General features: G+C 41.6%; 2 long non-coding RNA genes across 3 annotated transcripts; one reads left to right on the top strand and one right to left on the bottom strand.

Moving 5' to 3' along the window:
- Positions 1–19653: 19653 nt before the first annotated feature.
- LOC113948010 lies at positions 19654–33648 on the bottom strand. The gene is made up of 4 exons (XR_003527951.1): positions 33638–33648; positions 32487–32490; positions 24708–24714; positions 19654–19748 (listed from the first exon to the last, which is right to left on the bottom strand). It is a non-coding gene; the product is annotated as an uncharacterized LOC113948010 (long non-coding RNA).
- Positions 33649–41076: 7428 nt separating this feature from the next.
- On the top strand, positions 41077–46068 carry LOC113948141. 2 transcript variants are annotated; one of them, XR_003528011.1, is made up of 3 exons: positions 41077–41172; positions 44166–44247; positions 45873–46068. It is a non-coding gene; the product is annotated as an uncharacterized LOC113948141 (long non-coding RNA). The 2 variants fall into 2 exon arrangements; XR_003528010.1 differs by having other exon boundaries at positions 41083–41346.
- Positions 46069–72089: the final 26021 nt, after the last annotated feature.

The following is a 72089-nucleotide window of genomic DNA, read 5'->3' as shown; positions in this document are numbered from 1 at the left end:
TCAAATTATCTTTTTTTTTTTTCCCCTCTTTCCTGGTACTGGATATTAACAGGGCAAATAAAAGGGAAAATAGTGCAGTCCCTTGTAATAAAGAAAACAGCAGCAAACTATTAATGCTCTTTGAAAAGAGTAGTTTTAACAAAGTAAGCAAAAATCATTTTCTTTGGTTGAGTGTTGATTCCCCAGTGTGCTCTCAGTAAGTAATTAGAATGGCCCAGTGAATGTCAGCATCAGCTTGTTTATTCTCATTATTTTATCATTTTAAAAACCCTCTAGGTGATGAGACATGCAGTATAGAACATAATTACCATTATTAGCATACTAATTGGACACAAAAATAGGCCAACTACAAGGTAGCCAACTGAATAATTTCACATTAATCAAACACCATAGTGAATAAGCCCATTGTTAAATTGACAGCTACAATAATTGGCAATATTTCGCTGTGCAATATAAGAAATTCCTTGTAATGTCTCTGCCACGTTATATAATTTAGTAATTTCCCATATTTCCAGCCTTAACTTTGTACACCTAGTTCAAGTTCAAGAAAACATCATGATAAGATTATTAGTCTATTATCAAGTGGACAAAGTATATAAAGACCTGCTTGTCAGCATTCAGGAGTAGATTTGCTCGATAAGGAAACAAAAAGGCTCCCAATTTAGTTACTTGTTGCTTCAGCACTGAATATGTATAAAGGTTCTTGATAAGATTTTTTTAACTGCATATTGAAGTCCAACCTGCCTCTTCAAGAAGCAGAGAAAATGGTAAAGAAATTAAAAAAGGCAAGTGCTAAAATAAAATAAAATAAAATAGAACCCAGTGGGAACTGTGGCTTTGATCCTCCGGGATAATTTTCTGGTTGGGAATTTTCTGGTGCCGTCCCCGTCTTGTTGAAGGGCGAGCTGGGAAGTTGCAAAAGCCACCACCAGAAGTGAGGATTCCTGAAATGCTCAATTAAGGAGCAGGCAGGAAGGGAAAGCTGGCCCTGGCTGTGCTTCCCTTTGAAAACCTTGGGGGAAATAAGACAGGAAAGGCGAGGAGAAACAGAGATGGGGAAGGTGCGAGAGGGGGAAAATGAGGGTTGTGTCCGAGGGAAGGAGAGCGATAAGGAGAACAGAACCAGATGGTGAAACAGGAGCAGCAGAGCTCGGAGAAGACGAGGGGAAAGAAAAACAGTGAGGAAGAAAGAAAATAGTCATCAAGAAGAGGGAGGAAGAGAAGGTAAGGTGAGAGTCGGGGAAGGGAGAGCAGAGTTGGAAGACTATGAAACAATATTCTTCTTTTAAGAATTCAAAGGCGCGAGGGGGGAACAGGCATCGCGCTGAAAGAAACGTTTCCTTCCCACTCCCCAGGCTTCGGGAGCTGTGGAGGCTGGGAAGGAAGGCAGAAAAGAGGCACTGAAGTTTCTGTTTATTTCAATAAGGAAAATATTTCGGAAAAAGCTCTCACAGAAATGGTATTTCTCAGCCGCTCCCGCGGGCGTCGGGCGGCCGTCAAAGATGGGGCACGCGGTGATGGGGCAGCTTTGGAACCCCCAAATCCCCCCGGTGGATTCCTGGTTACAAGTGCCTTGATGAAAGTCAAAACCAAGTGGTTAAGCTCGATGGCATGTAATTTTAAAGGAATTAATAGGAGGGTCAGAAAAAGCAATAAAATATTGGCATGGTTGGTACAAAGCGCCAGTTCTCACAGACCCGAGTCTGGACACTCTGGCAGCACTTGGAGAAGGGAGATTGCATTGAGCATGGGCCAGCAACTGCCTGAAATATTGTTATTTCAATGAAATAATTGAATTATTTTAATTTCAGTTGCCAAAGAGGCAACTTTTGTCAATGACTGGATCTGGTAGGGGTGGCTCTTGAGAATCTGCTGATTTAATTAAAGGCAGAAGAAGCTTTCTGGAAGAAGTGACCTCTAAGTTTGTGTTGAAATTTGGCTGCTTATTTTGAATTGAGCTGTAAGGGGAAAAAAGCACTGCTTTACAAGCAACAACAACGTATTTTTTCCAGCTGGTCTTTGCTTATTAATCTGATAATGGGTAATTCTCTGCTAATGGTTGGGGATGCCTGTTAATATATCACAATCTCAGCGTATTGATTATCTGTTTTATTCCCCTTTGTACGGCCAGTCTCTTGAGTGGCAAAGTCATGGTAAAAGAGAATAGGTAAGACTGTGCTTCAAATGTCTTCTGGTACAGAAAGGAGCCACCATGGGACATATCAGGGGGTAGTAAAATCAGCTAAAATAGGCAGTATGGGCTCAGACTTTTCTTTAAGCACAAGCTACAACTTTGATTTACTCACTGAACTCCAGAAATACATCTCTGGGCACTCATTGCTGGGAAGTCTCTCCTTTACCTATAAATGACCATAACACCTGAGTCAGGGGGTCCTGAAAGTTCTCTCCAATATAAGTGATATAATCCACCTTTTAGAGAAGAAAACTTGGAGCAGGAAGAGGGAAGTGTCCTGTGCCAGGTTTACAGCAGAGTTAAGGATAACAGCCAAGGCCATATTTTTTGCTAATACATTAGGATGGCTCCGAAATGTGCCAACTCCGGGGCTTGGGATAAAGAAAACGACAAAACTGAAAATATCCTTGACAAGATGTCTCTCTTAACACATTAGGAGGCTGTCCAAACTGCGAAAAAAATCCGCAGCAGTTCCTCTCCTTCTGTCACAGAGTCTGTGCCTTGGTGGTGGTGGAAGTTGCAGGGCTCCACTGGGATGCTGCACGGCAGGTGATCCAGGAGGAACAGCTCAGGGGCAGCTCTTTGAACGTGCAGTGTCTCACCTGCTCCTTGAGATGCCAGACACAGGGCACTGCAAATTCCCCAAAACACCCCCAACACCCCAGTAAGGTCTGGGCAGGGGGGTTGCATTGGGCACTCACATCCACTGTACTTCAGAACTGTGCCTATGATCAAGACACCACAACTCTGCTGTTTTCTTACCCCTTAAATACACCTGGGTGATTAATGAAAACAACCCCCCACTTCCTACCCCCTAAAACTCCCAGACCCAACCCCAGAGCTGAAAGCAAAAGGAAAGAAGGGCATTAAGCACATTCAGGCACAATAAACACGGCAGAAAAACACTGCAAAGAATAGTTGTTGAATACATTTGAATAACAAATACATTTGAGGAAATCCCAGTCTGCTTGGGGACAGAGGAAAGGAAAATAAATTCATCACATTACTCATTGGAAATTATTTGTTCAGCTCTGCTCCTTAAAGTGTCAGCTAAAGATGATTTCTACGAGCGAAGATTTTCTTTTCTTGCTTCAAATGACTCCAAAAGAAATGAATATTCCAGCCACCAAGTGAGGTTAATATATGAGTTTCAGAGCCATTTACTCACCACTGCTGTTCCCTGCAGAGTAATGGCACTGAGGTGCATTCTGGGACTGCCAGGGGTGAAACCACAGTAGCTGCTCCTGAATAATTTAGAGATGTATGAAAGCTTATTTCATCATCATCAACACAGTAATACCTTGCACCAATGGAGTGCTTTCCATCTCTGGGCTCCAAAGCTGTGCAAGTAGTCACATTCCCATTTTTCAGTTGGGGAAACTTGGGATTAGAAAGAAAAGAAATCATTTTCCAAAGGGAGTAAAGGCTGGGATAAAGATTCAGGTCTCTGCAAAGAAGTACCTGTAGTGTCTGAGATGTGTGGGTGAAGATGCTGTAGCTGAGACCTGTTTATGCTTAGTGAATGATCTAAAGAAAAATATTTTTCTCTTTTCCTTTTGTGCTAAAATAAGAATTAAATGAAGCATTAAATTTCCAGGATCAATGAAATCTAAATATATTGTTATTTTCTGTGCCCTGCTTACTCTAAAGTGGCAGAGCAGGTTCACATGCAATTCTTGGGATGGCAGAGCAGGTTCACATGCAATTTTTGGAATGGCAGGAGGCTCCACTCCCATCACACAGTGATTATTTCCATTAGTCTGAAGGGGCAGAGAGACCCTTGTCCTCTCTTTGGGCTATTTACACATGTGTGTAGCTGGGAACTTTTTTTGTGTTTAAAGAGTCTAACAGCTCATCAATCTTATTCTTCCCTGAATGTAGATTGGTCTTTAATGAGATCAATGAATAGTGCTGGTACTTTGCTGGCCAAAATTGTAAATGTGCTGTTCCATTTCCTATTTCCCCTGTAGCACAGGGATCTCGGCGTGTTACTGCTAATGTGCTTTGCATTCTATTGCTCTCCTACAAAATTTATGGCCAGAGAGAGACTGCAAGAACAGTGTGGGCAGCCAGTTGTATTCTCTGTACTGCACTCAGATTTTTTAAAAATATAGGGGTTGGGAACAGTTGAAGGGCAAGGAAATACAGAGCAAAGAGGCAACTGGGGAAGGATGTCAGATTAGTTGCATTAAAACAAAGCTTTGGGGTTTGAGATGTGTCAGAGACAGAAAAAAAGTGGCTTACAAGAGCTTTAATAAAGTGATTTTAACAGTGGGATGCAATGGAAGTGCCTTTGGTCAGCCTGGAAAAAGGTGGGAGGAGAGAGGAGGGTGTTGAGCAGGGCTGTGAGCAGTGGGACAGTGCACAGTGTTAATTAGAGCTCTGGAGTGCTCTTAGTGCCCTTCCAACCCAGTCCCTTCTCCTCACTGTCCTTGTTAGCACCATGTTGGGTCCTGTTCCAGCTGGGCATTAACCTCCATAACCACCACCCCAAATACTGCAGGTCTTGTTTCTCTGAGGTGGCTCCTACAGCGAGAGCTGCACAAACAGCCCAGAGGTCTGACCCGGGGAGTTCTCTCTTTGTGCAGAGGGGGCAGGTTGGTGCTGAAGAACATGTGGATCTGATTCTGTGACTGTAAAGTGGTGATTCTTGTGGTTTATTTTCTGTTTTGGAGCTTTTACCCATGACCTCTCATCCACCAGCAGCTCCCAAGGAAGTTGTGTCCCACAGGGATACACCTAGGAAGTCTCACTGAGCCAGGGAAAGGACTTACTGGGCAGCCTTTATATATTGATCTTTTTTTTGGTGCATGGTAGTCCAAAGCCAGATAAAAGCTGTAGTTCAAGGCTCTGACTTGAGTCTGTGTTATATGAAAGTGCAGAGAGCTGAGGCAAGCTTTGACAGGCTTTTCTTGGTGCATTTGGGACAAGTTGTGTGCTGAAGGACACCTCCCACTGACCAACAGCTTCATCCCTGTTTCTGTGCAGGAGTGATAATCAGAGGAGAAAACATAAAGGATTGAATTCAAGCAGATGAGTTGGACTCTTTAGAGGGAATCTAAATGGTGTGCAACCTAAAGTGAGTTGTGGGTAAGATCCCAAAACCCCGAAGGAAACAGATCTGTGGTAAAATCTTAGAAAGGAGAGAGATGTGCAACAAATGAGGACTTGAATGTGTCAAAGACTAGTTGGAGACCCTGCTTGCACCCTGTTGTTTCTGCCACCATGGCATGTTCTCCTGAGCTTGCCCTTGGGGTGAGCAGTTCATTCCCCTGGATCTTTGGTATTTTCCAGCTCTTTGCCATTTCTAAACATCATTCCCCTCCCTATTATTGTACCATTCTCAGTGATATTGCCTGTGAATTAGTATCCAAGAGGTGGTGGCAAGGCTGGAAAGGCTGGTTGATTAACTCAGGGAAATGATTTCTGGAGCTCCTGCCTCCCAGCTGAAATGCAGTGTGGCCCTTCAGGGACTCGGCAAATACACAGGTAGCAAACGTGGTATTGCTCTCCCACGGCATATTGTGCATATTAAAGCTGAAAGATGGGGAGAAGCCTCTCTTTGGAAGGCAGGGAAATGCTCAGCCACATAAAAAATGGTGTGGGAAACTTGAGAGAACGTTCTTGTGCGTGGTATCTGTCAGAAAAAGTGATATTGCTCTGAAAAGGGCAAAACTGCCAAGGAGAAATGACTTTGCACATCCCAGAACCTGGGTTGGTTACAGACAAAAGCAGCCCCAAAAACGAAGAGCCTCTTAAAATCCTTCCATGGGGCTTGAAGGTGCCAAGCCTCTGTAAAGCCAGCAGAGGTGATTTTCTGAGCTATCCCTCAGAAGCAAAGAGCAACCTGGTATTCTCTTGGCTTTTCCAAGGGTGGGTGGCTTGGATGTAAAGGATAAAGCACAAAGCTGGGGCATAAAAGGAGGTTCTGCATCTTCCTGCTGACTGGAAGGGGTTCAGTGGCAAGAAGAGGTTCCTCCATTTATGAGAACTTCAACACCTTCCCTGATACTGGGGTTAAACTGTGGCCTGAGCTCAGGATTTCCTTTCCCAAGCCAGCAAAGTTGGGCTCCAGACCATGTCATTTCAGGAGGAGAGTGGAACAATGTGGGTGGTGACAGCAGAGAGAAGAAAGATAAAAATATAAATAGATTTTTGGGGAGGTGGCCCAAATTCTGCTCCTTTTTACTGTGACATAAATAGAGAATAACTCCATTTGGATCAAAGGTTTCCTCAGATTTTATATTAATCTTAACTGATTCTAGTATTTAACCTTTATGCTCTGGACAATATGGTTTTCCACACACTTCTTCCATGTTAGACATCTGTTGTATCTTCTGCTCTTACCCAGATTTCCTCTGCAAAGAACAATTTTTCTCTCTGCTGCTTTATGCAGGATTTAAGTGCCCATCCTCCTTTAATTCTGCACACTTCTTTTTTTAAGTCTGTCTTTCCATCCTTAAGTACCAGTGAGTTGCCAGATAACACAGTTATTGTTCATATTACTAGGAGATTGTAATGGATTTATATAAAACTCAGACAGTGCCATTGTTCTTGAAGTCCATTTTATTGTAATGAAGTTTCACTCTTAATATTCCATGATCTTCAATGTCCTTTACAAGTAACTTTTTATAAATTAATCTATAATAATCTAATTCAAGTCAGTTAAAGTGGATAACTATACTCCAATTATGATATTGGGAAGAGTTTTTACATAATGAGGGCTTTTATATAGATGGTTAACGCTAATACTGTAGTTTACAACATACTGTATGAATCACTAATTAAATGCCTAAGTAGCAATAATGGAAGTGGAACTATCAATACAGAGACGATATCAATGATGTAAGGCATTAATAAAACTTTATGGTCCCATTTAATCTTTTTTTATAGGTACTCCATTATGTCAGGGAAAAGAAAAGGCAGAAAAACAAGAAAGTGAGAAAGTGGAACTTAAAGGGACCAGGAAATGGAAACTGGAATTTCCTTTCTCTTGAATCTTGCCCAGATATGGGCTGGATTGAAGGGTGAGGAGCAAACTGCCCAGTAGAAATAAATTTATCACGTTTCTGTAAAAATATGGCTGTTCACTGCAGTGGGGTGGTTTAAATGTTACTGAAATAACCCCTATTCTATGACTTAAATGAAGGGCAGCTTAAATAATGTCTTCAAAGAGGGACACGAGTTTAGCAGAGCGCTGGCCCAAAAGGAACAGCTCAAACCTTGTGCTCCTGCTATTGGCCAGCAGAGATGACTAGAAGGGTAAATACACAAACATTTATATTGGAAGGAGAAACTATTAACAAAGGTATTTTATTTTTAAGCCAAAGCCCAGGCCTGGCTCTCGGGGCTGCCCAAGGAGCGTTCCCTGCTCTCCTGACAGGACATCTCCTCTGTGTTCCTTGGCCCTCAGCCAGTGTCCCCTGCAGGAAAGCAAGCTGCCCATTTGCATATCAAAGCAGAGGAATAAGCCAACCCCAGTAGACCTCGAAAGGGAAGTGAGAGTATATGGGAATTTTTAGTTTTAACAACTCTCAATAAGAAGAAGAAGAAGAAAAAAAAAAAAAGGACCACCTCCATTCCTTTCAGCAGCCCCTTCAAATGCCTTTGCAACACATTTGAGTAGAAATAACTGTTTAACCCCTCAAATCCCCTTATGGGTTGTTTCAGTCCTGGTTGGGTTTTAGCAGAGAAAGGGAAGATATTTTTTTTTTCCTGAATATCAGCCCCTGGAAAATCGTTGCACTGAGACCTCCTACACACCTTGACATGTATTAGAAGCATGCAGTGGTCAGGCTGGTGTCTCATGCTTGCTGCTGTTGGGATCACGGGTTTATTTAGCACAAGATTTCCAGGCCGGTGCCTTTTTGTGCCTCACAGGAGGTACTTGGCAGCACCTGCTTGAGGTATCACTGCTGAGGCTCAGCTCTGAACTCCACCTTTCCTGGATGTCCATCGCTGGGCAAACCGGAGCTGTCAACCTGCCTGCTCCCAGCTTCTCCTAAAAATAAATCTTCCTGCATTATTTTAAGACCAGGACTTCAGCTGAGTAGATGAAGAGGCTGTGAAAATTCCTTGCCAATATCAGTGAAGATTAGATCCGAGAAATAACGTCTCTGTGTGATAAGAAATTCATTACTCCCCTTGCCCATCAAATGCAGCTGTTGGCAACTCTCTGCCTCAAGTACAGGGAGTGAGGACATCAATAATCCTGCAAATTTGCAAGTGAGACCAAACCTTTGTGCAGCCCCCCCTTCCTCCTGTGTGTTGCTCCATTTCACAGCCACTGCTCTCTTCAAAGACTTCTGAAGAACTGCCCGAGTTTAACTTGACTATTACATTTCTGGTGTTTTCAGATAGCCCTACTGCCACTGAATGGGGATGGATGTGTTTTGTTGAATTCAAATTTAGCTGAAATGCAGGAGAAAATACACCTCTGATTCTTTGTATAGCCTACCAAATCCTAGGCTTATTAGTAATACAATCAAACCTAAACTGTAATTAAAAAGTACCTAAAACAGGATGTGGGGCTTTGTGGAAGTACAACCTTGCCCTGTATTGTGGTGATTAAATGAGCAGAACTCTTCCCTGGTCACTGGCTTTTCTTCGTGGGGTGGTTTGGGTTGGAAGGGACCTTAAAAATCATCTAGTTCTGGTTTATCAGCAGTTACTTTAGAGCAGTCATTCTCTACTGGCAGCCACTAACAATCAACCATGGAATAAATTCCTCATTGGAGAAAAAACCACCATTCAGATGCTTTGGAGTTGACCACACCTTTTCCTAGACTTACACAGGAGGCTGTGATTGTCCTTCTTGGTTTGGAGTTCAATGAAAGAACTTCTGCCATGAAGCTTCAAGTCCTTCAACGTTTTTTAGTCTCTTGATAGCTCTTATTTTTTTTTCCAGAGAACTCTTCGTAGATCATAACAAAAATAAGATAAAAAGATCAGTGGAGCTTTCCTCAGTTTAATGATTTTAGCCGTGCAGTGCTCTCCCTTTCCCTGCTCCTGTCCCTCGGGACAGCTGAGCTCTGGAAGGTGCCATAAACCTGGGACCTCTCGTGGCTTCTGTCAGAAATCTAGAAATGGCACTAATGGGCTATAAAAAATAATCAATGAGAGGCATCAGATCTCAGCTGTGTCAGCAGGAAGGGCTGGAGACCCTGAGCTGAGCAGAGGGAGCACGGCAGGACCCAACCCCACGTCCCTCTCCAGGAATTGGTGTAAATAAAACCAGGGTGTGCAGCCATACCAGGGACAACAGGCTGATACCTGAGCAAACTGAGGCTGGGACCTCACTTTTACCTACAATTCTCACATTAACTTATTTTTTTGGTGTTTTTTGGGGACTATCATGCTTCTTTCTGCATGGGAAGATCTGCAGGCTCCACACAGGGTGAAAAGTTACTGCAGGAAGTGGGTTCAGCGGCGTCAGAAACTTTTGTGCTTTCTTTAAAGGGTGTTTGGAGATATATTGAGACTTTAATGCTGCTTGTTCTGCTGCATCCCTGCTCCCTTTGAACACACCTACACATTCAGTGTCACCTCCAGCTGGTTTATCATGCAATAAGATGTCATGTTTAATTTTATTTATGGGCTTAATATTCAAGTTTTTCACAAGTTATTTTTCCCATATGGGCCTTTAGAAATATGTTAGAAAAACCATCATGTACTGCTGTTAGGAGCAATGCATTAATAAGTAGATGAGCCTCCTGCTGATGGGTAAAAATCTGCTCTTAGCATCACGTGAAGGCACTTGGTCCAAAATGAGCCATGAACCAAAGAGTTTAGGGGTTATGGATGACTGGAGCATTGTAATAGTTTGTGCACTAGCAAGTGCAGAGCTCCCTCCTGTTTTAAAATAAAAATATCCTCTTAATGTGCACTGTTGAGTCTCCCTGTCTCTGCTAATGGGTGTCTCAACCTGATTTCTCCCTCTGGAGTGATCCTGTGCTCTTTGGGAGCCCCGTTTGGCTTGGGCAGTGTCAGGGAGGTGCCTCTGTGGTCAAAGGACTCATTGAGTTCAGCCTGTGGGTCGAAGCAGGAGCCTTCTGGGCTCTGAGCATTTGTGCAAGAATGAATGAATGAAATTTGCCTGATACTGTATTTTTTTTTTTTTATATATATAATTCATCAAGAAGCCAATCTGGCACAAGCACCTGAAGTGATAACACAGATCAATGCCCTGTTCTGGTCCCTTCCCTGGCAGGCTGTGATATCTCTGCTGGAGCTGGTTGTGTCCCTGAAGGGTGGCTCTTCAGCTTCTCACCTCGTGGTTGCACGTGCAGAAAACACCACTTTTGGGGCACTTTTGGCCTTTCCTAAATGAAACCTGTTGCGAGTTTGAGCCTGGGATTGACAGGGGAAGGGGAACAGCTGTGATGTTCCTCTAGAGCTAAATGTTGCCGCTTTTGCATAATCTGCAAAAATATGTTGTCAGGAGGAGCGATCCAGCTGGCTCCCTGCCACCTTCCCTCTGCAGCACGAGCGGGTGGAGCAGCTGGAGAGTGGAAGGTTTATCCCTGACACCGAGATGTCAACCTAATATAGTAAAAAAAAAAAAGAGAGAGAGAGAGAGAGATATAGATGTATATTTTAGGAACTCCCATTTCTTTTTGTTGCTTGGTATGGCTGCTAAAATGGAATCAGAGATGCAGTTCCCAGCTCTGGAGGGTTGGATGGAGATGGGATGGGAGTGGGGGGCTGCCTGCTCATTGTGTGCCACTGGGTTGGCATATGCACACCACGGCATCCCTAATACCCATGGTAAATCCTGCTGTCTGCTACAAGCTCTGTTTGGAACACTGGGCTTGTTTGCTGTTTGTTTTTTAAGCTCATAAACACTTCGGGGCTGAAATTCCCCCAGAAGGTAACAAGAGCTACATTAACCCTCTGCAATGAGCTGTTTAAAGGAGATTATCTGGGACAAGTGGGGCAAAAGGATGGAGAGAGCAGGCTGGTGGCCGAGGAAAGGGTCAGATTTGGGACTGTGGTTACTCCAGATTCACGTTTCCAGCACAGCTGCACTGGACTCACTGGGGATTTATGGAAAACACACGAGTAAAAGCTGACAACAATTTTGAGTGATTGAGAGATTGATGCTGCTCATCTGCTTAGACCCAAAGGTCAAGAACTGCTGTTTAAACCTGAGTTCTTATTTTAAGCATCTTGCTGCTACTGCTCGTGGGGGCTGACAGGGGGTTTCAGTGAGTTTTCCAGGGTTTGGGGATGTTATAAAACATTCCTGTGCAAAGTTCTGATGGAGATGGCAACCAAGTAGATGATTTGGTGTTCTTTAGTCCTGGCTCCCTGCACCAGAAATCTTCTGGCTTTGATGGAATCAGTAAGGAATCAAGAAACCCCACTTTGAAGCTTTGCCACAGTTTTTGAAGTCTATGTGAAGGCAGCATTGGTTATTTTTTAAATTAGCATAAAAAGACAGATATTCACATTTAATTTACATCTTAGACCAAAATACTCTTGGCTTCAAAAGATGGTAAACTTGGATAAAAGCTGAGAAAAGGATGAGAGAGCAGTTGAGCTGATCCAGGCAGGGCGTGAAGGAGGCAGGTCTGGCTTTTGTGGTGAGAATCATGGAGAATAACGAGTGTAAGTCCTATAGGAAGGACTCAGAAGGGGTTAAGATCAATAAAGGATTGGTCTAGAATTTGCTTTACTGCTGCTAGTCTCTCTTAATAAAATTCCTGAGATTGGGTAAGTTTGGGTGGGGGGTAGAAGCTGTGGTTTTCTGGTTTTCTCCTTGATATGTGTGTGTGTGTGTGTGTGTATGTGTGCAAACACAGGCTTGAAAAAGAGGATGAGTGGAGGTAACAGGCTGTTTCCTGACTTTTCGTCAGAAAATCCCTTTCCCTGGTCTATGGGACCCCCAAGTGAGGTGTTCCCAGCTTTTGTCTTCCCAATCCACCCCCTTGGATACATCCCTGGGCTTCACATCCCTGCACACCTGCAAGAGCAGCAGTGCTGAGAAAAGTTGTTGAGTGATAAAATTCTATGAGACAATATAAACACCAAAGGTGGGCTCTGCTTTATCTCATCTGAAATAACAGCAAACCCCTTCTTTTCTTTTATTTATAGCCCTTTATACATAAAATCTGCACATATATATCCTGATGTCTAGTGAGGAGGCTGCTGAGATGCTGCTTTTCCTGTGTTGTGAGCAGACTAATAGACAAATCTCCCCCAAATTTGTGCATTTGTCTTCTGGCAATTCTTGCAATCTGTTATATTTGTTACCAAAATACATCCTTAGTCTGATGGAAACCTGCATGGCCTTTTTTTTTTTTCATCTGACTGATTTCCCTCCTTTGGGTTGTTTATCCTTCAAATGTGTGTTAAAGGGATGAGGAAAATATTTACTGAGCTCTTAAAGAATGGGCCATAATCAGGAAAAAGTAAATTCCCCATCCTCCCTTGGCAAGTACATTTCAGTAGATCTTTTAATAAATCACCTCTATGAATTGAAGGTGTGAATAACACCTGCTTCTCTACTACAGGATGATAAAAAGTAATGCTGCCAGAAGTGGGAATTTTGGGATAACTGGGCTTTTAGCTGTGCAGAGAGGGTTTGCAGTGTGATGCTTTGACAAGGTTTTTTCAGTGTAGGCATTTTTGTTTGGAATTATTGTATTATTACACGGGTATATAATCTTAATATATTTTTATCATTATATAGTATTATTATAGCATTGTTATAATGCTATAACACTGTTATAATTATCTTGTAATAATTATATCATTACACCCAACAATGCACCAATGCTTGATTTAGAGATTTCTTTTAAACCCAAGTGCAAATGAATCTACCTGAGTTAGAGAGGGAAGAAGGTGCCTGAGTTGTGTTGGAGGGCAGCCACCACCTCATGGAAGAGAAAAAAATAAGGTTCAGTTTGGACATCAGGAAGAGTTTCTTCCTGGAAAGAGTGATCAGGGACTGGAAGGAGCTGCCCAGGGAGGTGGTGGATTCCCCATCCCTGGAGGTGTCCAAGGAAGGAATGGATGTGGCACTCAGTGCTCCGGGCTGGGGGACAAGGTGGGGATTGGGCACAGATTGCACTCGATGATCTTGGGGGGCTTTTCCACCCTCAGTGATTCCATAATTCAGAACCACTGCAACTCAGGATCCACACTAAAAAATCAGACCTGACTGTATGTAGATTTTGGCCAAAATTTTAAGCTCAGCTATCTTATGTTTCAGATAGTTTTTGGTGTTTTTCTTTTTATTTTCAGCAAGAAATTTAATTGCATACCTATGCTGGGCAATTCCTGTTCAGATTGGCAATTTCTGCTCTGCCTGCTCTACAGTCTCTGGAAGATGATTCTCATTTGCAAATGATTCCAGCATTTCTTCCTCTCTGTGAGGCTGCAAAGGGTGGATCAAAACAAAATGTGCTTTCAAACAGATGTGTCTGAAACAATCGGCTCGTAAACAAAATGACTCAGAAAATGGTGCTTTAAAAAACTCTTGTTATTGGTACTCCTTGCTAAATGTTTATTAGAATCTGATAAGGTAACATCTTAAATGTGAAATCCAGCAGAATCTCAGAACACTTGTGGGATACCCCCCAGTGCTTTAGTATGATCTGAAACAAAAGCTTTTGAAAACATCCTGTGTCATGTCTCAGCAAAATGGTACTTTTTCATTTAGTTTTTTACCTTTTGTTGCCTAAGAACTGCATTGCCCACAAAGTTGCTATTAAATTAAATAATAAGGGATTGAAATGTTAGAGGAAGAAAAGGCTACAGCCACTATTGCTCCTTCCAGTGTTCTGAGCTTAAGTAACTTCAGCTTTCCTATTTCTTTAATATATCTCAGATTGGCATCTGCTTAAGTCAGAGCAGCTTCCCCCTGCCACCAGGAAAAGGCAGGAATGCTCCATATAGCCTTAATTTTTTCTGGAATCCCATCTTTTGTCCCTGGGAACCTGCACTCTCAGCAGGGTGAGCCCATAAATGGGTTGGTACCGTGCTGTGGGTCCCACAGTGCCCATTCCTGTCCTCCCTCCGATACCCCCCCAAAATGGGGCAAGAAAGGGTTAAACCAGCCTTTAGGTCCCACATCATTATTCCTGCCAGACTGTCTCCAACTGGAAACTCCCAATTTGTTCCCACTTAGTTGGTTTTGGTGAATGAAGAGGATTCATTGCTTTTTGCCGCCGTTCGGATCTTTTGTTCCCAGTTTGGAGAAAATTGCAATCTTTTCTTGCTACTGTTCCAGCTTTAGCCATGCTTGGTTAAGCCAATGCTCAGGTTTCTCTGGATTCATTCACATCCACTAATCTGGGAGCATGCAGGGTTGGTTTTTTTTTTTCCTTTTACTGCTTTTCCTGGAGTATTTTGTTTCCAAACTGACACCAGCAGAACATTTATTTTTACAATCTTAATATTGTTATGGTGAGTCCACTTTCTAAAATTTCCTTCTCTATGGGGTGGACATTTATCTGAATCATATGTTAATGTTTTCTGAGCTTCATGAGAGACTAGATAAATAAAAAAGGAACCACTGGTACAGACAGAAGTAATAAAAATGATGTAGCAACATTATATAAACCATCATCCTTGTGCTTGTTCATAGGTGAGGTAACTTCTGTGAGTGCTGTCAGGAGCTCCCACGGGATAAGCATGACTTGCATCTTCATGGAAAAGATCCCAGAAAGTTTAGGAACTGAGGGGTTATTTTTTAATAACGAGTGAAGGAGGTGTAGCACACGGATCCTGATTAACCAACTGTGACAGATGGTAATTCTTCCCTTTAAACGTGGCTTAGAGAAATTAAATTCAAGGTGATTTAAGAACTCTTTAAGAACTGCTGAACCCAACTTAAAGAAAAAACCAAAAAGTAGAGCAGAACACCTTGAGATTTGCTTTGTTTGCTCTTGTATAGGTGTCTCCCATGATGTGGAGGTAGTGTCATTCCCAGGGAATCACAGGGACCTTTCCACTCCAGTGTAGTTTCCAGGGTCTGTGGTCTTGGCCCAGGAAACATGCCCAGTCTTGCAACCCTCTTTCAACCTAAAGAATAGCAATTTATCATTATCTCAGGAAATCCTGCTACTCAAGATAAATGTTTTGAGGTCAGAAGAGTGAATAATTATACATTTTCTAGGAGGTTGTTTAGCTGAGTTCTGCAAAACTTGTGCCATATGTCTTTTGAAGGATACTTGTGGGGCTTGGATCGATGGAGGAGGGCTGAGACCTCCCCACTGTATTCTCAAAGCATTGATTGGTACTGAGATTTCAAGGGATCTCAATTTTCCAAGGCCAAACTTGTTGTATTAATGTGGTTTCATACCAAGAGTCCATGAACAGAAATAGATTCTCCTTCATTGAATTGCATCATCATAAAGTGCAAATACAGTCTCTCAGACTGGACTGTTTCACCTTAAAGAGTTGGAATGTGACTGTACAGCCTGATCAGGTGGCTCAAAGCAGGGTAGGAAACCCCAGACTGAGCAAAGCTTGCAGTTCTTTTTCTGCCTGCAAGATTTGCACACAGAATCAAATCACAAACCCTCAGGGCATTTTTGCTAATCATGTTTCTAGAAACAGCACACAAAGACAAATAACAGGCCTCATAACTCCCATTTTTAAAATCGTGAGAAAGCAACTTGTAAGAGGTGTGGGAGTTCTCTGGGGGTAGCTGGGGGACAGCATTCCCCTGGCTGTTCCTAAGAGATCAAACATGGGATTATACCTGGGCCAGGGACAAGACTAAGCCTTGATATCAAGTCTTGTACGAGGGGATGCATCCAGTGGGAGCAGAGCAACACATCCCTGTGCTGGATTAGAGTCTGAATTCCTGCCTGTCCTCCTGTCCCAGTGCTTTAGTTGATATGCATGTGAAGAAGAAAGTGAACCAGCTGCAAGTGTGATGTTCAAATCCTTAAGGGTTTCCCAGCTTTTCAGGATGGCTCCCTTCAGCTCTTACTCCTTATGTAGCTGAGTTATTGTAGTGCAAACATAAATCTCTTTATTTACAAAACACGGCGTTTCAGCTATTTTGTGTTATCTTGGTGTCAGTGGTTTCAATGTGATCTCTTGAAATTGCTCCTGTCAGCTGTGGAGTAACTGTGAGTCTGAACTATATTTATGTGTATACCTTTTTATTTCGTTCTACACATGTGTATGTGCACATCTCCATATCAGATACTATTTTCAATTAAGTTATAGTTAAAATCTTGCACTGATTTTATTAATTAATTCAAAATTATGCAGTCTTATTCATGGCACAGTTTTTAAGGAGGATTTTTGACCTCAGTGTGAGCTATGGAGTTTGAAATGCAGGTTGCTTTACTTGGACACAAATGATATATTCATTTTTACTTTTCTGGTTGGATGAGTTCAGCCCTCTGGAGGACTTTCTAAGGTGCATGTTCAAGAGGAATTAGTTGAAAATATTAATTTCTGTAGGTATTCCCTACTATGAACATACACTGCTGGTTGTCCAGCTCATCTCTAGAAGTGTCCAAGACCAGGTTGGACAGGGCTTGGACCAATCTGATCTAGTGGAAGGTGTCCCTGCCCATGGAGGGGGGTGGAACTGGATGATTTTTAAGGTCCCTTCCAACCCTAACAATTCCATGATTGTTTAAATAATCCTGTCATTAAGGCAGAGCCTTATGGGAAAAGAAGGAATTCTCTTTGTTTTCTGATAGTTGTTTTATTTCCTGTAACACTCATGTCAGTGCAGTCTCAGACTAACCCCAAACTGCCTTTTTTTGGATATACTCATCTATGATACTTCACTTGAGAGATGTGACCCCTCTGATTCTGCATAAATAAAACAGATTTAAAGTCTGAACAACTGAAGCAATGCCATTAAAAATGTAAAGAAGCATTCCCAGGTTGTTGGCAGGTGTTATTTAATGCTGCTGCCTGTTAGCTCTGCTTTGTGTTTTGGGTTGTACCTCATGCCCAGGAATGGAATCCCTGGCAGGTATTGATTCAACCTCATTGTTTCTCGGGGTAAATGGTGAAAATTATCACCCAAAGAAGAGTGTTACAACTGTTATCAGGTGGATCAAACTTAAAGTAGAACAGCACAAAGGAATGGTTGGATTAATGGCAAGTGATGGCATTTGTAGTCTGAGATTTAAATACGTGGAGACTTCCATGAAATCATCGTGTTCTGCATCTTGAGGGTTTTAGGAAGAAATGACAGACTGCAATTAACGCTTGGGCATTATTCTTCTATCATGTGCTCTCATTGCTTCCTGAGGATTAGTGAGCTGGTGATCACACATCTATATTTCTGGGTGTCAAGACATCATCATCAGTATTTACTCTGGTTCCCCTGGTGGAGAAAATACTTCATATCATCACAAAATGATCTTAAGTGGGAAGATTTTGCAACAAAGCCCAGTAGTGCCAATCTGATGAGATGTTGTGAAGTGTTCATATGTTAAGTAATCAATATTTAATAAGAATTATGGAAATAGCTCTTCCTCATGAAGGGTATTTAGTGATTGTATTTGATTTTGATGATTGTTTGTGAAGCGTGGCGGGTTATTTGTTTTCTTTTCTGCCCTGAGTTCAGTTTCCAGGGGAAAACCTCAAATCTTGATGAGTAATCCTACAAATGAAAATTAACAGCTTTCATTCTGCGCTAGGACAGCTCTGATAGGCTTCTACACTTCAAAAACATTTTTTATTATTGTACTTTTCCCAGTTTTTAATTTGCTGCAGAGAAAAGATGTTTGAAGTTCATGTTTCCCCCCTTATGAGTGGCACTCATTGGTGGTGAGAGACTGAAGGAGGTGGCTGCATAACAAAGTTCAGCTTTATTTGTCTTCTACCTGCAAAGCAAGTGAGAAGTGCTACCGAAAGACAGAAAAGTTCATTTTCTCTAGCAAGGTTACTCTTCTTGATGAGCATTAAAAGATAGCTTTGAGCCATTCACAATTATGACCTTGACTAGGAAAATGTAAGTTAATAAGGCTTCAACAAATTATGGTCTTTTTGGTCGATTTGCCTAGTGAACTGTTAATTGTAAAACTGAAAGACATTATGTTCAGCTTTCTCTCTCACATCTTTTGTGTTTTAACAGTGACACTTCATTGAGTGCAATTAACAAAGCCTAGGAGATTTATTAACACACTTCTTCATGGCCAATGATCCATTCCACTTAAGACATAACACTGTAAAATGCACATTATCTCCTTTTGGCACTTACAATAATGCTTCATGAACTAGGAAGGCATATGTTAAAGCAGATAAAATAGCATTATTAGCTGACAAATCTTACAATTTATTAGACAGTTAATTTATCAGCTTAAAAGACACTTAAAACAGCTGTGCATTTAATGTCTTTTTAATGTATCCAGTAAAACTTGCATAATTGCCTGTAGTGCAATTTATTTTTAGCTATGTTGCAAAATGTCTGCATTTACTGTTTACATCTTCTTTAATTTTTCCTGCAAGGCTCATCACATCTCTCGGCACAAGCTCTAAGGATGAGGGCAGATAATCAGATAAAAGGGCTTTCTTGTCCAAATGGCTGCCCGTGAATGAACCATTCAGAAGACCATGCTGAGCTGGACCAAAGAGTTCTTGCATTTTGTCTCCACCCCAAGGGCAGGAGGGAGGAGAGAGGAGCCGGGGAGGGTCACGGGCTGCCGAGCGCGGCACCTCCGAGCCCTCGGAGCCTTCGTGGAATTAGCATTTGGAGCCACATGGCTGGGGTGGAAACTACCGAGGCTCCAGGACTGCATTAGCAGAGGTGTTTCATTTTATAATTAAGGTAACTGCTCCCTGCAGATCAATCCCACCAGCCCTAAGTACTGTCTGTGAGGGAAGTGTTGGAGAGGATACACGTTTAATGACTCCGCTGCATAAATTGGCTGTGTTTGTTTATTGCTCTCTAATTTAATGGAACCTTTTGTTAAATCTTTCTGCCTTTTTATTTTATTTTCTTTTTAACATCCTGCTAGTAATGATTTCTGTGGGAACAAAGGGTGTTGCTTATTAAAATAAAAAGTCAAACATCGCCGTTTCCATTAATTAAATGTCAGATTAGCTTAATCTTTTTATAAATATTGGATATCATCTATTTACAGAGCAAAATCAGATCTGCAGATGCTGGCGTGGGGAGTAGGAGAGTGGAGGTGGAATTCTGCTTGTTTGGCAGGAATCAGGTGGGAGCTGGAGTGGGTCAGACCTGCGTCTGCAGCTGGGCTCCCAAAACAAGGCAGGTGGGAGACTTACAGAACACAAGGAGCACAGGGATGGAGGAAACTCTTCTGCAGGAATAGATGAGCCCTGTGAAAGGGGAAAAAAAGCCCTTCTGGGGAGTTTCCACACTGAGGAATCTGAAAGTATCCAACTCTCCAAGTGCCCAGAGACTGGACATGCGTGGAATCCATCAGCATGGATTGTGCACCAAAAATAAGTGAATAAAAGGAACAAAGCACAGTCTTATGAAATCACAGAATTGTTTAGGAAAAGCCCTCTATGTCAGTGAGTTCAACCCTTCTCCCTGCGCTGCCAAGGCCACCTCTAACCCATGTCCCCAAGTGCCACATCCACACATCTCTTAAATCTTGGTAAGGTTCTTGAATTTGCAGCTTCCTGTGCTGCAGATCCCAACTTTTAGTTCAGGTGTGAGCTACTCTTTGTCCCAGGCCGGGCAAAGTTGTGTTTTGGGAAGAAGCAAAAGAAAAGAAACAGGGTTTTCATCATGCACAGCGATCTTGATGTGAGAATTGGAGAATTCAAGCTTAAATCCTTCTAAAATACTTTCATTGTGACAGAATCATCTCTGTTTTTCCTTATCAATTTAATTATCCATCAGAATTACTGTGTTCAGTGCAAGTTTACAGGAGTGTTGAACATCTCCAGTGACTGTGATATTCCTACTTAGCCTGTAAATTACTATAAAAACTTCTCATAAATGACTTACATTAGTGGTCTGACAATACGATAAATTGTCCAAATGAGGGGATGTGAGGAAAATGGATGAATTCTTGAAGCCAAGTATGATAGAGATGTATGGACATCTATAGCTATTACAAGAAAATGTTCTCTATTACATTTAATTAAACCTAAACAGGTGCATTATTCCTGCAGAGATAGTCATCTAATGAGAGCTGCTGTTCACTTTGGTTAGTGCAGCATTGTTGACTATTTCCTTGGTGCACAGGGAATTGTTGGAGAGTTATCTCTGTCCCAGTTACAGCTGAATTCTGACATCATGTTAGGAGTGACCAAGTTGGCATCTTGTGTTTCTTAAGTAACAAATCCTTTACAAGAGATTTTAAAGGCTGCCCACTGCAGAATTGAGGAGCTCTCAAAGTTCTCCTTCCGGACATCACCCTCCATTTCATGTTCTCCCAAGTTCTCATTATGAATTTAATTTCAGGTAATTCAAAGGTAAAACATTTTGGGCAGGAAATTGTTAGAATTATCTGTTCTTGTTTAGGCCAGCACCAAAGTTTGGGCAATGCTGCAGCTGAAGAACAGCTTCAAATTTAAAGCAGTATTTCCTGAGGAGAAGTTAAATCTAACCTTTGAAATCTTTCTTAGCCATAATCCACCTCATTGCAGCAATAATTATTTTACAGGCTGGTGAAGTTCTCTCATTTTGTGAGCAGCTTAAAAATAAGCTCATCTGTAACCACAAACACTCAAGAACCTTTTCATATTCCATGTTTGGAACCTTTCAGATGTGGAAAGAGCAAAATCCATCATTGCAAAACGATGGGTTGAAAGTACAATTTTTTTCATCTGGATTTTTTTCTTGTTGTTTAATGAACAGCAATTTCATAAAAAATTATGAAAAAGTTACCAAAGCAGGGATCTAAAGAAGTGATCCTTTTTTTTTTTTTTTTTTGGTCAAGCTTTGAGAGCCCTTCTCTCTAAACCTGGTGGGTCCTTAGGAAAGTGGTTTATAAATAAGTTTGTGGGGTCCCTGACACAGAGTGTGTGGCTGGAGATGTCACCTCTCTTCAAAGGCTTATTTCTACCTCACGAACTAGCAACGTGTGTGGAAAAAGCACACATTGGCTCTGAAATTCAAATTTTTTTGTGCAACCCCTGTCATTTGAGAGGAAGAAAGTTTAAAAAGTAAGGTTTAGAAAATTTGTCTTGATATAAGAGCAGAAAAACTTGATAACGAGCTTCTGGCCAGTTGGGCAAGGGAAGGAGATGAGGAGCAGGAGACAATAGGCCTGTTCTCTTTAATTCCACTGGATTACTCTTTCCTGTCTTTCCTACTTGAGACCATGCAATTTGGAGAGTCTAAGAAATGATAACAATCTGGAAACAGGTTAATAGTTCCTCCCTGGTGTTGTTGGTATATTAAACAACCAAACCTTAGTTCTGTTTCCATGGGGCAGTTCATTGCCTTGTGGAGGAGCCTGAAAATAGTTGGTTTTGCTGTGTTTTAATAACATTCCATTTGAGATTATTTGTAGGAAAATCCTGCTTAATTTCAAGGCTATTGTGCCACTAGGTGGGATTTGCCTTCCCTGATGTGTGACATATCTCTGCCTAAGACAGTAATCTTGACAAAAGTCTGGTTTTAAAAACCTACATCGGTGCAGGCTTTGCTGGTTTTATAAGAAACACATTTGGTGTCGTGGGGAAAGGGTCCAAGGGAAGCAGGAATGTGTGGGAGTCCCTGCCAGGGCAGGAATCTTTCACTGGGGAGCAGGGATGCTCTGAGCCCCCAGCCTGGGATTCTCCACAGCGTTAGTTACTTGTACAGCTCTGCCTGTGCTAAACACCCGAGGAAAGGAAAAGAAGCAGCTCTTCCCGTGGGTTTTGCAGGCAGCAATTAAAAAATCATATCCAGTGAGCTCCCCTTACACAAAAATCCCTTAAAATTTATACCTTGTTCCGTCCTCTCCAACGGCGAATAAACTTCTTGCTTTTTTTTCCTCCTTGGTTTTGAATTTACCCTGCCCTGGTAGAAGATGAACCTGTAGTTAAAACTAGTTTTGGATCATGTTGTTTTTTCCCCCTGAGCATCAGAAGCCAGATGTTTTCGGTGCAAAGGAAATTAATGGCCTAAATAATGAATATATTGAAGCACTGCAGCCACAGTCCATCTGCTGCTTTAGGCACTGCTATTAATGAAGCAGGATCAGCCCCTCTTGGAATTTTGGAGAATATTTATTATGTATTTTTTAAATGTGAGTGAAAGAAAGATTAATCTGGTCTGTGAGTAGCTTTTAGCTTCCATCTTGAGCAGGAGTAGAAGGGGCTGTGCCAGCTGGGAATAGCTGGAGGAGACACATGGATCCCATCCCTCCAGGGCAGCTCCTTGGAGCCCTGACCCACCCCTCCAGCTGAAGGAGGACCCTCATCAGCCCCTGTTCCAACAATGTCCACCCAGGGGATGCTGTGAGCCTCAGCCTTTATTTCTAGGAATGTTTTTGTTACGACCCAACAGGAAGCTGAAATGACCATTTCAGAGTGTCCCCACAGTAATATTTTATATAAAAAGCTGTGTGGGCAGAGCCCGAGGGAGGGAGAGGCACTAGAATAGAAAATGACCACAAAGTTTGAATTTGTCTTCCTGGCAACCCTTTTTTAAAGATTTTTTTTTTTCCTTCATTATTATACATGGAAATTCCCACAGAAGGGAAGGACATTTCCAAGTTGAAAGGTGGTGATGCCTTGACAAGTGCTGGTCTTTCCAGCTGATTTTTGTATTCCACAGCTTGGATGCTTGACTGAAGTCTGGTTCTTTTGGATGTGCCACATCCATGACTTGATTTGACCACTTGGATTTCAAGTCCAGTGAATATTTGCTCTTTAAACTTTGGAATTCACCCCTTCACAGTTCCTCTTCTGTCCTGAATTTTATGGAATTCCCAAATCCTTGCCACCAAAACAGCCAGTCTAGTAGAATTCTAGTTCTCCACCAGCCTTTTATCATAACCAGACTTACCTGGACCACCCAGCTCTATGTAACTACAGTCCTAAATATCTATATAATGATGTAAAAGCTATCCCTAAGTCCAGGTCAGAGCAGTTGGAAATTCCAACTTCCTGCTATTCTGTGACAAATCTAGAAATGAGCCTTTATTTGCTAAAAGTGTGTGGGAACTTCACACAGATCCAATATTAAAGGAACAGCAGAAGGATAAAAATATTTTTGGCCATTTTAATCCTGTGAATTAAGAGATTGTTGCTTATAAAGGTTGGCAAAAATAAATGGGTTTAGTGGGCTGGGAGAGAAATCTGTAAAGCACACACAGGTATAAATGCAGATGGAGAATTTGAATGCATATAGTGTTTATTTATGTTTGGAAAACATCAGGAGGTCTGCCTGGGTAAGGAACTGGGTGCTCTAGAGAGTGGGAAGAGATGTACAGTAAATTCTTCAAAGTTCTGGTGGTTTGAAAGTCACAGGAAGGGAAGAGGTCTGCCTCCTACAGAGGGAAAATATTTTCTTGCACCAGGTCAGTGATCTTCAAATGAAGAAAAAAAAAAATCTGGAAGTAGGTTTAGAGATATTGGAGAGCAACATCTCCTAAGAAATCGTTTCAGAGGATTGGCCCAGTGGGCTGAGTCAACAACACACTTTTATAGCCCTGTGGTGATGTGCTGCTGAATAATCCTGTCATTGTGGAAATACTCAACTGCAGGCCTGTAATTGGGAGTTTTTGCCCGATCTGCACAAGACAGACATGAACTCAAGGTGCTCCACTGCCATCAGCCAGTGGTGTGTTGTTAAAGGTGGGAATTTCGGCTGGATAATTTAAGCTCTTGTTTGTGCTCTTGTCCCTTCCCCCCACCCCAGTTTTGTTCCATCGGTCCCGGGGTGTCAGCCTGGATTTTCAGCCCATTTAATCATCTGCCTCCATCTCTCCCCGTGTTTGCTTCTATCCCCACACTAAAGAGGCTGCTCCTAACGGGTTATTGGCTGAGGCAGCTCTCTGGGTGCAGCAAGGCACTTTCCCTTAGTGCTGATAAAATGGTGATCAAAACCAAAAGTGACACTTCAAACGCCAGCCCTGCTTTGGAGCCTCAGTGTGTGCTGCTTTTTCTCCCCCAAACACAACTCTGGATTTTTATCTCTCGACAACTGATGGTTTTGAAAGAGAATAAGGATGCACATATGGCACAGCAAAGCTTCCCAATATCTGTGGGGTGATCTGCAAAAGTGAGGTGACCCAGCAACATATTTGAGCCTTCGCTATTGCAGAAGCTGCTGATGTTTAGGGGGAGTATTTTTCTGCTAGAAAGGCTTCCATCTCTGTTGTTTCTCTGGGTTGGACTCCCCCATGTCCTGCAGCTGCCTGTGGGGATGCAGAGCAATATTAGAATTGTTTGGAGTTACTTCTTCATTGGGTTTGCAGCAGCTTTGTGTCACCAAAAATCTCCATTTCAGGTGCATCTGCCCCCTGCTTCCCCTCCCACCCTCCCTCTGATGGCCTAAACCAGAATAAGAGTTGCTGCATTAATTATGTTCTCCTTTTAATTAATTAGAGAGGCTCAGAACGTGGATGTGCTGAAGTGTGGCTGCAGGGACAATTGGGAGAAAAAAAACCCCCAGGCTGAGAGAATCTCCCTTGGGAGATTCCCTGGAGCTGCCCTGACCCCACTGGTGGGACCCCAGTCTTCACACCCACTTGGTTGAATTTTCTGCACAGAGCTTCTCCAAACTCCAGTTCTTACCTCTCTCATCTTTTCTTTCCTTCCCTCTTCATATTAAGCTTTTTGATAATCTAATGGTTTGTGTCTAAAAGGAGAAAAACACTTTTTTGCTGCCCATTCTCTACCCTCTGCTCCTAAAACTGGGGGTCTTTACAAAGCAGTGCTGAGAGGGGATGGAAAAAACACAGTCCCCTGTAATTTATCTTGAAGCTTTTCTTCATATTCGTTTCTGTTTGTGCTTCAAACATTTTTTTCCAAGCTGCCTGTGCTGTTTTTCTGAAGCCTGGGGGCAGGGCAGGCTCTGGGTGCTGCAGCATCCTTGCTTAAACAGGGATCTTTAAGGATGCTGTGCAGGAATCAGAGCCCTGAAAAGGACCAAAACTGATGAAAGATTCAGAAACAGTGGGTTGGAGACAGGGCTGAACGAGCTGGATTTGCTGGCAGAAAAGTCAATATCTCTTTCTCTCTGTTGGGTTTAGGAAAAGAAGGAATTAGCTTCCTTTACAGCAAAGATTTTGGATAAAAAGGGTGGTTAAACATGAAGACAGCCCTGTTAGGAAAGAGGGCTTCTCTCCTCAGTGAGTTTTTGTCAACAGGTTTGTCAAAGTGCTGCTGGAAATAATGTAGGTAAACTGCTTCCCCTTGGTTAGCAGGGAAATAAACTCAAATTTCCTACCACCTTTCTCTGTTTCTAATGCCTGTGTAAATATGGGAGCAGAAAAATCTTGCCTTTTTCCACACAGGGCTGTGGAAAAATAAAGTCTGATATGGTTAATATTTTATAACTGCTCTGAGCTATAAAAAAATTGGCACTGCTTTCCAAGTTGCTGCAGAAAGGATGGATAATTTATAAGAAAAATGTGGGGAGCATCCCATCTCCTGTTTTCAAAACCCGTCAGGTTGAAATTATGATCCAGGGGGTAAAAAAGTACCTATTTTTATTTAGGGGGGTGAAATTGATAAGTCCATGTACAGTTGTCACAACAACCTTACAGAAAACTTCATTAATGTGTAAATCCCAGAGAAATGGCCAAAGATTTCCTTTTTGTATATGAGACACTTAATGCAACTGCAGCCCATGGTGGGTAAAAATGTAAATAATTCTTTAGAGTGCTCAGTGAGGGGCTTTAGGGATGGTTGACATCTGATGATGTGGAGGTCTTAAAAGAGCATCTGTGCGTTAATTGTAAAATTAAACCTTTAGACTGCTGTGTTTGCCATGGTTTATTGTGGTTGGCCAGGCTGGATGGGGGCTGGAGAAACCTGGGCTAGTGGAAGGTGTCCCTGCCCATGGCAGGGGTTGGAATGAGATGAGCTTCAAGGTCCCTTCCAACCCAAACCATTCCGTGGTCCTACAATTCTGTTGCCTCCCTGCACATCCCTTCCTCAGCCCTTTTAATACCCACAGCTCACTCCTCTGAACATCCCGGTAGCTCCAAGGGAGGGAAGAAAGAGCAATTTATTAATTTTTTTCTTTAGTTCTGTCACAACCTTAACGCAGATTTCAAACTGGAGTTTGCATTTCATGATTTGCTCTTCCCACACACACGCACATATTCCCACTCCCCCTCAATGAGGTAATTGCATGACAACTAGATTAATATCTTTTACATACTTATTAAACTCAATAAGTGGTCCTGAGCAAACAATTGATATTTAATTAGCGTATTATCATCCTACTAAATTTTAATTACTATTCATTTAAAATACCTCATATGTTATCATTCATGTTAATGCAGATTTGTTTCTCTGTAAATGTTTCTCTGGAAATCCGAACTTAAAAGTTGCACTAACCTGCAAAATAATCTGGATTTCTCGAGGGCCAAAGTATTGCAATACAATATAGAGAGGGAAATTCAACCATTAGTCCTATTAAAGAGCATGTTTTTAACCAGAATTCAGAAAAGGTTGAATGACTTTACTTTTCAAACCACCTTTCAGTGTCATTTCAGCTTAGAAGATGTGAAACCAAGAGAAATTAATAATTAGCAGCTGACAATAGCTGATTGTTACGAACCAGAACAGTTCCAAACTAGGCAAGGAACATGAGAAAAGACTAAAATCCCAATTCTATGGTAAACTTACCTTTTGCACTGATCATTGTCTTTACCTCTGACAACTATCAATTTTCTAGAGCTCATCCATGAGTCACTTAATCACTTCTCAGAGAAAGGAAAATAAGTGAGAATTTTTGTAGTGGAAAAAACAACCCCCTTGGATGAGGCAAAATCCTCACACCTGCAGCAGGAGGCAGAGCTGGGGTCTTGTGGTTGGATTTGCTTAAATCTCTTTGGTTTTGGAATCGATTGATCAAGGTTTTAAACTGAGAGGGGGTTTCTTTTCTATATTTCTGTGTATAAGACCTGGAGCAGTCGTTGATGACTCTCCTGAGAGGGGTCAGAGGCTCTGAATCAGAGCCCTTTGCTCAGCTCCTTCTCACTCTTACGTTCATTGAATTGAAATCTCTTCGGAGAGCTCTTCAAACCCATTGTGCTTTTCACAACCAGGCACGTGAAACTATTAATATCTGTACTCTGGCAACAAGATTGCCCAAATTTCTGCAGAATCTTGCTTTTTTTTCCTCATTTTTGCGGTTTCTACAGGGGGTTCTTGATCCCACCTATTTCTTTTCATAGTGAAAACCAGATTCAGCTTGGTCCTTATAGAATTCATAAATTCATAAGGTCTTTTTTTTTTCCACCTAAAATATATATTGTAAGAAGGAAGTTTCAGTAACAGCTTGGAAAAAGCTTCTTCCACATGGTTTGGTAATTTGAGGGGATTCAGTTTTGTGGGATTATTTTTGTTGTTGCTTAGTTATCTGCCAGGAAAAGTTCACCAAAAGTACCAGCCTTGTATCAATATGTTCAAAATATACTTTTTTACTGCAACCTCGAGATTTTTCTTCAGCAATTAATTGTGTGACTCAGTCCCATAAGCTCCTGTAATGACTTTATAGCCTGCCAGTGATATATAACCTATTGACTTTCCTTTGGTTATAGGATTATTACTTTCCTGATTGATTTAATCATTCCATGCTGCCTTTATCTATCTCCCTGCTCTTATGAAACTCGATTGACTACCTGATCCTTAAAGGACTGATCCAAGGGCAAGAGAAACCAAGGGGAAGACATGGGAGCCCTCAGAAGTCTTTTGGTTTTGCTGCTGCCTGAGGTGGACTTTACTCCTGGATAAATTCCGGAACAGACCTCTCAGTATGATAAAATAATAATTATGTGTTTCTTATTGGTGTATTTGTCATAATGGAGAACAGGCAATTTTCCCTCTTCACACAACACCAGGATTGAGTCCCTGGGGGAATTATTGCTTTGCTAATTACACCAGGTTTTATTCATTTTTTATTGAGACAAACAATCCCATTCCCTTCAGGTGAGTTGATTTGCATGAATTGTGAAATCTCTGGATTGGCATTTCTATAAATCAGGGAGAAAACCAGAGTTGTTCCTGCCCTGTGTATAACAGGCATAATGGAGCCTTAATTTTCCTGGAAACATTTAGAATGCAAACACTTCCCCGAGACCAATTTACTTATTGGAAAGAAATTTGTCCAATGTATTAGTGGTGGGAACCATCGAACTTAAAACACTTAAACCAGTGCTGGACTTTGGAGGTAATTTAATTATGTGGCAATGAAGATTTTTGCTGGGCACGTGGAGGGGGGAGGGGGGCCCAGGGGAACCCAAAATGTGTCCCCACGGTGGTTTTTTTGGGCCGAGTGACAGAAAACACAAATTTACTGACATGGGCTCTGCTCCGGACCTCGCCTATTGTAATTTTTATAACACATATCCACTGTAACACTTTAACTAAGAGAGTTTGTGTATTAAATGATGTTAGATTAGGATATTTAATGGCTTATAGGATAGAGTGAGTACCCGGGAGGCTAATTTGTTTGCATTAGTTGGACGGGTCAACTGCTTCAAACATGCAGATTATAGAACTACTGGTAGATTGCATTACACAATTTAAATAAATAGTAGCAATTTGTCAATGTCATCTTAGCTTCAACATTTTCCTTTTAAACCCCAGGAAATAGTAGTTCCAATTAAATTGACCTTTTCTTTTCTGCATCTTCATGTTATTAGTAGATAATGCTTAGTCTTTTAGCAAGTAAAAAAAAAAAACAAACAAGGAATAAAAACGTTTCTAAAGCAATGATGCTCTTGTAGGGAACTTTCCAGATAAAATGATGTTCTTTATAAACAAATAAATCACATTTAGTAAATTTTACAAGTCATATATATATATATATATATATATATATATATATATATATATTTATATACACATACACTCCAGGAATAAATGAAGACACATGAACTGCTGTAGCTGAATGATCAGGTCTTTAGTTTCAGGGCACAACTGCAGGTTCTTGTCACTGCAAACTTTAAGTTGTATTATTCATTTTGGAGACAAAGCAGAAAAAATATGCATATAATGGCTGAATCATCCGTATGTGAACCTCTCTCAGCAAATCCAGGATGTCTGGAGTGGGAATTCGCTTTGGGGAGTCAAGTAGGGTCTACTTCCTTGGGCTTGGAGCACTAAATGAGCTGGATTTGAAAACCTGGATGTCTTACAGTAAAATGAAATGGTGAAATGCTTAATTTGTCAGGTTTGGCTACAGCATCTCCCACACTGGAATATTGTGCAGGGCACGTTTCCCAATGTCTGTGTGCATTAAAAAGTGCTTTACTGCTTTGTTGTCCTCCTGACAAACAGCAGTGAAATCAGAATTTGCTCTGATTTTGGTAATGCAGGTTATTTGGAAGGTGTGGCAGCCTGAGGTTTATGGACAAAATTTGGTCAGAGGAAGATCCCTAAACTGCCTCAGTGCCCAGGCAAAATCCTGGGACAGGAACTCTGCTATAGCTGTGACCTGGTGCTCTTTGGCTGTGCAAGGGAATAGTTCTCTAAATTAGAGCATCTCAGAACTTCAGAGTTTGCTGAATAAGGTTGGATTATTTTTAGTTGTTCACACTGAAAACTGTTTCTGAGCTACTTTTTTTGCGTGAGCAGTTTGGGACTAAAGGAAGAACAACTGAAATGTGAAATCATGAAAAAAATACTATTTTTTTAAGGAAGATGTCAATCATCTCTGCTGGAATCCTAGGCAAAAAAAAAAACCTAAAAAAACCAGAAACCAACCAACCAACAAATACAAACGGAACTCAACCAGCCACAAAAAGCCCTTAGTGCTGTTCACCCATCTTCAGTGCCATGGGCTGAGTGGGAATTCTCATGAGAAAATCCAGATTCAGATTGATTTCAATTACCAGTTTTTTAGTCATCTTCTTTATTGGAAAATCTGTTTTCCAGAACTTGCCTTTTGGCCATTGTACATTTTACTTCCAGGTGCATCAGTCAGCTTTGCACAGTCCCAGTGTTTGAGTTGACAGGTTTCCATCCATTTCTTGTGCCACAAAACAATAAATCCTAGAAACAAAAAAAGGCCCAATTTCTTGTGCTCCCCTTCATCACACCTTCTGTTTATGTGATTCTTTCAGTGTTTGGAGCATCCAGCAAAGCTCCTTCTTGCACATCAGCAGCTTTTTAAAATTTACAATAGCATTGTTGATTCATCTATTAATTAAAAGGAGTTTTTCGTCTTCTGAGAATGTAGAATTAGCACATTCCAAGGCTCAATGTTACCAGAACAGAGCACAGGATATTTAAAGTTTTACTTTATTTAGCATTCAGATCAGATCATTCAGCAACCACCATTTGAAAAGAGACCAGAAAGCAATTTTTAACAATATCACATGTGAGAAGATGATTCAAAGTTTTGGAGAGGGATAATCCTGTAATCTCTGTGATCTAAAACCAACCTGAGGACGTGGCATAACATATCAAATACAAAACCACATTCCTGTTGCTTTCATTTTTGACTGCCCGGAAAGCAGACACGGAAGACGTGGATCTATCTCATCGGATTTTTAACTCTATTAAACTGAATAACTGAAACTCAGCAATCCCAAAAAGCCCAGGAAGGGGGGTTCAAGAAAAGGTACTGAATTCCCCTTTCCCACTTTTGGCTCCAGGGATGCCCCTTTGGCTGCTCCCTAATTACAAGACAGTGAGAGGGCTCTTCAGGCTTCTGGCACGTTCCTGCAGCTCCAAGATGTCCAAAGGGCATTTGGCTTCTACTGGGAATAAAAATAAAAGGGAGAGGTGAAGGACAATCACTTCTGGATTATTTTTGCTCAATCAAGGCAATTAAAGCCAATTAGAAAAACACAAGTTTGTAATTTGGGAAGATAACTGCTAAGAAATATTTTAAGGTTATTTGGAGAATTTTTGCTTGCATTTATTTAATATAATATTTAATATTGAAGATGCTACTGTATCTCTTCTTAGCATCCTTACATGTGCTGTGGCATCAAGTGCACTCTTTTTATTTGAATCCAGATACTATAATGCAGCAGTAACTTTTATGGGTTTGTTTGCTTTTGCATTTTTTTGTGGATTTCACACGTTTCTCCTTTATAATCAATCAATGCTTTTTTAATTCCTTTCAAAGTAGTAGCTCCATGTTCTTTCCAAAGGAAAAAAGAGGGTAATAAGTTTTAGGAGGCCGATCCTGACTGTGTCTGGGTATTGTCAGTTTTTGGTTGGCGAGTGTTTCGTAGGAAGACTCAAGGACTCCACAAACACAAGGTGGCAAAAATAGGCCTCACTGAAGGGTCATTATCCTTTCTCTTTTCTGTTTTGTATTTTTTTTTAACACATTGGCTGCTTCAGAGGAAGAGTTTGCTCATTTCTGATGCATCAGGGGCAAACTCTGTGGGTCCAGCAGAGCCAGATGTGAGTGGAATTAGCAGAGAACCAGGTCCTGCCTCTCCAACGAGGGTTTCCCACTGTTCCAGTGCTGCCACTACTCACTGCCAAGGAATTATATCCTCTTATTATGGGCTGGCAACAGCACAAGAGGGATGCATTCTGTGGAGTAAAGTAAGGCAGAACCAATTAACATTTGCAACGTGTGCTGTTCTCCAAGAATCGCTTAAGGATCATTCTGGAAAACCCAGGATTGCAGGATATCTCTGGTGTTTTCTCCCTTGTCAACCATAGGTAGCTGAGAGTGGAGCAGAGCTGTAGCCACAGCAAAGCAGCAAATACACAATCATTAGTCAGCAGATTAAATAAATATGCAATAATTACTCGTTTTCCTTAAGTGACTCCATATTGGAACACTTGGATAAAGAAATTCTCTTCCCCATTTCTGTATTTTCTGCATGTTCAGATAAAATAACATCGTGTTTGTTGGTTACAGAGGCTGAATCCACATAAACCAGAGTTTTTGATCTCTCTGAATCTGTTTGAAAAGGAATTATTTTGGTGCCTTTCTGAGTTTGCATGAATGTAACTATTATCATTTCCTTTGAAAGTTCAACCCTGTTGCCGAAGGGAAAGTTTCTCAGTGGAGGGAATGAGTAAACAGCAGCTTTTGGTTGCTACATCATTCCACATAAATGAACTGCTTTAATTGATTCTAAATGCAATTAAAGAAAATTATCTATAAATTGGTAAACATATCCATGGCTGCAAATGAAAATGAAGCTGCTTAAACAGGCTTTTTTCCCCTCTGATAAACATCATGATGTCACAGATTTTGAGACTGGTGTAGGAAGCAGCTCCTTCAGATCCAGACAGATCTTCACTCAGGAGCTTTTCCACCTTCTGTTTCAGTGGACAGGGATCATGCTGGAATATGTGTAAGGATATTTATTAAACACTCCTGAGAAAATGTATATGTCCATGGGCACATATGGAAACACAGGACACTTTTTACGTGTTTGGGTAAAGGATGGATCAAATTGTGCAGGGAATTGTGTGTGAGGGGGAAAGCAGAATTTGATGTTTTTTGAAGAGTAAAATCAAGCAAAAATGATGCCAGCACTCTGTGCCTGCTGGGTCGAGCTCTCCATCCCAACACCCCCCGCGTTGCCAGGGAAGAGAGTTGGAGAAAGCGTGTTGGAAAACCTAGGAAAGAGGCTCCTCTTAATCAGATGAGAGACTCTAGGCATGTTTATACAAAGAATAAGGTTCCTCTCTGAAGTTTTGCTCTGTAGAATTTTTAAATGCTGTCCTAAGGAGTGACTCCTGAGGGGTGTGCGTGTTTCTATATCCTGGATGAGCGTGGGGATGTCTCTGGGTGAGAAGGACCTGGAGGAAGAAAGCAGAGGAGGGAAGAGCTGAGCTCAGGGAGGCTGATGCTGACGTGGGTTTAGACTTGAACTCAGGGGACAAGAAGGCTGAATATAAATTTGCTCTGCTCACAGAGCTCACTGGGCACTGCAGTTGTACAACTCACGCTTTTCCTCGGCCCAATAGTCGTTGCCAAGGCTTGAGTTTGGATCTCCTGTTTACGTAGGGTTTTGTTACTGTCCTGTCTCTGAATTAAGATGCCCTGTAGGGAATTTTTGTTGTTATTATTTAAAGTTTATATTGATTTTTTTTGAAGAATGTCTTTAAAAGAATTACTCCTCATCAGCCATGCTGATATAAAAGCACAGTTACCATAATAATGGCCTTTGAATACTGTCCATTAAACTTTGACATTTAAAGTGTTTACTGTGAATACATATTAAGTTTCTCATTAAAGATGAGGTCTGGCTTTCTTGATGTGACTCTTAGATTAAATCAGGCTAATCCAAAATAAATACAAAGATGGAGAATTCATAACAAGCCTCCTTGTAGATTCCCTGTGTATAAAACAGCAACTGCTTTTGTGGCAGAGAGATTTCATTTTAGTGTCTCCTCTTTGGCCCTCAAGAAAAAAAAAGTCTGTTCATTGTGTACAAAACCTTTTGCACTTTGACATAAGTCCTTCCAGCAGAATCCTTTTTTTTTTTTATTGAAACAAACTTAAACCATATTCCATTTCACAAAAGTGAAATGTGCTGAACATGTGCTTTTTAAAATAGAAGCATGTGCATCAACCCTTCTACAAGAAGATACTTTCTGAGAGGAGTCTCCTGGGAAGGTCCATTACCCAAAATCCAGCGAGCACAGGAAAAGGGTGAAATGGTATTAGATCAAGCTTTACTAGGCTGGATGGCCCAGGCTGTGGAATAAGTGATATTTAATCCAGGCACTTTGAGGCTCCTGTTGAGTGCCCTGTTTGGTAACCCGGATCAGGATGCTTGTTTAGTGGATAAAAGTGTAACTTTAGAAATTGGCAGGAACTTTCTGTGCTTGGCCACCTGTACTCTCAGCCAGATACGGTGGAAGGAGACTCAGACAAGCGCACTTTTCAAAGTTTGCTCTGTTTCACTTCCTTACAACTGCCAGGTTCAAAGAACCATTTATTTAAAAAAAAAAAAAAGCCTCTCTCAGTTCAAAGATGCATTTATAAAGCTCACTAGTCTTTATGATCAAGCTCATACTTTGTCTTCCCGTTACTAAAATAATACTTTTATCCTGCCCTCTTTTTTCCCCTCTCATATGTTTTGTTATGAAAACAGAACCATAATGAAGGTCCCGGGCATTGTATATTCCAGACGGTACCATAAGTAATATAAAATGGGATTTTTCTTTTTTTTTTTTTTTTTTTGGGGGGGGGGCAGTTTTTGCTGCCAATAATAATTGTATCAAAAATAATGTGAGCTCCCACGGCTGCCTGCATAGTCAATCAGCATAAAGTATTAGCACTTCAGGGACACAAAGGCTCTGAGCCTGATAAAAGAGATTGGACTGAGAATTTTGACCTAAGAATATAATAATGTCTTCCAAGATCTCATTATGCCCGTGCCCATTGGAAACCATCTGGGGCCCGGAATAATAAAAGGAGTGGTGTGAATTTATGAACCCACAGATCTGGCCATGCCCCCTTGGATATTGTGTTGGATTAGTAGATTTACTGCTAATCCAAACACTGTGGGCAAAGTGATGTCTTTACATCTGCACTGCGGCTCTCGGGGAGCTGCAGTGAGTTACAGGCAGGGAGGGGTGACAGCGGCTCCCCTGCTCCAGGCACAATCTGCTGGCTCCCTGCCACCTTCCCAAAAGTGCAGCTCCTCGGATGCACGTCCTCCACGTCCTGCCGTGGCACTGCTCCAAGGGGAGCTGCTGCCTCGGGAATCAAAGGGGCTGGTGAGCGAAAAACTCCTCTAACAGGTGGGAGCAGCCTCAGCTCGGTGCAAACGAGGCACAGTTGGCACAGGGAAGATTGATCCGTCTTCCCTGAGCCGCCTCAGGTGCAGAGCCCGAAGAGAAGAGTCTACATTTAATTGGGGGTGTCTTCAGCTAAATAAAATAGTCATATGCAAATCCTGTTCCTAAGGGGCAGCCATGTGGACTCGTGACCTTTCTTTGAGTGGTTTGGAGCCCAGAAATCAATGATTACACTAAATCCATAATTATATTCTTTTCATGTGTGGCAGGGTACTGATAGTGTGGCAGATGTGAGACCTTGAAAGCATGGGAACTTCAAAGACCACTGAGATGTGTGAGACACCACGGATGTGTGGAGCAGTGAAAAATGAAATTAAAAATAGAAAGAGGCTGCTCTACCAGTGCTTTGGGTGATCTTGCTCCTTCACACGTGTGTGCACACACATGTACACGTGCACGTGACCTGAGTGCCCAGGGAAGAGAAATAAATCAGTAAGGTTTGGCCAACTAGAAGAATTAAATATTTTCATGGCTGTCTCATTTTGGCTCAAGAGGCTTCCCAGGGAAAGAAGGGGATGGGCTGCACCAGGAGACACTGCCTGGAGTTAAGGGACATGAATGTGTACCAGCACCTCTTAGGCTGCTGCTGGGTGACATGGCCAAGTTGGTTTGGTCTTTCAGATGCTGCTCAAAATTATATTTTTGCATTTAAAGAGGCAGAACTGCACATCAGGGTTATTTTTGTGCCTGAAAAATAACACATATTAGGCACAACATGCACAACAACATATTACAGATGTTGCAAGAAGAAATAGTGGGTCAGTGTGAGCAGGGTTTGCAGAGGGGTGTAAGGGAAGCTCAGCCCTCACACTATGGTCCACAGGGGAAATGATGCAGGTCCCCACCTGGGAAAGATGATGTTTGGTGCTCCACAACCCTGGAGATGCTCCCACGGCTGATGTGAAAGGTGGGGTGAACCACAGAGCTAAGGCAGGTAGTAACTTTTCATTTTATTTCTCTTAAAACATGAGGAAACAGGAAAGGTTCTGGTCTGCTTGAGTAGCACAGGAGAGGGAAATAGAGTGGGGAGAAGCAGAAAAGAGACAACAACTTGTCTCCAACTGCAATAGAAAACCAGGTGCTTGGGCACGTGTAGGTTCTTCATGTCTTCATAACATGTTCCTATAGTTGGTGTATTTTTGGCTGCCAGAATATGAGATGGGATTTGTTGGCTGGGGAGGATGGTGTTATTTGCAGAGAAAACCGACAAAAGAGGAACACACTTCACTTCAAAAAAGCCTTAAACCTTTTTTTTATGTTGTTTCTTAAGTTTAAACACATCTGAGGGGAAGAACTGCACATGAAGGGGTTGGGGAATTTGGGAGTGAATGGATCAGTGACACTTTCCCTGTCTGCCAGGGGTGAATCTGGCTGCAGTGGGTCTGTGGGTCCAGGTAACTGAGAGGGAGTAAAAGTCACCATGGGTAGAAATTTGTAAAATAGAAACAGTTGTTTCCCATTTGTCCCATATTTTTAATGTTTTTGTGTTCAGTCAGTGCCTCAGTCTTTGGAGTGGAGAACAAATGCATTATCAGGGAAAGGGAGATGATGTTCCCAACAATTCTTTGGCTTTTGCAGTGAAAGTAAACAAGTATTCTTACCACTCATGACACTGGAAGAGTTTAAGGGCACGATATGGGTAGTTGTTATTGATGGTAACATCAATAAATAACAAAACTATTTAATATTAATCCATATTATTTATTAATAATGTTTACTTCTTGAAAAATTCTGTGGGACTTAAAATATCGAGGTGTAACATCAGAAATTAATTTGCCTAAACCTGCATGGTAATGTGTCAAAGTCACACAGTAAATGCAGTTATTTATATGTTCCTGGCATTATATATTCCACGGGTACTGTAAGGCTAAATGGATCAGGAAATGATTGTATGAAGTACATAGAGAAGATAAACTGAAGATTTTTGGTGGCTACCATCAATACAAGAAACTTTATAACTGTATAATTCAATCTTATCTGCAATTTCTTAACATTAATAATGTGGAAATGTAAGTTGAAAATTACTGGGGGGTTGGTTTTTTCTGGAAAATTTGGAACTTAATATTAAGACACTTTTTGAGGCCCAGTACTGACATCTCAGAAACAAAAATAGCACATAAAAATTCAAAATCTTTCCAATGTTACAAGAATTATTTAGTTTATCAGGCAAGATCAGGAGATTTATCTCTTTAGCTTGATCCTGAGATCACAAAATACTGGTCTGTCACTGATCTGAGAGCCTGAAATGCCTGAATGAATGATAAGTTGAGCTGGTGCTTTCTTGGATAAAAGGCCAGGTTTGGAGGGAATATCCCTTAAGAGGAGGATTTTTTAAAATAAATATTTGTTGTTTGAAGCTGGTGGGGCATCTCTGAGATTGGAATTGTCTCACCAGTGACACATTAACAGGCAGAGAGTTGCACAAGTAGCCAAGTGCAAGTGGAGTTTCCCTCATACCTGTACAATTAATTTATGGATAACTAGTGAGGCTTCAAAAAACAGCCACATTCCCCCACACCAGTGAGCCCAGAAGTTTCTCTCTGTTCTCCCTGTGCAATCCCCATCCTGAGGAAGCCCTTCCCATCATCTTTCTCCTTTGCCATTTCACTTTCCAAATGATCTGCATTGCTTTCTCCCCTCATTTCTTTCTTTTGGTTCTCTTTTTCCTCCTGCTCCTCCAGTGGCACTGCTTGGCAGGCACACCCAGTGTTCCTTTTCCTGGAGCATCTTCTGGAAGGCCACTCACGTGAAGTCACCCAAATGCTTGCAGAGGATTCTGAGATCCCTGGGCAGAGCCAGTCCCTTGTATCTCTTAGGTCTGTTCTTCAAGGCAGGTTAATTGTTGAAGTGATGCACCAGTTGCATGTATATTATACAGTCATTTTATCACTTATGTAGACTCCTGTGAAAGGAGCATCATCCCCATTCCTCAAAATATTCAAATCCTACCTTTTCTGACTAACACAGGGGGCACCAAGCTGAACAAACTAGTTATACATGCATGGGAAGTAGCAAGCTGAAAGTAATTGTGTATTCAGTTTTAATGGAGCTGAATCTCCTGCTGAGATTTCAATATCTGACAGCATTGCTTTCATTGCCCCAAATGCCCAACCTTTCTCTAATGTTTGACCTTGGGTATGATTATATTTCTGGATGTATCTCAAATGATGCAAAATCATTTGCCTATATCAGTCATCTCTCGCTGACAGTCCTGTTCCAGCTCATGGCAGAAGAGAACAAGTCTGGTGGCATTAACAATAGCTGAAATGAGCTTTGATAGATGTTTCTACCCTTTCAATAAATACATAAAGCATCTCTATAATGTCATTTTGTTAACTGATAAACAACAAAAGGATGAAGGCATTCACTTTTAACTACATTGCATGTCATTATTTTCTCATTGCCTCATTTAGGGTACAGAAGGAACGTGACCTGCAGAGCAGAGGGACAGGCCTGCTGCTTTCAGGGCTGGTTATTTATATGCTTTGATATCCTGAGGCCCACCTGCTAAATGAGTGCTGTGCAGGTGTGTGACAGGCTCTACCACAGTGTTTTTGCCCCAAGATGTTGACCCACAAACCTGGGTCTGTTCTTGATGAGTGCTCAACATGATTTCACATAACCCACAGCACCAGCTTTGCACCTCTCTGTGCCTGAAGTGCAGTGACAGCTCCTCACAAAAAATCCAGTTCTTGGTTCTTATCTCTTGGGTTTTTCCTCTCTCTGGTCTAACCCTGTCCCATTATTGGCCTTGTAGTTCTTGCTCTAAGAAGCTCTTACCCTGTGCTGGGCTGGCAGAGGTGGGTACAGGAGCAGCCCGTTCACAGCAGTTACAGATGTGCACAGTGGTTTGGAGATGATACAGCACTAAATTTCTGCAGTCAGGAGAGAAGGAAAAGCTGCATTCCCATTCCCTGCATCCCCACAGTGAAGTATGCACTGGGAAGGAACTGGGAGGTGGCAGAGCTAGAAGTTGGTGGCTGTGAGGAAGAGGAGCTTCCAGACAAACGGGACAAAGGGCCTGTTTTTCAAGAGTGACTCCACCAGGGCTCCGTGTGATTAATGTTCCTGTGCTGGTAATAAGAACGTTTCCCTAAGGAGGGAAAACTTGATAGGAGCCTCTTTTTTCAGGTCTGTGTAAGCTGGGCACATTATTTTAATAGTACACCATTAAGGTATTTATCTTAATTTAAAAAAATAATATTTCTCTTGTTGTTTGCAATTGCCCACTAGAAATGAAATCCCTTTCCTGGCTGGGTATCCCTTGCAATCCTGAGCTGGTTGTTATTGCAGGTTGCCTCGGGAATACCGAGTTACTGACATCCAGACTTTCTTCAGAAATACTGAGGGGAGTTTAACAGCATTCGAAAACATAGATAAAGAAATACATGGACCATGCAAACAAAAGTAAGTGGGATAAAAAGGGATGTGTTTACTAGAGTGGTGCATGGAAAAGAAAGGTCCACAAAGAAGCCCCTTGGTCTGACTACAAGACTTGTTAGGGATGCAGAGCACTGCCCAAGCTCACTGGAGTTTGAAATCCCCAGGGCAGGTTTGGGTTTCTTGGTGTGGACTGCAGAAGGTGATTTAATAATTCATTTGAAACTTTGCAAAACTTTCTGTTGACTTAATCTGCTCCCTCTTTGAGCAGATTTTTGGTCTTGCTCAGAGATTTTAACCCAGCGTTGAGGAACTACAAATAGATGGAGATCTAAAACCCTGGACTAAAGAGCTTCACACGTGTCTGAGTTGAACACGGACAATCTGACAATTGGTTTGTCTGAATTTGGGAAGAAAAGAGGGTCCAGGCAAGCTTACAGGTGATAAATTTGCACAGGTCTGGCTTAAAGCAGCCTCTCTACTTCCCAAGAACAAGGGCAAAGAGAAAATAAGGTAAAGAGAGGCACTGATGTGTGGAAGAGGATAGAGACTTTTTTTTGGGTTTTAATGGTGAAATAGGATTTATTAATCAGAATAAAAAAGGCTTCCATGAAGAATTCATTAATTTATGCATTTTACACAAATGCAAAACACTGCCTTCAACACCTTTCTGCTTCTACTGCTAATAAGCCTTCCTGGTAAATTTATATTTACTTCTCACCAATGTTTCAATGCTTCATTAGTGATTGTTGCCCTGTTTTTTTATGTCAACAGTCTCTCCTCTTGAGTGGCTTTTATTGTGGTACATATTCCAAATAATTTGTGGAAAATATGCCATTTCCAAAGAGATCAAAATGCTTATTGGCCACTTCATTCTGGTGCCTTCCTCTGTGGTGGCACCTTGTCTTTTAAGATAACATATTAAAACCATGCAACTACTAATCATTAAGGTACTACAAACACCACATTCTGCTTTAAACACATTTTTATGTGATTTTTCTCAATTTTATTCTCCCCAGGATGTGAACTTGATTTCCAGTAGGCAACTAAGATTCCTCAAATTTCTGCAAAACAGGTCAAGAAATGAATCCATTCATAGCTCCATCTTGGAAATAGACTTTAAAGTAGAAAGAAGTCTTTCCCAAAGATAAGAGGCTTTTGTTTTAGGGAGGGAAGATCTGTCTATAGGTCATAAAAACATGAACACAGTCTGAGTAGGCATCCCAAAATGAAACACATGGTGATTTTTTCATTGCAGGCACGCGGGGTTGTTGTGAAAAATGGATGTTCCAACTCAGAAAGTCAGAACAACGCGTACAAGTGGCCCAAATTGGTTTTGATTAACAAGGTTTTCTGCCTGGAAGTCACTTTATCTTCATCCCATTAGCTCCACTCCACAAAACAAATGAATCCAATGCATTAGGCTGAAACACATTCTTGCAGGGGGAACGCAAAGAAAAATCCTCTCTCAAGAGCCAGACAACCATTTTATGTTTATAATGTGGATTTTCAGCTCAATATTCCCCTTGGAGTTTATGCAGAGGGAATGCAGCGTTTTCTGCCTCCTTCCATTGTCAGCCCTTGTGTTGCTCGTGCCTGTTATTCCCAGCTGTGGATCATGGAATCTTGGGATGTATTGGCTGGTGTGATGTAATGTTGGCCACAGACATACCCATTCCATAGAGGTTTTGTAGCTCTCATCCTTTTAAAAATACGTTTCCTGGGTTCTGTTTTTTGGTAGAGGTCACATAAAGGTGATATTTTTGTCGTGGGACCAACAGGTGAAAAACTGTTGTGTAAAAAACTTTGTGCCACCAGAGCCCCATTCTACCTCGAGTGCCAACCAAAGCATAGAATTCACTTCCACCTCTCAGTCTGCTTTTCCTCTTCTTTATTTCTCCATGAGGAAGTTTAGTTTTTCTCAGTCATTTCAAGTTGTGTGCTTAGAAAGTCAGGTAAAATGTAGTTTTTATTGTTCACACAAAAACATGGATTTTGGTGCTAGTTCCGTGACTGTTCAGAGGTTATTCTAAATATTCAATTTCCACATTGATAATTGTTTTGTCTTCACAACTGTTCCAAATAATCTCTTTTCCAGACTATTAATGGATAGCTGAGATGTGTTTTTGCTTCAAGGCATCTCTTCCTCATTCCACTCTATCCTCAGTATCTCTACCACAGAAAATATATTTAGTTTCAAAGTTATCTTGGGAACTATTAGTAAGTGCAGTCAAATTCATTTGGTGTCTGCATAAGTAAATACGAATATCTAGACAGAGTCTATGATTGTGTACCCTAAATAAGATCTATTTTTCATTATTTAAGCCCTGAAGATGACTGAATTTTCATATTTTATTTTTTGTTTCTCTAAGTAATGTAATAGATGACTTTGTTTTATTCTCAGGAACAATTTTCACTAAAAAGTAGCAGTTAGAGAGAACTCTTCCAAATTCTGCTGAGCAAGAGGGTGATATCAGCAATTATAATTGTTATCAGCAATAGAAAAAAATATGTGTTTAATCAAAGTCCAGTGTCTTCACTGGAAAACCAGTGGCAGTGCTAGTGCTGCTTCTGGTTATACCCCAGTATAATATCCAAGTCCAAGAACCAAGAGAATAAATTTCCACATAATATCTTATTTTATTATGTTATATTATTATATATTTCCACACAATTCATTATCTTATTACTTAAAAATTGCCCGTGAAAACATTCATGGGAACATGACTAAAATATTCACAGTAGAAAATACATAAAAACAAAATGTTATTCAAATAAAATAATATATACAATCACAACAGACTGTTCAGCTCCAGCAGACACACTGGATTGTCTGCTTTTTTTTCCAACTGGATAGTTTATTTAATTAACCAAGATGCAGGGAATTTGAAATTGTATATGAGAACGGCAAAATTAGATGGTTAGGAAAAAAAAGGATGTGGTTTAAGTTCTTATTCACTGCTAGGAAAAGTTTTATTGCAGAATTAAAAATTGCAGTTGGCACTTTTTTAACATTAATTTTGTCCACCAAAAGTGTTTTCCCTGACTGCGGAATAATTGACTGTGGAATTCCTTGACCTGCTGGAATAATTTTTTTGAATCTTTTAAAAACTCAAATGAACACACTTGAAAAAAAATTATTTTTGCTCCCATGCAACTTTTCACAACAATACTGAAGATTTTTTTGTGTGTGTCATTTTTTGTCGTCTGGAAACACACCGAGTGCTTAACAACAAGAAATCTAAATGTGCTTTTTGTGCATTTAGTCTTTTACAGTTTAAACAGAACAGGCGTGTACAAAGTCCCTTTTTTTTATAGATAATTTGATGCAAACTTTATTTTTCAGCTTCTATCAGGAATTGTACTTTGCTGCATTACACCTCTTGATCCCACTTATCTGCATAATTCAAATGCAACCCTGAAAGATATAAACAGAGTGACAGTTCTTAAACATATTTTCTGATAATCAGCACAAACTATTACTTGAACCTATTCAATAACATCACCCTGACAGACGGGATTCAATGACCCTCAATAACAAACAGATACAATCTCATTGTGAAAAACTCTCTGCTGACATGATTGTTGCTGAGTTCTGCCTGGGCTTGACTGCAATATGGCACACGTTGGCTCCAGGAGAAGATGATGCTCGGGGACATCGAGATAATGCAGCACCCAAATGGGGCAGCCCAAGTTTCTGTCACGAAAAAAAAAAAAGTCCAAATCCCCAAATAGTAAAAAAGATGCGTGAGTACAACCAGGAGACAAACAAATCATCGAGACTGGTGGTTTATTAGCAAGGATGTAGCTGTTAGTTTGTGGAAATTTCTCTGCTGGGGCAGATTCTTTGGTGGCTCACGTTGGTCTCAGGCAGCTCAGTTTAGTGTCCAGTTCTGTCAGGAGAGTGGACCATGGTAGAGGTGACAGGCACCCAAAATCTCTTGGAGTGGCTCTCAGGGAGAGTTCTCCTTCCAAAGGATCTGGCAAACCAAGCTGATTCCTAAACTAAGACAGTGGCATGTTGTCCATATGGATATTTAGTGGCAAAAAATCCAAAGTGACGTAAGAATATCAGATTCCCTGAGCTGTTGGGGCAACATGTGTTGATCACAAGATGATAACAGTTCCTCCAGGAAGGTTGATGTTCCCACCTTCTGTCCTTCCTCTCTTGGTCTGAGCTCTGAATTCCAGAGAATGTGGAACATTGTGAAATTATTGGGTGTCTGGTGGGGCAAAACTACTGGAAGGCAGAATAACACAAATTATGTTTAACACTCCTGTTGCATCATCGTCAGTCTTTGGTGATGCTGATGATTATTGGCTAGACTTGACCCAGACTGTGCTCTTGGTGTCCTGGAGATTTGGGGTAGACATGTGATCCTTTTGTGTGTGTTTCTCCTCCAAACAAAAACACACCAAAACAACGAAAATAGAATAAAATGCAATTTTTTTGTATCTTTGGGAAAGGTATTTTTATTTACAGTGAGAATCTTCCCAATGTCTTCAATCAGATTGAATGAGGTAAAATAACCATTTAAAAAGTGCCCAGAAGGACAATGCTCTTGTACTTGGAGAGCAATAAAGATTTTTGTCCAAGATCCAATGCTTCTTAACATTGATATTCCCAGTGCATTCAGATGTCGAGGGGTTTGGGTTTGTTTGCCCACATCATGCAGCAGAGCCCAGGATTGTATAAAACTTCATTATTACAAGCAGGTTAGAAACACAGAGCTTGTTTATGAATAAATAATTCTGAATCTATTCTGCAAGGTAGGAAGGACGCCCAGGACATTCAACGTCTCTGAGGATGCCGTGAGCAGGAAGTGGATGTGGCAGGAAAACAGATTTATGGTCAGGTAAATATAGGAAGAAAATGACATGCACAATAAATGGCATTACTGGGGTTTACATCCAAGGCAAAGCCAGAGCCATTGAGGGCATCCACAGGTTAAAATTCAGCATGGATAGAGAAGTGCAATATCTTGAGTTATTTCCATTACTGGTGAGATAAAAATCAATATCCAAATACTTCCTTACTGGCAAAAAGCCACTGAAAATACTAATCTGCTGTATAATATAAAATCCAGTGTCATTAATTTGAGAGAGGATACAAAACTACATTCTGCCTTCAAAGAGCTGCTTCTGTTGTTTCCTGAAACGCGGTTTCCACAAAAATATTTCATGGAGAGATGAATCCATTGGCTGTTTGCTTTGCTGGCCTGGAAGGGGCCACTCTGTCTGTCGTGGTCCCCCATCAATCCAGGGGCCCCAGGGGGATGTTTGGATCTCGTTATCAGGGAGGGATTGCTGGGAAAAGGATGTTAAATCCATAAATGCCGCGGTCTAGAACCACCTGCCCTGGGTGATGTGTGAATAACCCAATTAATACAAGTTTTCTGGAGTTGGTGCAGGCACGTGGGATGGTGGGAAAGCCCTGCCCACCCTCTCTGCTCTCACAGAAATAGTCTCTCTTACCTCTGAAGTTTCCCCCTCTCCTGCAGCAGAGCCAGGGGTCAGGCACACAAAGGTGCTGTCCCCTGATTGCAGCAAACACCGCCATGTGTTGTATGTTTGATGAATTAAAAGGATGCTGCCAACTTAATTACACTGTAACCCTTCAATAAAGGAAGGGCAGAGCTGATTAACTAGTGAATAATTGGGGGCTGATTGATGGCTTTCTCCCTCACTGCTAAAGGCTGTATATATAATTATTTTGCCTGTGGGCCTAATTTTGCCACTGTTAGCTTCCACTTTTGTCATCAGCTGTAATTTATGGATGGGGCCTGAAGCCTTAAAAAAGGCTGGAAAATGAAATAGCCCCAAATCCCCAGACATGTCACCTGGAAATGGCCAGCAGGCAGCCTTTAACGTCAACATTTGCAGCCATTTAGCAGCATTAACACCTCGTGCTTAGCTGGAAAATAATATTATCATTTGTCAACAACTATCATAATATAGATTTTTTTCCTGACACGTAATAAAGTTGTATCACTCACACCAATGATTTAATATATGTTTTAAATGCAAGATCAATTTGTTGCAACTGAATAGCAAATTCTTCCAGTAATGCACCAAAAGATAATATGAGAGAGCTGGAGGAGGAAGACCCACATCCTCTCATTGCATTGGAGGGTTGGTTACAGAATTAGTATCTAAGTCTCTAACAAACTCCCAAAATCACAGAAACTCAGATGATTTGTGAAGCTTATTTTTAAAAAATGTCAAAAGATATTTTTTCTTTGAACTTTGAAAAATGCAGTAGCAGCTTCAAAGAAAATATAGTTAATAAAGCACTGAACTTCTGTCCGCTGTAGTTAAAAACCGTTGTGGGACAATTTTCTGTCCCAGACAGACAGTTTGCTATGACTGTCAGTCAGCAGAGCTGCACATGAGCCTGTGGAGCACTGCTGGTTTTCATGGGATGGAGATCTGGCCCTTTGTATTTTAAATTGAAATAAGATTTCTTACAGGTTTTTTTCAGCGAGACAAACCCTAATCATTAATGCCACAAAGTAACAGCAGAAGCCAACGTGTTCTGAAGGATTGAATTGCTTCAGTGGCAAAGAGGAGAGACACCCCACCCCTCCCAAAATTCAGCCTGGTTGGGGAAAACACAAGATGCTGATTAGAGCTGCTCCAGTGACTGCCTGGTTTATATTCCACAAAGATTTATTTCAATAAAGTAATAACAACTTAGATTCACTTTTCTTTTTTATTTTTTCTTAATTCCATTTTTTTTCCTAACCCATATTTAAACATCGTGGAGAGGAGGCTTCTAATTTCTGAAGCCAAGATATACAAATCCTCTGTCTCAAATTTCCTTTGTTGTTTTGTCCTCGTGGAGCCCTCCCTTGCCTGTGAATCACAGAAAGATTTGAAGAACCTTTCAGTCAAAGCTCAGTTTTGTGCCAGTGGGCACTGGCCAGGAAAAAAAAAAAAAAAAAAAAAAAAAAAAGATTGATATTTGCCCTCTCTTCTTATCTGCACTTGATTTATAAGTCAGTGCGAGTATGCAAGAGAAATAAAGGCAAAGACCTTGATGCCTCCCTGTGGAGAATATGCACCATTTGGATTGAAGGCATGAAAGAGGAGAAATTAATGGTAAGCTGTTCATCTGTCACTACTGCCAGGCTGATGGTTTTGCAGAGAAGGAGAGGACTGGATGACATGCCCTCCAGTCAAGGGCATGACTGCCCGCTGTTCTCATATTATAAACACAGTGCTTTGGGTTTCCGAGGGATTTAAATTTAAATTATACTGTACTTTGGATAGGCAAATCTTTACACAAGTTTATTTTCTTGAAGTATTAACATGCAGGATTTCGCTGGCTTTATGTGGAAGAAAAATAAAAATTAAGTCCCTCTATTTGATAAAAATGTGTAGCAGACTCTTAAAATGTCTCCGTGTTTTTAAAGCAGTGTGTTAGAGTGTAATGAGATTTAAATTTATATATGCATTGAAGATTTAGGCACGGGCATAAATAGATAAGCTTTAGTTATTCTACTTTCTGGCACACAGGGAAAGATTAAAAAGTTCAAAATAGGAGTTGGATATTTTTTTTCCTATTAAAATGATATAATACCAAGGGCTGCTATCGATGACAACATTAGGGACACATCTGGAGGATAAAAACTGACACAAAACTTTCATGTTGTGCTAAAAGACACAAAAAAATGTACTTACTGCTAAATGGCTCCTTGTCAGGGCTGAGCATTTGTGCGTTTCTTGCTGTTTTTGGAATGTTTTGGTTTGCTCAGCTCCTCAAGATGCTCCTGCGACTCCGACGTGTGTCACAAACGAGATTGGGGTTAATTGGAGTGATTTTGGGGGGCTGGCACGGTTTGGGTGAGTGCACATTCCCTGAGAACTGGTTTGCACTGCATCCAGGTTCAGAGTTCAGATTTGGTGATGTTACTCCCACCCACACCAGCTATTTAAAACCCTCTCTGCTGAGCTCCAGCAGTGGGCTGGGAATTCCTGTTTGCCTTTAAGAAAAAAGGAAAAGTTGAGTTGCTTGTCCACTGGTTTCAAGTTTACCTTGGGTTTTATAAACCAGAAGCCAAAATAAGAGACTCTCCCACTTATTTCTGTTAAAATCTCTGAATTTGGAGCTAAGTTTATTACTTTCTGGGGCTTGAATCATGATTCCTGAAATCCTGGTTTAGGAAGCAGATTCCAGTGATAATTGTGCTCAAGTAAAGGGATGTTTGTTCTTCCTACAGAAAAATCAATGACTTGCATGTCAATTCTGAAAGATTCGTGAATCCTCCACAAACCTGATGAAGATAAACCAGTCAGAGAAGAGGAGATGGAGTTTGCTCAGGTATGAGATGGTCCTCTGGGATCTTCAGGAAGGACAGGACATCCTTCCCTCCAGCATGACTGGAATCTCTCAAAGCCATGCAAACCTCAAGGGGCTCAACAAGGCCAAGTGCAAAGTGCTGCACCTGGGTCAGGGCAATCCCAAACACAAACCCAGGCTGGGGGGAGAAGGGATTGGAGGTGTTGGTGGGTGAGAGGCTGGAGATGCCCCAGCCCAGAAGCTCCCCCCGTGTCCTGGGCTCATCCCCAGCGTGGGCAGCAGGGCAGGGGGGGATTCTGCCCCTCTGCCCCCTCGGGTGAGAGCCCCCTGCAGAGCTGCCCCCAGCCCCAGGGAACAACATCAGAAGGATGTGGAGATGCTGGAGAGAGTCCAGAGAGGCCCTGGAGATGCTCCAAGGGCTGGAGCCCCTCTGCTCTGGAGCCAGGCTGGGAGAGCTGGGGGGTTCACCTGGAGAAGAGAAGGCTCCAGGGAGACCTGAGAGCCCCTTGCAGGGCCTGAAGGGGCTCCAGGAGAGCTGGAGAGGGACTTGGGACAAGAGATGGAGGGATACGACACAGGGAATGGCTTCCCACTGCCAGAGGGCAGGGATAGATGGGATATTGTGAAAAAAATCCTTCCCTGTGAGGGCAGGGAGGCCCTGGCACAGGTTGCCCCGGGAAGCTGTGGCTGCCCCATCCCTGGAAGTGTTCTAGGTCAGGCTGGATGGGGCTTGGAGCAGCCTGGGATAGTGGATGGGGCTTTAATGTCCCTTCCAAGCCAAATCATTCCAGGATTCTATGCTTTTTTTAACCTTTTCTCCCTCCCCACAATGTTGCTGGAGGTCTAACCCTGCCTCTCACTGCAGGGTTGTGGCACAGAGGCTTTGCTTTCCTGGGCTCCTTGTCCTCTGAGCCGATTCACCTCCTGCCTGAGGGCTTTGCTTCCTTGGGCACCTTAATCAACCTTCTCCATCACCAGGATAACCCTCAGCAGGGTGATTTCCAGCCCTGAGTGAGGAGGAGCCAGGTGTTCACAGTCCTGTGAAAATTAGTTGACCAAAGATATCCTGCAGTCACCAGGGCTGAGAACAATCCACCCTCATGAATTTACAGCTGCTCTTATCTCCCTGCTGCTGAAGCATCTCCTCTGCAGCGGTGACAGGCTCCGTGCTTTCACTCCCTGCTTGAATCTGCCTGGAGTTTTGGCAGACTTCAAATGTTGCAGGGTATATTTTCTGTGCCAGCTGTGAGTTAAGTTAAGCAATTTTTTAGAAGCTTTTGCTAAAATGAGTCAGATTTTTTTCTTTTTTTTTTTCTTTTTTTTTTTCCCCTTTAAGAGATTGTAGGAAAATGTGTTCTTTCACAGTCTTCAAAATTATCCTAATTTTCTTGAGCAACTCCAGTTCCTCCAGGCTCCAGAGCAGGTAGTTCGTTACTTTGACGGGTTGTGGGGATTTTTTTTCTTTTTTTCTTTTTTTTTTTGTTCTTGTCAAAAAATCCTCCTGTGCTCCAGTTTATCTGCATGTTAAAAATCTGTTTGCACTTGCTGAGTCCATCTGCACTGAGGCTGAGCCGTCTCCTGGCAGCTCCACACCACCAGAGTGTGGCAGTTCCACACCCATACGGAGCAGATCCCGGGTGTCCGGGTCCCTCCAAGGGGGTGAGGAACGGACACCCCCCCTTGCTCTCAGGTCACCCTTTGCTGCTTCAGGGACAGCTCAAAACCCACTGAATTGAGCGTGATTTTCCTCTGCACTGAATATTTGTGTGAATTCCGTGTTTTCCGTGGCGATGGGGGATGTACAAAAAGCTGTTCACTGTCACAAAGCACGTGGTGGGCTCGGGCACAGGAGGTGGCAGAACAGGTCTGGAGGTCCCAGTTTTACTGATGAAGTGAAAGGGAGGTCCTGTGGTCCTGCAGGCTGAACGTTTTTCAGCCTTGACCTGTTGGTTGGTTGGGAAATTGAAAGTGATAGAGAGTAAAAGAATACAAAGGGTGTGAAGTTAAGGACTGAAAAGCAGGAAAATGCTAATACAGTCATACATAGATATATTTATATGACTTTTGTTATTTGCTGTGCACTAAAATGTGTTCTGGGGTTGTTCAGTCTGGACGAAAGGAGGCTCAGGGGGGACCTTATTGCTCTCTACAAATATCTGACAGGAGGGGGGAGCCAGGGGGGTCAGGCTCTGTTCCCAGGGAACAAGGAACAGGATGAGAGGAAACGGCCTCAAGTTGTACCAGAGGAGGTTCAGTTTGGATATTAGGAAAAATTTCTTCATGGAAAGTGCTGTAAAGCCTTGGAAGAGGCTGCCCAGGGCAGTGGTGGAGTCCCCATCCCCGGAAGTGTTCAAAAAGCTTGTGGATGTGGCACTTGAGGACGTGGTGTAGTGGTGAACACGGGGATGGTGCTGGTTGGTGGTTGGATTGGTGATCTCAAAGGTCTTTTCCAACCTTAATGATTTCAGCTGTGGCTGCCCCATCCCCAGAAGTGTCCAAGGCCGGGTTGGATGGAGCTTGGAGCAACCTGGTCCAGTGGAAGGTGTCCCTCCTCATGGCAGGGGGGTAGAATGGGATGGGCTTTAAGGTCCCTTCCAACCCAAACCATCCTGTGATCCCATAATTTACGGTGTGTTCACCAACTGCAGACAGCAACAAAACAAAAATCCTGCTTTATTTCCATGCACAGTCATCCCCAGGCTCTTACAAGCCTGGGTTTCTCTGGGAAAAAAACAAAAGAAAAGCTGTCTGTGAGCAAGTAATTAACAACCCCATCATGGTAAAGACAGGCAAGGGCCAAATTAAAGTTGCAGAGGGACCTTTAGTTCCAGCATTTCCCAGCTATTGAGCACTGCAGTGTGTGGTATTAGGAGCCTTTTAGCCCAGTTTTGGAGATAAGGAGGTACCAACATGAACTGAGACGCTGCATCTGAAGGCACCAGGGCAGGGAAAGCACAGGAAAAGAGGGAAACTGTGGGAGGTGTTGATGTACCACAGTGGGAAACTGGTTCTGCTCCACATCAATTGGGAGATGGGTCCAAAATAGAGCAGCACAGTCAGCATGTGGACCAAACTCAGGCTGGTTCAAGGGTGGCTTGCCAGCATCCTTAAAAACAGGTGTTTTCGGATTTTTCCACTATTTTTTAACTTCTTATTTTCCATTCTCTCTTTACCACCAAATTCTCGATGTTATCTTTAAAAAAAACCCCGACCCTATCAACATTAATGGAATATCAATACCAAAAAAAAGTAAAAAGTGAATTCATTTCCTGTTCAGCTTCAGAGCAAAATGCTGAAGTTTCTGTGCCTGAGGTGGCCTAGTTATGAAAATATTTTGGAATTTTTGGGGAAAAGTTTTTATTCCTCTGGAGTGAAAAATACATTTCACTGGAAATAACTGTTTTTTTCTTTCTGTGAGGAGGAATGAGTTTAGTAAGAAAGCTTTAAACCAAGTTGAATATTTTGTTGAAGATTGTCAGAAAATTCCTCTAAAAAAAACCACCGAAGTTCTCTCTCAGTTTCTTAAAGAGGGGAATATTCTCATATATAACTAATAATGAAAAGACGCTTCTTATCCTTGCAGGAGACCCTCTGTCACCATCATTGCCTCGTTGTGTAGCAGAACTCAGGGATTTGCTGTTATTTTGTGTGGCCACAAAACCACCCAAAACTCACCGTGAGATGTAACTATAAGTCTAAATTACAGCAAAATTATACCCAAAAATTCAGTTCTGGATTTGAAAATATATGAGGCCACTAATACTTTCTGTAAATATTTTAATGTGTCTGGACTACATTTGTTCAGCTGTTCATTTTAGTTTTTTTGGGTTTGGTTTTTGTTTTGTTTCGTTTTTTTTTTTTTTTGCTGGGCACTTGATTAAAACTTTGGAAATAAATGCAATTTTTATTTTTATTTCATCTCTGAAATATGATTATAAATGACCTTTGATAAAAAGTTAACAGAGAATATGTCAGGAAGCAGCTCAGAAGGGAAAGATTAAAAGCAGGCAGTCTGGAGAGGTGTTTAATTTCAATTTTCTTTGTGGTCTAAGAAATCTGGAGATTTTAAAGCCATCGTGCCATAGTTACTTTTATCAGTGGGGCTCTTTTGTTTTGTTCTGCCACCTAATTCTTTTGATGACAATGAGTCGCCAGTTTTCCAATGACTGATTTCGATTTGCATGTTATTGTCAGCCTTTTCTATTTTATCATATCTCCACTTTGGTTTTTATGCAGATCCTCACATCAGAAGGCAAGGGCAGCCCGAGCTAAACAGCTGGCTGGATTTGCATGAAAATGGGCTGCCCTTTTTCATTTGTTTGTTCTTGGGAAATTACAGTAGGTGAGTATCTGCCTCAAATTTCCCAAACAAATAAAGATAAAACTTCACAGATATTAAACTGTGGAGCATTAAACTGTATCATTTTACATATAAAAAGAAAAGGATTAAATAGAATTAGGCTGTTGAGCTGACTGAGGAGAAACAATGTGAGTGACGGCCTGAAAACTAAAGATACAAAAGAACCGGGGTGTCTTCAAGAGATTTTTCTCTCCAAATATTTTTCTTTCCCGTGTTTAAAGGATAAACACCAATAGAAATATTTCCCTTATGAATTCAAGATATTTTTGCTAGGGAAGAGAAAACCATAATCTGTCCTAAGCCATTATATATTTGATAGCATTCATGGATTTTATGTATATATTTTCTCTACAGAGCACTTGCAGAAGTCCCTTAGCAGTGGATGTTCTTCACAACCTGGGCTGTAAACCAGCCAAGGTCCAAATGTGAGCAGGGACAGGTGACATTTAGGAGCCCACACTGTTCCCAAGAGGCCAAAGGTGTAGGGTGAGCTAAGATCCTTTATTAGAGTGGCCGACAGAGCTGGAAAAATTGAACCAACTTTGGAGCACAGAGAACTTGAGAGCTGACAGGTCCAAGCTTTATGGATTCCAACAGGAAGGTATTGGAAGAACACCTGGTACAACTCGGAGTTGTCAACAGCCCCATAAATTATTTAGTGTGTGAGCCCCTGGGTGCTGTGAGCACATCCAGCTCCTTCCACTGGGCTGCTCCAGCTTGGAGAAGTCAGAACCACTCCCTGCAAACCTCAGACCATGACAGAAAGAAGAGTGTGACTATAACTCACTTTAAATAAAGGTTTGGAAAGAGAGGGCATCTAGCTGTAATCTGGGATTTAATTATTTTATGGGTAAGACTCTCCCGTGTTCATCTTAGGGAGGAGCTTGGATTCAAAGTGATGCTCTGCACTTCCTGGAGTTAAACATCTGGGGCAAGGAGCTGTCAGCTCCAATTTTCCCAGAAAAGTGGTAACTGTTAGTATTACATGAGATAATAAAAGTTGATCCTTTCCTATAATAAAGTGGGAACTGGGTATGTAGAATCAAAGCCATGCAGTGCTGGGAGAGGATTGTTTAGGGAGTAGCACAGACCAGGTAGCAGCCAGGAGCCCAGGCAAAAAATTGCAGGGTAAAATACATTCTCACCTCCATTTATTGATTTATTTATTATATTATTCTGATTCCTTCCATAATCTTTCCTAAGTACACACAGGAAAGTCTGGAGAACACTTTAAATCCATTTTCTTCTAAGTGCAGAAAATCACACTGAACTTTCATTATGATTATACATTAAAACTTACTAGTGGAAAGTATTCCAAATAATTCCTAAAGCTTGGTGACATGTCCAGGCTTTGCTTTGGTGGTGGTGGTGGGGACCCTCACCAGCAGAAGACAACCAGTCCCAGGTGAGTGCAGAAGGTCCTAATCCACCTCCTGGGAAGCTGAAATGATTGTTTTGGGAATGTAGGGGCTCAGCAGGTTATAAAATTGTAAATAGTTAAAAGGAGACCTAGTTTTGCAAGACTAGGGATGTTCAGCAGGGTGTTCCCTCAGATGGGCAGGAGCCTTCCTGGAAGGCAACAGGCTGCTGGGAACCTGGAATCTGGGAGAACTGAGAGCATGGCTAGTTTTGGGAAACTGTGTGTGATGGACGTTGTGCCTGGAACACTGGGCATGGCTTACATGTCCTTCTGTTGTTTTCAGCTATTTAAAAAACTAACAAATATAATTTTTTTTTTTAGGAATTCCACATAGAGAATTGCTCCTGCTTTCCTCATCTCTCAGCAGAGATATAAGGTTGGGTTTCCCATGGGCTCAGCAGGAATATCTCTAATCTACAATTCAAGTCTCTGTTTGAAGGTAAGAAAATAGTGTGGGTTTGTTCTGAGGATCAGGGTCCAGCAGTGGAGAAAGGATGTTCTTGGATAAAATGGATAATTTTGCTGGAGTGTGTCGAGGGAAGGGAACGGAGCTGGGGAAGGGGCTGGAGCACCAGGAGAGGTTGAGGGAGCTGGGGGGGCTCAGCCTGAAGAAAAGGAGGCTCAGGGGGGACCTTCTGGCTCTGCAACTACCTGACAGGACGGGGGAGCCGGGGGGGGGGTCAGGCTCTGCTCCCAGGGAACAAGGGACAGGACAAGGGGAAACAGCCTCAAGCTGTGCCAGGAGAGGGTCAGGTTGGACATCAGGAGGAATGTCTTCCTGGAAAGGGTTGACCAGCCCTGGCAAAGACTGCCCAGGGCAGTGGTGTTGTGCTCAGAGCTGTAGTTTAGTGGTGTATCTGCAGTGTTGGGTTCATGGTTGCATTCAATGATCCAAGAGGGCTTTTCCAACCTTTATGATTCTGTGGATTAACACTCAACATGTCTTTTGAGCAAAGAATATCAGGGGTAAGTGTTTGCTGTCACTGCACTTCCCAAGAGCTCTAAGGAGTGTCACACACCATGTGCATCTACGGTTCCATGTCTAGAGCTCCTCAAAATTCCTGCAAAACTCCTTCAGAAAGCACCATTATAAATCCCTGCCTGTCAAAGTCACTGAACCTGCAGAAATTTGCTGTAAAAAACCCAGAGGCTCTGCAGAAACTTCTTCCACTTCAGTATTTACAGAGGTGTCATGGTAGTAAAAATAATTTCTGGCTTATTATTTATCTCCCATGGATTTGATTTTTTTATATTTCATTTCTGGACTTTTTCCCTAAATATTTTGTCTTTCCACATATCACAAATAAATATGAAAAAGTAGGCACTTTTGAGAGCTTTCCAAGGTTTTGCTGTTGTTCCAGTTGCAGAAAGCACAGCCCTGGTGTTGCTGTCAATGACTGGAATCCCACCTGACAACTCCTTTAAATTACTTTGATGTTACAATACCTAAAAATAATGCAGGAAACAAGACATTTTGGCTTTGGGAGCTGACCTGGAAATGGATTGGTGGAGGAAGTGGAGTATTTGACTTGCTTTTCTTTTAATGGAAAGGAACAAACTGTCTCAGATTTGTCTGAGTTGAGCACTTGGATTTTTTTTTTGTTGTTGAGTTTTAATCTGGGTTCGTATGAGATTTCCTTCGGTGCTTGGATCTGATTGAATGAACTCTTCCTGCTATTGCTGTTTTAATCAAACTGGGCTGGCCTGGCCACACAAAAATCAGCAGCACTGGGAGAAAGAGCCAGTGCTTTGAGGGCCAGCTCTTGTTATCAAGCTGTGATTTTTCTTTGGACCTCTTGAGTTTGGCAAACCCTTGGTGGATTTCTGTTCTGGCTCCAGTGTGATAAAAAGAAATTAGAGAAATGGGGGGGGTGTTAAGAGTTAAATCTTCATGTGATATCAAACAGCTGCTTGAACCACATGAATTTACTCCTGGGGAGGATCAAGTGCAATATGTGGGTCTACATTTTGCAGAAAATATTCTCATTCTCTTTGAAAAACACATTTTTACATTGGATTTGCAATGTAACTTCTTGCATAAATCCATGGCCATAATAACAGTGGGGTACCACTGCCATACTTATGAAAATCTGGTGTAATTTGGGAGATCAGCACTTTTTTCAGTGAAAAACAAGCTAAAACTCCTTGTCCTGCCACCAAAACACCTGTGGCAAAGCCTGTGCACTCCCAGCAGTGGCTGCTTTTGTTGCAGGAGGCAGGTGGAGCTCAGCTCAAGTCCCTGTTCCTGTAGGACAACCTCAATTCAAAGATACTTTGTCCTTTTTCTGATGTTTTATTGGTGCAACTAATTGTGTCCCATGGCTCTGTTGACCTAAGGGTAGTACCAGGACTTCTCTGAGCTCGACACCTTCAGATTATCCATCTTTTCCCCAAAAATCCAGGGGCTGTTTGGGCTGCTGGTGCAGGTGAACAACATGGGTGGGAGGTTGCACTGCAGGTGAGAAAGGGAATATCTGAAATCCAGATGAATTTGGATTATTCGGGGGGGGGGAAAGGCTATATTGGAGTTTGCCATGGTCTGATCACTTCCAATTTCCACCTGAATTATGGGCACACAAACAGAGCCTGCACAAGCCAGTTTTTCTCAGTTTTCCCCAAAATAATAGGAAAACAAGGATCTCCATAACCCTGGGCCTCTAAGCAGCTGGATTATTTTGTTTGTGAAAGAGTGTTTTGTTTTCCAAGCCTTTCACAATCCTGAAAGGACACTGGAAATGTTTCTTAAATTTCAATCAGGAAAAAACAAATGTGGCTCTTTCATGTCAATATTTTGTGTCTCCGTGGGTTTTGTATTAAACTCCTGTACAGAGTGACTGTGTGTTATTGATAACGTGGGACTGGACTTGGTGGATTTTAATGTCTTTTTTCATGTTTATATGGAACATTTTTGAAGCAGCAATTAAAATAATTAAGGAGGGTGAAGAAATCTTTAGCATGCAACAAAGATTTCTGCAAAATGTTAATTTCTGTCAAATAAGTGAATATATGCACAGATGCCTCCTGACAGAGGCTGTGATTTCTGAGTGCTTTGCATGCCAAATAACTTGTTTACCCCCTCAATGTTTGCCAAGTTTACTGTCAATTTACAAATAATTTCCATTTTGCTGTTTATTCTGCTGCCTTTTGATGGATATGTCTTCCAGACTTTTATCTTGCATGTAGACAAACTAATTAATATTTTCCCTTCAGGCAAATATTTTTTTCTTAGATCTAAATGTGGGTTAGATTCTTCTTCGTTTCCATATGCTTTGTTCTGTCAATCATTTCTCTTCTATGTTACTAAAAATGTACCTTTGTGGATGTCATTTCTCATGTTTTACAGATTTATTTCACCTACATCTATATGGGAGTGTGTGTATGTGGAGAGACATATTTGTTATATATGTGTTCATGTATGTTTAAGGAGAAAGAGTGAAAATACCAACTCTGGGGTATGATTTGGGTTATAAGGCTGAATGAAAATGCGTTTTTGTCTCGCCTGTTGCTGCCATTTCCCAGGCTTGACCTCACAGTTTGTGGTTCCTGCTGCCCATATGGCTCCTGCAACACTGAGTGAGTCTCTTCTGCAGTGTCAGCCCGGATTCCTGCACATCTTTTTGACCTAGTCCAGCCCTTTTAGCCACAGATAAAACATTTGGGATATCCCATTTCCATCCTTCCATTGCCATCCCAGCACCGCCCACAGCGGGCTGACCCTTCTGAGAGGAGCAGGATGATGCACAAGTGGTTCTTTGGCCTTTGTGATCCTGCAGGAGGGATCATAGAATCAATCACTGCATGGCTTGGGTTGGAAGGGACCTTTAAAGGGATCTTTAAAAGTCATCTGGTTCATCGGGTCCAACCCTTTCCCATGAACAGGGACATCTTCAAACAGATCAAGTTGCTTTGAGTCCCGTCCAACCCGACCTTGAATGTTTCCAAGGGTGGGCATCCACCACTGTGCCAGTGTTTTACCATCTTCACCCAGACTGGTCTGGCCAAACTTTGCCAACCCTATTCCCCAAAACTCCTCCTAACGCATCAGCCCCAGACACCCCTCCCACAACACCCTTCGTCAGCATCTACCTGCGTTTAAAGATCTCCCACAACCCAATATTGTCACATCCAAGGAACACGATTTCCACATGGCCTCCGCAGGTCCCACAAAGCTTTTAGGGGGCTACTGGAAGACACAGCATGGGATTAAAAAAACTGTTATGGGAAGGCTGCCTGTTAGCCACGTTCTGCTGAGAGAAACCCAGGTGGTCACCGGGAGCGCAGATACCGCGAACAGATTCTCGCGACTTAACCAGTCATAAAAATATCTCCGCAAAAAAAAACCACTCCCAAGGCCTGTGTTTACAGAATGCCTGGTATTTCCTATATCTGGAAGTATTCTCGTGGTAGCTCCATATGTCGCAGCTAGTCTGACAAGCTCTCTTTTTGAACTGTTTGCAGGTTGCAGTCTGTCTGGAGGGCTGGGTGCTGATGCCTTCAGGTTTTTAGGCCCCGCATTATGGGCATGATTATCTTGTTCACTTTGCAGGCATTGAAAAACGGGAGCTGGGATTCAGCGGGATTTGAAGAAACTTCCTAATTATGCCAAGTGCAGAGCTGCCTGAGTGAAATCTCAGCCAGAAGCCCAGGTTTTTTATTACCGGCTCTGTTTTAAGTGTATCTCTGTAATTTTCTGTGTTTCTGCTTTTTGTTTATACCATCGTAGTCAGCAGGACTGGGAGATTAAAAACCGAAATATATTATCTTTGCACATCCTCAAAACCTGTCGAGAAAGGAGGAGAAATTAAACAAGGACAAAAACTCGCAGTGAAGTGAAGCTGTTTCCTTTGAGCTGCCTTATTAACCAGTCAAGTACTTGACTGCCACTGTCAGCGAGATTTCTTTAGAGAAAGAGTGGCATTTTGAAAAATACAAATCCACCGCCTGCACAAGTTAATGAGGCCCTTCAGCAATGTTCATTGATAGTGTAAATTCATCATAATACAGTGCTGCAAACCATAAATGGGATCTGCATACAGGAAATCAGCCACTATTAGAAATTTGCCAGACATGGAAAGAAAAAGAAGCCATTGATAAGCAGAAAACTCATCTCAGCTCTGTGCTGAGGGTGTGCAGCACATCAGCAGTGCCAGAGTGCCACAAGGAGAACTTAGTAAGGTGAATTGAGGTGGCTCATCAAGTGTATTTTGCTCCTCTTTGTTCGTGTTTTATGGGCTCTCAGCTGCCTCCCTGACGTTCACCAGTGTGGGGTGAGATGAAGTTTGCTGTGTAAGGACTATCGGTGACATAAAGGCACAAATGTCTCCAAACAGGGCCCTTTTCTGGGCACCACAGATGTGCTTCTGCTTTTAATTGATTTTCACTTGCATTTGCAAGGAATAGCTTTGCAGACACCAAATTATCTGAAGGGCTGTCCAGGACACCAGGAGTGGACAGTAACAAAAATTGGCAACACCCCAGAAATAATAAACCAAGGTGACTTCCTGATCTTTGAAATAATTACCGAGCGGTGCTATTTTGCTCTCCATATCAATCAAGAAATCTCTCTACATGCAATACATTCATTATTCCTACCCTTGTTGGGTAGTGTCAGTTTAAAAATCTCTGGGACCATTAGGTCAATATTTTAGTGTGATTTGTCTGTTGGCCGGTTTCCACCATCCTGCTCAGGAAGTGAATAGAAAATGAATGCCTCGCATCATGGTCATAAAACAGGCGGCTTCTTGAGGAGAAGAGGTGACCAAACTTCTTAAAAGCTTGAAGTCTGTCTCCCCTGACGTGCAGGATACCACCAAATTATGTGAATGAACTCTAAGAAATAAAGCAGACTGGCATGAAAAGGCTTTGAAACATCTGTATCTGTCTCCCGTGGTCTTGATTCCAAATATATGGAGATCTGAGGGAAGACTACATGGGTTAGTGACTGAGAAGTGTCTGCAAAAAAGGGAATTGCTACCCTCAGCTCCCCGCTGTCCTGACTCCCCACTTTTTAGTGGATCTGCTTGTTGGGGACCAACTGAGGACAATCAACAGAGGAGCTGGAGAGGATGAAAATTCTTTTTTCCTTCTTCTCACAATGTCTTTGGTTCCACATGTGAACACAAAGCCAAGGCCATGAACTCTGGTCTTCTCTCCCAGGGGATCTGCTTTCAGGTATCTGTTGGTTCTTCCCACAGGGTGTGGTTCAGAACTCTTTCCACGAAGCACAGGTGCCCTTCCCTCGGTGTGCCCTGTGTGTGCCACCAGCTGCAGCAGCCACTGGGCAGAGGAGCAGCAGCCTCAGCAAACATGTCATTCTTTTGTAAACAGGAATAATTATGTTGACTGGAAGGCAACTGAGCAGAAACTGCTTTCTCTTCCCTCTGCCTTTCAAACCCCTTTGGTGGCTCCTTTGTGCTGCTCCTGTTCCCTCTCCTGGAGGCAAATCCCTGTGAGCACTCTTTGGGAGCCCCTCCAGTGTCTTTTTTTTGTGCCTCTTCTATCTTTCCCATGTTGCAAAAGTATTTCAAAGCTCCTTGGCCTTCTCTGGCCTTCTGTATTCCTCCTCCCCTCTTCTCTGCTCCAGCTATTCCTCTTTTCTTTCCCCATCACCCCATCAGACTTGGGGCTGGCTTTGGTTGCCCCACTCTTCTGAAACCAGTTTTTCCTCTCAACTCCTGCCAAAGTCCATAGGATGATCTCCAAAGGGATCTCAGAGCTTGGCTTCTGAAGGGGTGGTTTTCAAACAGATCTGGAGTGGAGGCTGTTTCATGCACTGTGGGCTGGAAGAGATGAAACAGAGTGAGATGCTTTTGTTCCTTTTGCCCGCTACTCAAATCCCCAGCTGATAATTAGGAACAATGGATGAAAATGTGTTTGGGATATATCATAAGAAGAGATCTTATGGAAACATTAGGCAGCCTATTATTGTAAGGCTCTTGTAAATACTGTTTTGTAAGAAGAACCTATCTAAGATGATGTAAAACTTAATATTCCTATTAACAAGATGTACTATACTATTTCCAATTCATATCAGTGGAAATGCATTTTAAATTACAAAGTACTCGTATTTTATCTGAGCCAATGTTCTGATTCTTATGTCTCCTCTTTAATCCTATTCTCATTCAAAGTTTCACATTCCACATCTTTTTCCTATTTTCTATAATACTTTCTCTGTTTTCAAAATGTAATCAAAGCTTGTTAGCTTCTACCCAGCCATGTTTGGGTGAATGGGAATATTAATAATACCAGCTATTGATGTCTTTATGTTAAAATTTGATTTATTGAGCAAGTGGCACATAATCTGTGGGGAAAATACCTAGAGATAACACCTTGAGATGATTAATTGTGTTTACAGTGCATTTCTGTAATAATTGTTTACAAGGAAATTTATGCATGAGTTGTTGCCCCAGTTCAAAAGAATAACTCATCAGATTGTCAAGCTCTCTGCTCTTGAGTATTCCAGCTAATTGCTATCTTTGCTAGTTGAGCATCATAAATCCTTCTTCCACAGAGCTGAGAGCAGGATTTTTGGATCCTGCTTTTTCATGCAACCTTTTCATCCCTGGGAACATCAGTTTTCTCCTGCAGGAAAAGCAAAACAATATGCAAGGGGCTGATATATCCAGAAGATTGTGACAAGTTGCCTGGTGGCATTGGGTACAACTTCTGAAATGAGCTTATACAATCATGTGTTAAAATCTGTGTTGGGCAAATTTGCCAGCAATGTTGCTGATGATGAATAACATGAGGATGAGACTTAGTCTTCTAAATCTGAACCCATTAAATTCCCAGTTCTGCTGCTCCCTGCTCCTGTATTTTGCTCTCCTTCGAGTGCTGCAGGGTAGGGATGGCAGGATGGGTTGGAGAATGGCTCCTTTGCAGCCATCTGGGCTTATTACTGATCTACTAACAACTGCACAATTCTGCTTTTTGGAATTAAATCCATCCTTATAAATTCACAGAGATAAACCTCCTTTGCTTTTGCACAGCTTCATGTGTTTCCAGTTTGGGTTTTTTTGTTCCATTTCCAATTTTTGGGCTTAATTATTTCATAACTAACTCTCCTGTAGTTACAGGAGTGTTATCCCAGCAGTGTGTTGCCAGGAAGTAGTTGATAATGTTTAATAATTCCTGATTACATTCCTGTTCCAGTCCATGATCATGATTATACAAATGTTTCTGGTGCTATTTTTCAGTACAAATCCTCCTTTTCAGTTTTTTTCCCCCTCCTTGTTGACAGTGTGTTGGTCAGAATACAAGAGACACCGACCTATTTGCTGGTTTAATTAAAGATGTCAGTGAAATCCTTAAGGTTTGCCTGGGAAGGAGCAGATTTACTTGCTGCTTTTATGCACACTGTGGGATTTAAACATTTTGAGAATTGCTTTGGTGATTTTTCCCAGGAGATAAAGGAATGGATTAAGTGAAGTAGTTTCTGACTATAATTGGTCTGGTTTAAACACTTAAAAATAACTTTAAGAAATAAGAAAACACAAAACAGGTTTTCAAGTAGGGATTTAACCTTTTTTTTTTTTTTTTTTCCTTCCCCTCTGTGTTTATTTGAGCTTTGGTGCCTCATTGTGAACTATCAAAGTGGGCTGTACCTGAGGTGGGATATCTGTCCTTTCGCTGCTTGGAACAGCAGCCCAGGCAGAGGACAGATGTCTGAGGGAGAAGAAACAAAAGGACTAAATCTGAAGGAACAGCAGGCGAAGAGAAAAAGAGAAACGAGGGGAAAAAAAAACGCAGAGGCTTTCAGGCTTTGGATCAGCTCTTTGCTCTGTTCAAACAGAGTGGGCTGGGAGTGCTTTCAACCCAGGTTTTGCCGGCAAAGCGGCTCCATCAAAGCCAGATCCCAGCACCTGTTGCTCAGGTGTTCCTGGCACTGCTGCTGCTCCTCCCTGCCCGTGGATTCCATCAGGGATTCACACGGGGCAGCAGGGAAAAGCTGTTCTGTCTGGTTTTCCAGTCAAACACATGGGCTCTGCTCTGTGCCTCCCTTTGTCTCAGGTAGGTGAGCGGCCAACGCCGAGGGATTGCTGCCAAATGATTCATGTTGTGGTCGTTTAGAGAGACAGAGGGAGCGTTGGCATAAATCAAAATATTCACATGACTAAACCAAGCCTAACACTGTCACCCCCCAATACCATCAGCTCTCACGGTACCAGCTGCACCGGGTGAAGGCAATAAAACGCGCTGCTGAGCAGTCAGAAAATATCAATTTAACAGCTAAACTTAAGCTTGTGGTCCAAATAAATGAGGATTGCTATTGTGCATGTAGTCATATAGTTTCTATCAAAAGTTAGCAATATGAGAATTCTTGGGAGGAGAGTTAAAAAAAGCCCCCAAGACTTTACAAGCAGGTTTTGATCAAAGTAGATGAAATAACACAACACATGAAGCAGATTCTGGCGGAAATATTAGACTAATCTTACAAAATATTCCAACCATGCCTATCAAGGAACATTAATAACAGTGTTATTGACAGAGTATTCATTTAAAGTCATTCTGTTGGATACAATTAACATTTAGATGAGAGACAGTTATAGGTACTCGGCTGATATATAGGAAGGAAACAATGACTCATCCCTCCGACAGCATTGGCACCAAAGCTCACAGCAGGGAAACTGCATTTCTTCCAGCTGCAAAAAAAGAAATTCCATGGGCTTCACGGAAGAAATCAGCTTGTTCCTCTGGGAAGGATTGCTGTGTTCCATTTCCTTAGTCAAAGAGGAGGTTTCTGGGTGGTTTGGAGATGAATGTGTCCATGGAAAGGGTAGGTGGTGCAGCAGAAAGGGCTGGGATGGACAAGCTCTGGGCTCAGGAGTCTGCTGTGCTTTTTTTTTTTTGTGCTTTTCTACCAGGCTTTTCTTCTCCAAGTTGTTTATGCAATTAGATTAATTATAACATCACCCACATGAACATCAGCAAATGCTGAATTTCTGTGTGACCAAGGTGAGGGCAGTGCTGGTGTCCACATCTCCTGCTCCTGTGTCTGTTCTTCAAGGCATAAACATGAAGTCCTTTCTTACCAACACTGTGTCTCCCCAACATCAAACCAGACCACTTAGACCTGGGTGGATGGTGAAAAGGATGCTGGAAGGATACATTGAGACAAGGATTTGAGCTTCACAATGCCTCCAACCAAACAACAAATAAACCTTGGGGCTTGAAATGGTCTCACTTGTTTATAGTTCTACAAATTTAGTCTAGGCTTGGTGTTTGACAGAGAGAAGTTTGGCCTGAAAGCCCTTCATCCTGAATGGATTCAGATCCCTTATTTTTAGAGGGTTGAGATGTTGTCTGAATGCAACATAACAAAAGCATCCATGGCAGTGTCTTGTCTAAGCCCCTTTGATATGCCCATGATGAGCTGGCTCAGGAGCCTTTGCAGTAGTGAGTTGTTACATTTTTCTCTGCATCTGGACCTGCCTGGAGGTCTCTCCACCCTACTGGATCTTGTGCAGCTCTAGTAGATGCTTGGTCAGACAGAAACTTGCAAAAAAACATGAGCACAATCAACTGAAAATCTGGAACTGTGACAGAAATTTCCAATGTAAACACTCTCTGCACCAGCAGTCGCTGTGTTAGTAACTAAGACTATCATAATTTCATTTGGAGAAAGAGGTTTGATAGTAATTAATTAGGAAAAAATGCCTTATATTCCAAACAAAAATTTTAGATGACATGTTGCCACAATAAGAAGTCTTAAAATGGAGTTCTCTCCAACCCTGCTGCCTCAAATCTGATCTGTAATAGCCTGGTAGTAGTTTATTTCTATTAATTCTGTACTGTATATTTTGCATTTTGTAGGAATGCCTCGAGCATGCATATTAAGCAGTTAAGAAAATTGATCTGCTTGAGCAGTGATAACATTTGTAGAATGAAATCCTCACAATTAGAAAGACGTTTGAAGAAACCATGTTAAAAGGTGCTGAAATGTTCTTGAAGAAATGCCACGTGTTGCTGGGGGCAGTAATGAAACATTTCCATATAAAGTACTACATAAACACATAGAAAATGTAGACATATGTTAGCAGATTATGGAGTGTGAGAGTGATAGTGATGATTATTTGCAAGTGTTAATGTTACCAGTGCTTAAGGTTATCTCCTGGTCTTGGACCCTGTGTGTAAATAATTATATCTGAAAATATGTGTCTTCAAAGCTATCAAAAGTAATATACATTGAGCACTTCTGAAATCCTGTAGGATTATTGATCTGCAGTATAGAACAGTAAATTTCACTGGATTTACGCTCAGATATCAGGGAACATATGGCTTAAGACGTGCAAGTTTGAAATCAAGTTATTCGTATTATGTTCACTTCCACATGGTGAAGGATCTGCAACTCAGAGGGTGATCAATATGCAAAAGGTGAAGTCAAATATACATTATCTAAAGGGAGGCATTTTCTATGCACAGCACACAGCAAAGCAGAGAAATGTGATCTCTGCATCCATCTATCAAGTGTTTCCTCTGAATATGTCCATCTACTACGTAAATAGATCTGTTCTAAAGATATGTTTGTGTAAGTGAAGATAATACATATTTTCATAGCCTACTGCACCCAAATAATATATATAAAAAAAGAACATACAGCAATTTGAGAACCAGCTGTAATGACTTCAGCTTTGGGAACATGGTCTTAGTGGGCTTTTGATTTTGGGTTTATTCCAAAGGTACCCCAAATCCTTTAAAACCTCATTTTTCCATTGGTGACTTTTACAGTTATCCTTACATTAAAAAAAAAAAAAAACAAATAAATTACATTGCTGCTGCTCCAAGATCTAAAAGCACAAAAATCAAATAAGTTGGTTGAATATTCCTGTGGAGATTCCTGGTGTTGTTTTCCTAATGAGTATTTTCTCACATCCTTGTTTTGTATTTTTTCAAAATGTTTGCTTGAATTAGAAAACAATCTCTGTACTCCAAAGTGGCAAATCACCTGAGACTCCTTTCTGAATAGTGCTGAGAAATCCCTCTTTGCATATCTTTAAAGATGTTGCTCCAAGAAAAACAGGAATTTGTAGCTCTAAAACCTTCATCAGCCTTGTAACTTTGAAATAAATAGTTCTTGAAAGAATTCAGTGCTTGCCAGGCCTTCTAGTTGTGTGCACTGAAGCTGTGGAAATTCAAGCAGATCAGACTTGATGATCTTAATCTATGTAATAGATTAATCCATGTAATAGAGGGTGTTTGTCTACATCCCAGAATTATGTCACCATTTTCCATGCTGGAAAGACCAGAAATAGAAAAATCAGAGAAATTCATAATACAATTTATTGTAGAAAATTTTCTATCATGTCTAGGTGGTTTTATCTATATCTCTATGTATACATTTTATATATTTATATGTATTTACATTTATATTTCCTAAAGACTACCATTGCAAATATTGGTCAAAAAGAGCCTCTACTCATTTCCTTTGATTCTGTGTCAGGTCTGTTCTCACGCAAACAGGAAGAAAATGTAGGCTAATAGAGGGTAGATTAATTATAAATTATAAAAGGCATGCTGGTATTACTTTGCATTTCGTTATCAATTCCATGAGTCTCATTGATTTTATACTGCTAATATCCTGTGTTTACAATGGGTTGTGTTGAAGGCACACAGACCTTAAAAGCAAAATGGTATTTCCACTGTCAAAACCCACATCCCACATGTGCAGAGCCCAGCCCATGTCCAAGGCTGGGGAGGAAGGAGCTGATGACAGCATTGTCTGACCTGAACTTCAAAGAACTGAACCCAGATTTGGGCTGCAAAGGGGTTCTGCAAACACAATAAATGACCCAGCCCATCCCACTCTTCTCCAGACCTGAATCTTGCCACGTGGGATGAGCCCAGCACTGACTCAGTGAGCGAGTTATCCCGTGTCAGGGCTGCAGGAACTCCTGGGATGGGCTCCTGATCCCACAGCCCCCTCACCCCCCAGAGCAGTGAGGTCAGTGCCAGGTCCCCACTTCACACAGAGGGAAAGGGTATTTCTTTTTTTGATACATAACTTGCTGATTATTGATGATAGCACATCAGCAACAGGTTAAATTGTCAAAATTTAAATAAATTACATTAAAATTTGGCTCAGTTTCATGACTAGAAGCTCTTTTGCCAAGTTCTGCACACAGTGCATCAGCAAAGGTTGAAAGGGGATGCATTAAAATTTGGAAGCAAGTAATCAGACAAATGTATTTTCCAGGTATACCTGTTTTCAGAAACCCATCTATCTCCTTTCCAGAAAGGAATTAACTTTCATGATGAGTCTTTCCTTCTTCATTAGCTCTTTATTAGCATTGGGCTAATCAGGTCAGGTAGAATAAAAACTCATCAGAATCTCCAGCTAAAGATCAGAGGGAGCCATTTTTCCTTTTGAAAGTTACATTTCCTTTCTTTTCTGCCTTTATTTTTTTTTTAATCATTTCTGTTCCTCCTGTTGTGATACAGGAACAGATGTGAACGAATTCCCCAAAGAAAATTTGTTCTTACAGCATTCTGGTTCCATTTCTTTGTCCATACCCAGCCCCAAAGATAGTAAACAGTTATTATTTATAGAAAGAATTTACGATCTGTTTACTTCAGATCCTTCCTGTATTTAGAAAAAAATAGGAAGAAACCAAACTAAGTGATAAAACAGCAGCTAGAGTTGCCTTTTCAATTTGAGCATTCAGTAAATATTGCACTGCTGGTAAGAAAAGTCAAATTGAAAACTATTAAAATCCTTCTCATAAGAGCCTAATAGGGGAGATAATATTAGTAGTTACCATAAAAGCTGTTTGAAGGAATACTTCTAATAACAAATATAAACCATATAATATCAGCATGACTCTTTTCCATGTCCTTAGAGGGCTCTGTAGTGGTTTAAAATGCTGATTTGGGGCTTATGGGTTTGGATTCTTGTGGGATCCTTGACTGGGTCCTTGAAGGTCATACCTCTAAATTCCACTTTGGGGCTGCTCTGTCAATGCCCTGTCAGATGCCTAAAAAGTGGGATGTATTTTTGGTAGGGTTTGCTCCATTTTTGGCAGAAAATGACCAATCAGTAAACTGATGGAGCTTAGGTGCAGTTAGGTCTAATCTTAGTCTCAGATTGAAAAATGGTTTAGGCCTAATGGAAGTATCTATACCAATGAATAATAATTAATAGTGAATATTTCTTTTATTCATGTTAATTCGGCATTCCATCACTCACTTACTGAGGATGTGTTGTGGGAAAAGAGGTGTCTCTTCCTGGGATAAGGAAGGTTGTCTTAATCTCAGGGAAGGAATCTCAAAGTTTGTGAGGCATCAAGGGGAGAGTCTCTGGCCTTCAACTCAGTTGCATTTTAAGGAGAACTCAAATTGGACTCATCCAAAGAGCCCCAGGGTGATCCCCACCCTGCAGCCACACTGCTCAGAGAAGGTTCACTCAGGCTGGAACATCTATGGGATAAAGGGGTTGTCTCGTGTCAGATTCCATGTGATGGGAAGGGTGTGATGGGACTCCTTGTACCCACCAATGTCTTTGTTCCTGGATGAAGGGGAGTTGGAAAAGCCACCTGCTGCTCATGATTAATCCTGTGCTTGGTGTCCCACAGCTGTGTGAACTGGTGGTCACTTGGTCACTGCTCCTTTGGGGGGTTTCTAGAGGAGGTTTGGTCCAGCTTTGGCCTCTCCCTCCTTTGAAGGCTATACCAAAACACTGCTGGTTTGGGTAAGGGGTCAAACAAGTCCACCACACACCCCAAAACCAGAGCCCGGTACCGAGGACACTGTAAGTGCTTTTTTTAGGGGGGAAAAAAAAAAAAAGATTTTCACGAGTGCTTATTGACCTTTCAGAAGCTCCATTTTGGTCCTTTCCAGGGTGCTTTGATGTGCAGCACTTGGTGTTTGGCCACCTCCTGGTGGGGTTTCCATGCTCAGCACTCAGTAGAGCAGGAGACCCGGGCCCCAGAGCTGCCTCCTCCAGTACATCACTTTAAACCATCTCCACCATCTGTTTCAACCTCTAATTACAAATGCAAAATAACACAATTCGCAATTGCATCATAAAAAAGTAAAATATAAGTGATTTAAATGCATGTGTGTGTTCCTTGTGCAAGGCAACATTCATCTGTTATGTTTTACTGTCTTTTAGAAACAACGCCAGGGTGAAATCCCTCTTTGTGGAAAGAAGAAAAATTATTTCATTGTAAGAAGACAGTTTTTTAAAGGTATTTTTCCCAGATTATATTGCACTGTCTCTGTTTCTCTCTTTGCTAATTCTCTTTCTTCTGCCAAAACAGGAGCACTGATGGGATAGATGGTTTTTCCAGAGCAGTTTGCTGTCCTCAAACACATGAACTGGGGACATCTTTGGCTGACTGTGCCTGGTTTCCCCAAGCATCAGCCACGTGCCACTGCTGCTTTCCCTTTCCTCTTACAGGTCTGTCTTTATTTCTGTCATTGTGTTTACAGAGGCTTTTTGTAACCTATAGATGGAAAACCGAAATAATTCCAGCCAGTTCATCTCCTTCACAGGGCAAAGGCACTAGTTTTAAAAGCAACCTTTGGTTATTCCATCATGGAGCTGTTCTCAGGTTTGCCATCCTGGGAGATGACCTCACCTGGCTGTTTGATATGTACCCAGCTAAAACTCAGCTTTCTAAAAAACTACATGAATTGTGAGGGGTTTTGTTTAAAGGAATTATAAAATTCTGTTATCACTAACATATGTGTGCTTGACTTTCCATTTCCATCAGAATTTCTTGTTTCAGTTCACCAGCCACATTTCTTGGTCTCGAATAAGCCTCTTGTGAATTCTCAATATTTTTTCTTGTAGTAGCCCAAACCAAAGCTCACATGCTGTCTAGACCTTCCACTTTTCTCCATCTGCACTTCTGCCTTGAGCAGAGATGACACCTCGATGTGGGAGAACAGCAAACTAAAAAATGAGCTTCCTGCAGAGAAATTCTTCCCAGTGAGCAGCGACTGGGGAGCTTTGGAGTGGCTTTCTGAGCTCGGGTCTGCTGGTGAGCAACGAGCACCTTAAATGCAGAATACTGTGAATTTGTGAATGCTTTGTGAATTTGGAGAACCCTTTGTGAACTTGGAGCCTTTCTGGATAGTAAAATCCGAACCCTGTGATGTGTTCCTGTGGGTTGTATAACATCCATACTTCCAACCTATGCACAGCCCCGTCCTGGGCTTTGTCCTCCCCTTCCCCTCCTCTCCTCATCAGCCTACTTAAAATAAGGGTCCAATATATCAAGGGTTTGAACTTCATGGGTTTCCAATGAAAGCTGAAGAATTTGTTTTCACTCTAATGTGAAAGGAACAATTAGCAAGGGCTCACCCCCCTCCCCATCAATGGGAGACTTTTCAATGGCCTTGAAAGGCTTTGGATCAGGATCTAAAAGAGCAAAGACTTACTCTTAACAAAGATGCTTGAATAGGGATGGAAAACTGTTAATCAGACACTCCTGGCACACTGGATGGTAAAACAAAACCATCAACACACTCAGAGCCTTCCCTTCAACCACTGCAGAGGCAAAGGCATGGTGGGACAACTGAGGAATCCTGGATAACTTGTGTTATGTTTCTCACTTCTAATGCAGGTTAGAGGATTACAAATGCAACTTGTTTATTCAATCTCATGGAAAACACCTGGGAGAGTGCTTGTTTTGCCTTCAATCAACTGTGGGAAGGGAGAGAGGGGAGTGTTTGCTGCTGAGAGCAAGAGGAGAAGGTGCTGGGCACAGCTGGGTGAGTGTGGGGCTACTGGGCTGTACTGGCCCTTACCTTGGGTTTGGGAGGACAGTGAGGCTGAGCTAAGGATTCTCCCATCATCCCTGTTCCTCATCTTGGTTGGGTGGGAATGGCATTGAAACACTTTTGGTATTGGATTACAACCACAATTTTAATCATGTTGAAGACAGGAGACAGCAAGAGGGGGAGCAGGAGTTACTTTTCAGGGAATATTTTAGTTTTCATGTTTCCAGTTTCCAGTGTTTGGCAACCTGGGCATTCAAAAACATTTTGGAATTGTCTATTTCTCTTTTTTTTCCTTTCAGTCAGCTGCACTTTGATTTTCTTACCAGTTCAGTCCTCTTATGGCTCTGTGAATTTCTTAAAAAGCTTTGTAACTGAATGTTGGGTTTGTTTTTTGATTTCTATATGTAATTTGCTTTTGAAGTTGTCAGGGAACAATTTTGTTCAGAAAGTCAACAAACCCACTCGTATTATGAATTAGTTTTATTTGAAGAAAATATAGTTCCAGATGCACGAAGATTAAGCTATTTGGCAACTAGAAATTTTGGGTCCATTCCCTCTGGAATGACAGGGTCCTGATGGAACAATTGCTAAAAGGAATTTATTTTAAAATAACCTGACCTGTGCTTAGAAGAACTTGGCCTCAGATAGCCCAGCAAGTTGCTTTTTCCCAGGCTTGCTTATTGTTTTATTTAAAAGCTTGTTCAGAACAGACCCATTAACTGGTCATATTCACTAATTGTGAGCTTGTCTTTTCTTTGGCTCAGAGAGGCTTTGGATCGAGGTCAAAAATCAAAGGAATGTAGTAGGCAATCTGAAATTGCCAATTTTTCTCATTTTAATATCAATTTTGTGTTGTGCAGATGGAGCTGTGGCACCAGAGCCTAAACCCTGGAGGTGTCCAAACTCTACTTTGGGCCCAGGGGTTCCTCTTGTGGGGTGAGGGAAAGACCTTGAAGTTTGTTCTTTATAATTTCACTCCTTTTCTGCTTCTCTGCTTTCCAGGTTGGTGACGCTGCTTTATTTTGTGCCATAGAAAATATCCTCAGTGTTTTCTTTCTTTTCATCAGTATAATACTGAGCAAGAGTTGGTTCTGGAGAGTCCCCTTCCAGCTGGGTTTTTTTTTTTGTCCTTAGACTTAAAAAGAACTCTAAAAAATAGTTATTTTTCTAAAGGAGCACATCTGGAACCTGTGAGGAGCTTTATTGCTGTTGCTCTTTCAAATTTGCTTGTGAGGAAACGCAACAAAATAATTGTCAACATCTTTCAATTACAAACATCAATCTTGACTCTCCAAAGTGTTCTGTATCTTAAATTAAGCTGGAATTTGGACTCTCCTTGTTTGTGTTTATCTCCACATATTTATAGTAGCGTGGTTGGGCCTTACAAGTGTCATTTTAATACACAATGAATGTTAAAAAGTGGTGCTTTACCAGGCAGGTTTCCATCCAAATACTCTGCACACCTTTGGCTCGGGTAAACCCCCCATTATTTTAATTTTTGAGAAGTGTACTGAAAATAATTTATTGTTCAGAAATCCCTATAATTTTAGACCAGTCAGTATGTGAAATATTTTCTAGCATTACTTTTTTTTTTCCCCCCTAAAAGCACCGTTTCTGTTAGTTGGAGAATTCTGCTGCCTACCAGAATGTGAAAATAGGTTTCATTCAATTAATGGTCTGGAAACAGGAAGACATTACATAGTAAATGAGGTTTACATATGATAATGTTGGATTTGTCATGTAAACGATTGCTTCCTTTCAGCTCCCTGAAAGGACTAAATTTTGCTTTTGTACAGATTGTACAATGCTAATAAAAAGAGAAGGCTCTGTGGAAAGTATAACAATAAACTATATCTATAATTCTAATGTGCAGGAAGAAAAAGACGGTGATATT

This window comes from Corapipo altera, unplaced genomic scaffold, assembly GCF_003945725.1.
Source record: "Corapipo altera isolate COAL_440 unplaced genomic scaffold, ASM394572v1 65, whole genome shotgun sequence".
NCBI lineage: Eukaryota > Metazoa > Chordata > Aves > Passeriformes > Pipridae > Corapipo > Corapipo altera.
Note: the sequence above shows the minus strand (reverse complement) of the source record. Positions and strands in the feature narration are given on the sequence as shown.